The 72,089-nt window shown below is 46.1% G+C and overlaps 2 protein-coding genes across 2 annotated transcripts; one reads left to right on the top strand and one right to left on the bottom strand.

Annotated features, from left to right (window-relative positions):
* The first annotated feature begins 33,539 nt into the window (after positions 1-33,539).
* On the top strand, positions 33,540-33,983 carry LOC114306736 (protein synthesis inhibitor I-like). The gene has a single exon (XM_082917521.1). The coding sequence runs from the start codon at positions 33,540-33,542 to the stop codon at positions 33,981-33,983; it is 444 nt and encodes a 147-aa protein (XP_082773647.1).
* Positions 33,984-35,202: 1,219 nt separating this feature from the next.
* Positions 35,203-35,786, bottom strand: LOC145820878 (ribosome-inactivating protein charybdin-like). Its single transcript, XM_082917520.1, has 2 exons — positions 35,590-35,786; positions 35,203-35,518 (listed from the first exon to the last, which is right to left on the bottom strand). The coding sequence occupies exons 1-2, from the start codon at positions 35,784-35,786 to the stop codon at positions 35,203-35,205; spliced, it is 513 nt and encodes a 170-aa protein (XP_082773646.1).
* Between the last annotated feature and the right edge of the window lie 36,303 nt (positions 35,787-72,089).

Here is a 72,089-nt window from a genome sequence, read left to right as displayed (position 1 = left end):
GTTGCCTAGCACACCATGCCATAACGTTGCCTCGGATGCCATGGCAACAGACCGTGCCAGTGCCTTTGCCAGCACACCATGCCACATCGTTGCCCAACATGCTATGGCTAGCATGCCATGCCTTAGCCCTATTCAACATGCCAGGCCACTGCGTTGGCCAGTATGCCATGCCACGGCCTTGGCCAGAATGCCATGCCACGGCCTTTGCGAGCAGGCCATGACGGCCTTGGCCAGCATTCCATGCCACCGCCTTGGCCAGCATGCCATGCCATAGCGTTGCCCAGCATGCCATGGCCGGCATGCCATGCCTTAGCCTTGGCCTGCATGCCGTGCCACTATGTTGGCCAGCATGCCATGCCACAGCCTTGGCCAGAATGCCATGCCACCGCCATGGCTAGCATGCCATGACGGCCTTGGCTAGCATGCCATGCCACAACGTTGCCCATCATGCCCAGGTTGGCATGCCATACCACGGCCTTGGCCAGCATGCCATGCCATGGCGTTGCCCTGCATGCCAACGCCGGCATGCCATGGCATGGCCTTGCTTAGCATGCTATGCCACTATTTTGGCACGCATGCGTTGCCACAGTCTCGGTATGCCATGCCACAGCGCTGCCTCGCATGCTAGGGTACCATACCGTGCCAGTGCAATGGCCAGCATGCCATGCCATAACGTTGCCCAACATGCCATGGCCGGCATGCCATGCCTTAGCCTGGCTAGCATGCGATGCCACTTCGTTAGCCAGCATGCCATGCCACGACTTTGGCCAGAATGCCATGCCACCACCTTCGCTAGCATGCCATGACAGCCTTGGCCAACATGCCATGCCCCAGCGTTGCCCAGCATGTCAAGGCCGGCATGTCGTGGCACAACCTTGGCCAGCATGCCAGGCCATCGCCAAGCATGCATGCCTTGCCACCGCCTCGGCTATCATGCCTTGTGTAGACGCGCCCGCGTGGGGCTCAATGCTACAGTTCGGACTCGATTTGTGTTACGGTTCTTAATCTTGAACCAAAGAGTCCAAATACGGCAAATCGTTTTGAGAAACAGATTTTTTGAAAAGAAGTGCCAAACATGGACTGCTTTGCCAGATACAGAGTCGCCACCTAAATATTTTTTATGTGGAAATTTAGGAAACCCTGACTCGGTGCCGAAGGCCACATGTCCATCATCACCAAAGTTGTCTTGGCTCGGGAGCTTGGGTACGATCGGGGAAGGTCAGCTATGAGCACCCCCTTCCGCCCGGCCCGAAGACCGGCCTCTACTAACTGTGATATCTAGTTTTGAAAACCTTATGTGTTCTTATTCCATTTATTAGCCTAGAATTACTATGTTATGCGCACAACACACAAGTATAGACTAAATCGCCTAATTTGGAAATAAGCATTGCATGTCCGTTTTTCTTTGAAAAACATTTTGGAATTTGCTACTAGCAAGTAGGCTAAAACACGGATTTCAACGAGTTTTTCCAACTCAAATAATCCGACCTTCACCCACAGGCATTCAAACAATTTATCTCATATAAGCACTTAGCCACATGGTAATCATGCTATGATTTTAACATTCACACGCATGCGAGATGCTAAAGCAAAACTACTTACATAGTACTCCGAGCTAAAAACAGGAACATGTTAGTAATCAGTGCATGATCCAAGTCCATGTTAAGTGCCTGATGCGTCGCATACAAAATGTTACTAGAATGGGCTCGGCTAATCTAAAGATGGCATGTGAAATGCAGTCAGTTAATGCATGTATTCAAATTCAGAATTTGAAGTACGAATGCAGTTAGCATGATGTACCGAGCCCGGTGCATGCAAGACAAATGTACGGATGCACGCATGCATAGCATAAGGTATGCTAATTTAAACGTTCCCTAATACTAACCATCAAAGCAGGTAAATAAAAGGGAAGAAAGAAGTGGGGATTGGAAGGCATACACACCACTCACACACACTTATTACAGATTTGCCCTCGCTCGGAGGGACCAAATAATTAATACAAATTAATTAATTACGCAAGCTAATTAAATATTACAAATTGCCTAATCAGTTAACAAACTAATTTAAGCTAGGAAAAGCAGTAAACCGTCTCGAGAGGAGAGCCAGATGCAGCGCGTGCTCGGGTCCCGCTCGGAAGTGCATGACCATACATAGTCTGCCTCTGTTTTCCCTGCTCTGTCTCTCTGAAAACTGCCAAAGTCTCAAGGATGCCTCTCTGGATACTGGGAATCACCACCGGCTGAGTAGAATTACCACCGGCAGTGAATTGTAGTCACCGGCACAATAATGAATCCATCGGCTGATGATTTACTGCCGGTCGGCAATGTATACTGCCGGTCGGCAAAGAATGCCTGCAGAACCTGCAACTCACAGCAGCAGAGGACAGAACTTGCATGGCAATACAATTCAAGCAATTTATGCACCAATCATGTCCCCTATCATGTTTGTGACTCAAAAGGGCATGTGTCTCGATTCTCGGACCACCAATCACGCATTTCCATGCACGATGGCCCAAAGAATCAAGTGTGCAACTTTCATGTCAAATGAGATGCAAACCAAACAAACGAACCAAGGCCCAATTCCTATCAGCAGGTCAAGGAAGAAGGAATGCATGCAAGATGCAATGCAACCTAGGCATGCAAGCTAAGGATGCAACGCCGCATGCCAAGACACTAATGCAAGCGTACAAGCAAACATGAGGCAATGCAAACCGATGAAAAGGTGGACTCATACATGATTTAGGCAACTCTAAATAGGCCTAAAACAGTGGCCAAAAACCAAGGAATTGGGATCAGACGTACATACACACATGCAAGTAAGTTGGACCAACACTTGGGCATTAAATAAGCAACTCTTAAGCACATTTGAAAGAGGCATAATATGGACAATTAGCATGCAAGGTAAGCATTGAAAATCATGTTAAGATGGTGTCAAACCAAGCAAACAAAATAGGCCAAACATACAATAAATGGCCCAAGTACTTGAAGCAAGTCAAAGGGGCTTGAACCATGACCAAGTCAACCAAGCCTCACAAGGCTAAGAGGACTTAAAATAGGTTCAAGGCAGACCTAGACAACACCCAAGGGACACCTAGATGGCATCTAAGTGGCTCAAACTCAAAAGCATGCACAATGACCAAAACATGGAGCATGCGAGACAAGATTTTAAAGCTTCAACGAGGCGTCCAAGGCAAACATATAGGAATGCAAAGGGGACTGAAATGACATGGTGGATGGTTCCAAACCACTAAATCAATGCAAAAATATCATGCCATACATTCACACGCTTAAGGCCAACAAGCCGGAATGCAAAGGGGCTATACTAAGCATGCCAAATCCGACCCAAACAACCTAGGACAGACCTTAAACATGGCAAAATATGCACAAAAGCTTCACAAAGCTAAGCCTAAAACATGCTAGAATAAGGGTTTACAACCTAAGGCATATTAAGGCCTAAACATGGCATTACAAGGTAGGTATGCTAAACATGCATGGTGTACCAAAACCAACACACAACAAGGTTATATCATGGCATAATAAGCATGGAAAACAGCCAAGACATGATCAATACACACTCTAGCATGATGCTCCCTCAAGAGGCCAAAAAGGGTCCATTTCAAGGACAACAAGGAGAGGGGGTGACCCTCTCCTTCTTGGGACTTCAAGGCACCATCCTTACCACTGAAATCCCTCAAGATTTCAGTGGTGAGGAGGCCCAAACACCAAAGTCCCGGAGTTCAGTCAAAATGGCTCAAAATGGGGCCTCTCAAGGCCTAAGAGGGGTCAAACACCTCCAAACCACAAAACACTCTAAACAAACTATTTAGAGGGCCTAAAAACAGAAATTTTTTATGTTAAACACTAAGCTCAAAAACAGTTCTAAAATAGGCAAAAACAATATGCAAGAATGGGGAATAAAAGGGCAAGATTGTTACCCTTGAAGACCCCTTCAACAATGGTGCTCCAACAGCCCTCCTTGGCTTGAATCCAGCTCCAAAACACCAAAACCAGCCCCTTAGAACCTCAGTAGCCAAAGGAAGGTGAAACACTAGGTGTTTGTGTGCAATAGTAAGAACAAGTGCACCTAGAACACTCAAGAGAGGGAAAGAGAGATAGAATATGTATCAAACCCTAACCCTAAAACCAGAGCTCTCCTCTGTGTTTTCTATCTCTAAAAATGTCCGAAGTGTCTACCCCTAAGCCAAGAGAGAAGACTCTCTCTTATAGAGCCTTTTTGTCTTGTAAAGCTTACAAGACAAGCTTCTAAAGAGAGAGATCCCTCCATAGGGGAGCCAAATGCAAGACAGCTGTGATAAAATATCTGCAAAAGCAGATGCACAGTAGTCGGCCGGCCAAAGATGCCATTTTGGCAAAAGGGAGTGCCGACCGGCAACAAATAGTGCCGACCGGCAATATACATTGCCGATGGCAGCAAAAACCAGCCGGTGGCCTCTGGCCATGGCCGGTGATGTGTGGGGATGCCTCACAAGGCATTCCCTGCCCTTCCAAGGCAAAATGCAAGTGTTTGGTGCAAAACCAGACACTAAACGGTCGAGTTCGGAAATCCTAAGGCAAGGCGCGTAGCCGAGACCTCCGGGAACTCCAAACGAACACAAACAAGGGTAATCACCAAGTGTTCCAATGGTGACATCCAAGTCTTGAGGATGGTCAAAAATGGGGTGTCTACACCTTGCCACAGCGTTGCCCAGCACGCCATGCCACATCGTTGCCCAGTATGGCATGACCGGCATGCCATGCCTTAGCCTGGCCAGCATGCCATGCCACTGCGTTGGCAAGCATGCCATGCCACGGCCTTGGCCAGAATGCCATCCCACCGCCTTGGCTTGCATGCCATGACGGTCATGGCCAGCAAGCCATGCCATCGCCTTGGCCAGCATGCCATGCCACAGCGTTGCCTAGCATGCGAAGGCTGTCATGTCATGCCACGGCCTTGGCTAGCATGCAATGTCATGGCCATGCCATGGCACATGCTCGACCAGCATGCCATGGCACAGCCTTGGCACGCATGCCTTGCCACTGCCTTAGCTGGCATGCCTCGCCACAGCGTTGCCCAGCATGCCACGCCACAGTGTTATGTAGCATTCCAAGGTTAGCATGTTGACAAGGCTTGTGAGCATACTGTGCGCACACTCTTTTGATCGCGGTGCGTGGGTTACAAGCACGTTCGCGCATGCCTTCGCACGCAATGCACGTCCAATGATAACAAGGCCATGGGCAAGCCAGCTGCCAAGTGTCACGGACTGGGCGCTTGTCATCCTCCTGAGAAGCCGGCTCCACGAGTGGTACTGCGTACCCCCGTGCATTATGCCCGAGGACCAACCCAGGAGATGTGATAGGGATCTACCCTGCCTGCCTTGCTGCTCACAAGTTAATGTGCTTGCAAGGTGCTTGGCGTAGAACTCGCATCCCTAATGAGTCGGTACGTGACATGCTACCACCGCCAATCCTTAACACCCTCGTCAGGGGGACATTACTCAGCCTGCCTTCATGTTTGTCCGTTCCCCTACCCTCGGGAAACCCGCCCCGTACGGACACCACCCTTGGTGCGGACCCCATAATGAAGGTGCTTGGCGTAAGTCCCACGTACCGTCCCCATCACAGCGCACCTAGGTTGGCTCTGATACCACTTGTCATGGACTGGGCGCTTGTCATCTTCCCGAGAAGCCGACTTTGCAAGTGGTACTGCGTACCCTCGTGCATTATGCCTGAGGACCAACCCAGGAGATGCGATAGGGATCTACCCTGCCTGCCTTGCTGCTCACAGTGTAAAGGCGCTTGCAAGGTGCTTGGCATAGAACTTGGTTGGCAAGATCTACCTTGTCTGCCTTGGCGTTGCCCCGCATGCCATGGCAGCATACCGTGCCAGTGCCTTGGCCAGCATGCCATGCCACAGTGTTGCCCAGCATGCCATGGCCGGTATGCCATGCCTTAGCCCTGGCTAGCATGCCATGCCTCGGCCAGCATGCCATGCCATAGCCTTGGCACGCATGGCTTGCCACCATCTTGGCTAGCATGCCTCGCCACAGCGTTGCACAGCATGCCACACCACAGCATTGCGCAGCATTCCAAGGTCAGCATACAGGCAAGGCCTATGAACATACCGCGCATACGCTCTTTTGACTGCGGTGCACGGTTGCGAGCACATTCACGCACGCCCTAGCACACCTTCGCACGCAACGCACGCCTAATGATAGCAAGGCCATGGGCAAGGCAGCTGCCAAGGCTGCAGCCCAGGCAACATGCAAGGCCACAGCTAAGGCCACACAGCCAAGGCTGTAGCGATGGCCGCAACCAGCGCATGTCTAATGATAACAAGGCCGCAGCCAAGGCAGCTGGCAAGGCCGCAGCCCAAGCCACGTAGCCAAGGCAGTTTGCAAGGCCGCAGCCCAGGCCAGAGCCAAAGCTGCTGGCAAGGCCGTAGCCAAGGCAGCTGGCAAGTCCTCAGCCCAGGCCGCAGCCCATGCTACACAGCCAAGGCCGCAGCCTATGCTACAATAAATAAAAAAAATATTTAAAAGTTACTATAATTACAAGTTTCTCATCCTTTAATTATTGGATTAATATCTACATTTTTTTCCTTATCTTACTTATTTTCATTATTTTTTAAATATTAAAGTTGAAATAAATTAAAATAAAATATTTTGGTGGCCAAATTTTTATTTTTATTTTTTTTATGGTGGCTTGATTTATTTTCTTTGAGTTACGATTGAAAATTTGTGAAAGAAGACGTTACTTTAAAAAAAAAACCCCATTGTGACTCCTCGAGCATGGGTGATGTTTCCTCCTGCTAGATGGAAAAAGGGCTTAACAAGCTACTATAAAGGGGAGGGGTGGGGCACCTCGCTTAAGGTTGGATAGTATGGCCAGGCCATAGGCCATGCCTATGCCTAAGTGCGCGCTCGGCATATGCCATAGCTTGTCTTCTGGCATTGAAACTCCATAGCCAAGCATAGGATGTTGTCGAGTGACGGCCTGCGGTGGTGGCGGTGGCCTTGCCCAACATGCCATGCCACAACCTTGGCCAGTAGCATGCCATTCCTCGGCCTTGGCCAGCATGCCATGCCACGGCCTTGGCCAGCAGCATGATATGCCACGACCTTAGCCAATATGCATGGCATGTGACGGCATTGACCAGTAGCATGGCATGCCATAGCCTTGGCCAATAGCATGACATGCCACGGGCTTGGCCAGAAGCATGCCATACCAAGGCCTTGGCCAGCAGCATGCCATGCCATGGGCTTGGCCAGAAGCATGCCATGCCACCGCCTTGGCCCGAAGAATGGCATGCCACGGCCTTGGCCAGCAGGATGGCATGCCACGACCTTGGTCAGAAGCATGGCATGCCACGGCCTTGGCTAACATTAAGGCATGCCATGTCCCTCGGGTATTTGCCATTAGGTTGGCTTTGTCTTACGTACAAGTTGCCTTGCGAAATGCATGTCCCTCAGAAGTTTGCCATTTGGTTGGCTTTGACTTATGAACGAGTTGCCTGTGCTTTCCCGATGGATGCTTGTTGCGAAAAGTGTGTCCCTCGGTAGTTGCCCGTTGCCTTTGTTATTTGTGTTCGTGCTAACCGGTGCTTGCTTGGCTTCTCTAAATGTTTTCATACGTTCGTCGAGCTTCTTAGTCCTTCGGTCTGTGATTCGTTTTGGTGGGCTAGTGTATAGTGTACGTCGTGGTGCTTGAGTTGTGATTAGTTTGTGCGAGTTGGATGGCTCCCTGCCTGTGCAGCGAACTCCACTAGTGCATTCCTCTTGTCCCTCGGGTAATTGCCATTAGGTTGTCTTTGACGTGCCTACAAGTTGCCTGCCCTTCCCTAGTGGAAGATGCCTTGCGAAAAGCATATCCCTCGGGTAATTACCATTTGGTTGGCTTTGCCTTATGAAATTCCGGTCCCTCGGCCTTGGCCATGCCCCGACGATGGCTTGCTTGCCATGCCAAAGCCATGGCCAGCATGCCATGCCACAGCCTTGTCCAACATGCCATGGCATGCCACTGCCAGCAGCATGGCATGCCACTTCCTTGGCCAGCATGTCATGCCATCGCCTTGGCCAGTATGCCGTGCCACAGCATCGCCCGACATACCAAGGCTGGAAAGCCATGCCACGACCTTGGCCAGCATGCCATGCCACCGCCGTGGCACGTATGCCTTTCCATCGCATTGGCCATCATGCCTTGCCACAGCGTTGCCCAGCATGCCATGTCAAAGCGTTGCCCAGCATGCCACGGCCGACCTGCCATGCCTTAGCCTTGGCCAGCATGCCATGCCACTGTGTTGGCCAGCATGCCATGCCACGACCTTGGCCAAAATGCAATGCCACCACCTTGGCTAGCATGCCATGATAGCCTTGGCCACCATACCATGCTAGAGCGTTGCCGTGCCACAGCGTTGCCCAACATGCCTTGGCTAGAAGCATGCCATGCCACCGCGGTGGTATGCCACGACCTTAGCTAGCAAGCCCAACATGCCATGGGGTGGTGGCGGTGGCCTCAGCCAGCATGCCATGCCACAACCTTGGCCAGCAACATGCCATGACTCGGCCTTGGCCAGCAGCATGGTATGCCATGACCTTAGCTAGCATGTCTTGCCACACGGCCTTGGCCAGATGCATGGCATGCGACAGCATTGGCCAACAGCATGGCATACCACAGCCTTGGCCAGTAGCATGCCATGCCACGGGCTTGGCCAGAAGCATGCCATACCGCGGCCTTGGCCAGCTGCATGCCATGCCACGGGCTTAGCCAGAAGCATGCCATGCCACCGCCTTGGCCAGAAGCATGGCATGCCACGGCCATGGCCAGCCGCATGCCATGCCACGGCCTTGGCCAGCAGCATGCCATGCCATGTCCCTCGGGTAATTGCCATTTGGTTGGCTTTGACTTACGAACGAGTTGCCTGTGCTTTCCTAGTGGATGCTTGTTGTGAAAAGTATGTCCCTCAGTAGTTGCCTGTTGCTTTTGTTATTGGCGTTCGCGCTAACCGGTGCTTGCTCGGCTTCCTTAAATGTTTTCGCATGTTCGTTGGGCTTCTTAGTCCTTCAGAGTGTGACTCATTTTGAGAGGCTGGTGCATAGTGTATGTCGTGGCACTTGAGTTGTGATTAGTTTGTGTGAGTTGGATGGGTCCCTTCTTGTGCAGCGAACTCCACTGGTGCATTCCTCTTGTCCCTCGGGTAATTTCCATTAGGTTGTCTTTGATTTGCCTACAAGTTGCCTGCCCTTCCCTAGTGGAAGACGCTTTGCGAAAAGCATGTCCCTTGGGTAATTGCCATTTGGTTGGCTTTGCCTTATGAAATTCCTGTCCCTCAGCCTTGGCCATGCCACGGTGATGGCTTGCTTGCCATGCCACGACCATGGCTTGCTTGCCATGCCAAGGTCATGGCCAACATGCCATGCCACAGTGATATGCAGCATGCCATGGCATGCCACGGCCAGCAGCATGGCATGCCACGGCCTTGGCCAGCATGCCGTGCCATCGCCTTGGCAAGCATGCCATGCCACCGTCTTCGGTAGCATGCCATGACGGCCTTGGCCAGCGTGCCATGCCACCAGCTTGGCTAGCATGCCGTCCCACAGCGTTGCCCAGCATACCAAGGTTGGCAAGCCATGCCATGGCCTTGGCCAGCATGCAATGTCATGGTGTTGCCCAGCATGCCAAGGCCGGCATGCCGTGGCACGGCCTTGGCCAGTATGCCATGCCACCACCTTGGCACCTATGCCTTGCCACTGCCTCGGCCATCATTCCCTGCCAGAGCGTTGCCTAGCATGCCATGGTCGGCCTGCCATGCCTTAGCCCTGGCCAGAATGCCATGCCACCGCCTTGGCTAGCATGCCATGACGGCCTTGGCCAGCATACCATGCCACAACGTTGCCATGCCACAGCGTTGCCTAGCATGCCTTGGCTAGCATGTCGTGCCACAGTGTTGCCCGGCATGCCTTGGCTAGCATGTCGTGCCACAGCGTTGCCCGGCATGCCTTGGCCGGCATGCCATGCCACAGACTAGGTCGGCATGCCATGCCATTGCCTTGGTAGCCTTGCCAATGCCGGTTAGCCGTGGCACGTTGTTGGCCTGCATGCCACGGCACCGCCTTTTCCAGTATCCCATGCCACAGCCTTGGCCCGCAAGCCATGCCACGGCCTTAGCATGCATGCCATGCCACTGCCTTACCCTGCATGTCATGGCTGGCGTGCCATGCTGTGGACTTGGCCCGCATGCCATGCCCTGGCCTTGGCCAGCATGCCATGCCACGCCACGGTGTTGCCCAGCATGCCATGGCACAACCTCGACTAGCATGGCATGCCGCAACCATTGCACACATGCCTTGCCACCGCCTTGGCTAGCATGCCTCGCCACAGCGCTGCCTAGCATACCACGCCACAGCATTGCACAGCATTCCAAGGTCAGCATGTAAGCAAGGCTTGTGAGCATATTGTGTGTACGCTGTTTTGACCGTGGTGCACGGGTTGCAAGCGCATTCGCGCACGCCTTAGCATGCCTTCATACGCAACGCACGTCTAATGATAACAAGGCCATGGGCAAGGCAGCTGCCAAGGTCGCAGCCCAAGCAGCATGCAAGACCGCCGGCTAGGCCACGCAGCCAAGGTAGCAGGCAAGGCCACAGCCCAGGCCACGCAGCCAAGGCCACAGCCAGGGAAGTAGCAAAGGCCACAGCCAAGGCCGCAGCCAACGCATGTCTAATGATAACAAGGCCGTTGCCACGGCCACATAGCCAAGGCAGCTGGCAAGGCCGCAACCCTGGCCACACAACTAAGGCAGTTGGCAAGTGTAGACGCGCCCCGAGGGCCGCATGCTACAGTTCAGACTCAAATGTCACGGTTCTTAATCTGATCTCACAATGTGCAATGTGAGATTGATAAACCACCAAAGAATCCAAATCCGGCAAATCGTTTTGGAAAACTGATTTTTAAGAAAGAAGTGCCAAACATGGACTACTTTGCCAGATACAGAGTCGCCACCTAAATATTTTATTTTTGGGGGAATTTAGGAAACCCTAACTCGTTTCCTAAGGCCACGTGTTCGTCATCACCAAAGTTGCCTCGGCTCGGGAAATTGGGTATGATTGGGGAAGGTCATTTATGAGCACCCCCGCTCGACCGATCAAAGATCGGCCTGTACTAAGCATGTTATTTTATTTTTAGAAACACATGTGTTCTTATTCCGGTTATTAGCCTAGAATTACTACGTGATGCACACAGCACACAAGTATAGACTAGATCGCCTAAATTGTAACAAAACATCTCATGTTTGTTTGAAAATGGTTTGAAGGTGCTACTCGCAAGTAGGCTAAGACGTGGATTTGCCACCCTCAAGTGGGCTCAGAAAACATGATTTTGCCACCTCAAGTGGGCTTAAAACTTCGCATTTGATGAATTGTTCCAATTCAAGTAACCCAACCTTCACCCATAGGCATTCAGGCAGTTATAGCAACTAAGCAATTAGCCTCATGGCAAGCATGCTATCATGGCAATCAGTCACACACATGCAAGATGCTAAAGCATGAAAGCTTACCTAGTACTCCGAGCCAAAACAATAGCCAGTTAGTAATCAATGCATGATCCTAGTTCATGTTAAGATGGCTAATGCAACACATGTAAAATGTAACTCGAAATAGGCTCGGCTATTCTAAGGTGGCATATGAGATGCAGCTTGATACATGTATTCAAATAGGAATTGAAATACGATGCAGTTAGTATGATGCGCCGAGCCCGGTGCATGCAAGACAAATGAATGAATGCAAACATGCGAAGCATAAGTATGCTAATTGAAACATGCCCTAAGACTAACCATCAAAAGCAGGTAAATAAAAAGGAGAAAGACGTAGGGTTGGAAGACATTCACACACTCACGCACACTTATTACAAAATTTGCCCTCTCGACGGAGGGTCCGAAAGAATAATACAAATACCTGATTAACTAACTCGCAAGCTAATTAATTACAAAACCAATTAACTAATTAAATAAATTAATTAAGCTACTAAAGCAGTAAAGAGGCCTCGAGAAGAGGGACAAATGCATGTTTGATCGGCTTTGCTCGGAAATCCATCGCCATGCTACATGTTGCCTCTGTTTACACTGCTCTGCATCTCTGAAGACTGCACAAGTCTCAAGGATGCTCCTGAACCACTCCTTGAGTGTTGTGGGAGGTCATCAGCCAAGAGATATGGCCATCGGCCATGGGGAACTGGTCATCAACCATTTGTGGGGACATCGGCCAATAATGCATAGCCGACCGGCACTGAAGATGGCCGACCGACCATCTATTCCTGCAGAATGCTGTTTTGCTGCAACAGAGGACAAATAGAGCATGGCAATGCATTTACAAGACAATGTGTGCACAACCACCCTCCCTATCATGTCATGGGCTCAAGGGAGTATGGTTTTTGACCCTCGGGCCATCAATCACGCATCTCGATGCATGATGGCCAAAGGAGTAAAATGTGCAATTTGATATCAAATGAAATGTACAAAACACATAAGGGCGCCAAACCTCCATCATGCTTGATCAAGAGGCAAGGGAATGCACACACAATGCTATGCAACCTAAGTATGCAAGCAAGTATGCAAACAACTCAAGCATGATGCAAATCTAATGCAACATGAGCATGCAAGCATGCAATGTACAATAGGCATACAACCTACAAATGTGAACACACATGGCATGCAACAACATGCAAGACAAGCATGCAACAACATGCAAACATGGACTTAAACTAAAGATGGATAGGCCTCAGCCATGCCCAAAATCAGTGGCTATTATGATGAAATGATGACATGAAATGCAAGGCAAGCATGCATGCCAATTAGCCTATCACCTAGGCATAAGGAGACAACTCTCAAAACATGAGCAAGGAGTGACAAACATGAGAATATGGCAATGAAGTAAGCTCTGAAATCTCATATGAATCGATGCCAAATCAACTAAACAATGCAAGTATGGCATGCAAGAGTGCTCAAAGATTGAAGCTAACATATGCACTTACACTATAGCTATGTAATACATGAAGCATATGGCCAATACAACGCAAAACAGTCCTAGAGCTTGCCAAAACAATGACAAAACATGCATGGAGCAAAGCCAAAACAAGCTAGCATGAAGGGTTAAAACGTGGAGTATGTAAGGCCAATAAGGAGGTTTACACTACACCTACCAAAGCCAAGCATGTGATGACTTAACCAACAAAAATCAGAGTTATGGCATGTCAAATTAACACAAAAAAATGGGCTAATACCAAGTCAACATATGCTAGAATGACAAGCTCACTCATTAGGCATGCAAGGCTAGCAAAGGGGACTTACACTACAAGTGTAAGAAGCAAATCAGGTATGCTCTAACCAACCAAAAACAAAGTTATATCTTGAAAAAATAAGACCCAAAACACACTGAAATGGTGGTCCAAAAGCCTAGGCAAGATGGCATACACAGTGGCTCATTTTTAAGGCATAAAGAACCAACCTTCCAAAGCATGGAAAGAGTGAAAGATGTGAGTGCATGACCTTGAAATATGCTCTGAAATATCATTCCAAATGATGCTAAATCATGAAAATAGCCCAAGAAATGCATGCTAGTGGCTTGGAAACTCAAGGCTAGTGAGCTAAAATGCACTATGGCTATACAAAGCATGGCGTGCATGACCAAAACAACATAAATCAGAACTTAAGCATGCTAAAACATGGCCAAAATCATCTTGGAGTTAAGCCAAAATCATACTAGAATGATGGTCTAAAGCATGATCCATGTTGGGCTAGTGTGCAAGTTTACACTACAAGTGTATGGAGCATGCAAGGGGTGACCGAACCAGCCCAAAACAGAGTTATATTAGGTCCCAAAAGTCACAAAAACATGCTTTAAAAGAGCTAACATAAGCCATAAAAAGATGCTACTTTATAGAGCTAACAAGGCATGGCATGAAGAGACAAGGAGGGGAGGCTATCCCCTCCCATTTGGGACCTCAAAGCAAGCTTTTTGTTACTGAAAATCCCCTGGATTTCAGTGGTTAAAAGACCATGAAGAGTTTTTTTGAAAGGCCTTGGAAGATGGCACAAATGCTTCACAAGCAAAGAGACTAAAAGGGTGGACCACCCTCAAACTCAAAAACATGCTTTAAAAGAGCTAACATAAGCCATAAAAAGATGCTACTTTATAGAGCTAACAAGGCATGGCATGAAGAGACAAGGAGGGGAGGCTATCCCCTCCCATTTGGGACCTCAAAGCAAGCTTTTTGTTACTGAAAATCCCCTGGATTTCAGTGGTTAAAAGACCATGAAGAGTTTTTTTGAAAGGCCTTGGAAGATGGCACAAATGCTTCACAAGCAAAGAGACTAAAAGGGTGGACCACCCTCAAACTCAAAAGGGGCTTACCTCCATTTTAGAGCCTCAAAATCAGAGTTTTTTATGGTTCAAAACCAGCCCCAAAATACAACAAAACAATGGAAAAAGGGGGATAAAGCAAGTGTGCAAAAACAAGCTTGAAATGAGGAAGTTCTTACCCTAGAAGCACCTTGAAGGCCAGCAGCAAAACCAGGCAAAATCTGAGCCAAAATTACCCTTTTGCAGCTCAAACAAAGTCCCAAGCTACCTTAACCCAAATGTGATCAACTTTGGTTAAGGGTCTCTTTGCAAAAGTGTAAGAAATTCTCACTTCTAAGCTTAAAACAAGAGAAGAAGGAGAGAATTCTAGGGAGGGAGAGAGTTTTTCTCACAAAACTTCAAGAGAGAGAGGATTCTAGAGTGAGAAGCTCTCAAATTTCTAAGCCTTTAAGAAACGTTCTAACCCTTGAAAATGAGATATAAGCTTCATTATATAGCAATCCAAGAGCTTTTGGTCGAAATATCTCAAATGAAAATATCTGATGCAGTGTATAACAGCTGAAGGATAAATATCTATCAATTCTGGGCTTTCTGGACACTTCTGGCCGACCGGCCATCTTTGGTGCCGACCAGCCACCATTTGTGGCAGATAAGGTTCACTTTTGGCCGACATATAGCTATTGAGGTTAAATTGTGGCCGGTAGACTTCCATAGAGGCCGATGGAAAAAATCAATGCTAGTCCCTGACTTGAAGAAAGTCTAATTCCTTCATCTGGATGCCTTTTCAAGTCATTCTTGAGCCTAAATTGTAGCCCCGGAAGTCTTCTTTCCAAATTTGGCAACCTCATGTCAAACATGTGTGCTAAGAGATATCCCTCTTTTAGTGAAGGTTACTCAGTTTCGGTCAAACTAGAATGATGCCCAACTTCAGCCAATCATATCTTCCCCATCCGGACTCGGCCTTAGGAGATTCATAAGTGAAAAATGAAGCCCCGAAAGTAAGATTTCCAAAGGTGGTGGTCTCATAGATGAAATCCAAGTATTCAAAAGGATAGGCCTGATTTAGTGTGGACCATTCGACTTTCTCTTAGCGATTCACACCCATCTCCTTCCCCAACTGGGTTTCTTCTCTCTCCTCTTCTTTTCTTCCACTCCAAACCCCCGAACAAGGAGTTTTGAAAGATTTTTCAAAGATTTTATCCCTCTTTCATTCATTTCCACTCCGTTGTTGCTCGGTTTATCGAAAAGCGCAACATTTGACAAAATGCGAGCCTCAGAACATCGCCGAAACCTTTTTCAAAATATTTTGAAAGAAAGGAGTTTAAGATCTAAAATATTTTTGGTCCAAAAATGGGGTGTGAGGTTTGGACTTGACTCTCTCCTTGCCACAGAAATTGAACCTTTGCATAGCATAGCCTGCATCACTAAGTAAGCCATCAGTAGTGCCCAAGTCTTAAGGGTGGTAAAAAATAGGGTGTCTACAGTTGCCCCTCTTTGATAGAGCTCAAAGTCATGAAGTGACATGAGTGAATGTCAAAGCCCAGAGACGACCCAGTTTTTGACAAGACCGAAGACTTGGACAAACAAGCAAAATACAGATAAATAAATGGTTGCAACCACAGGCTGTCTACGAATCCCATTGCAAGGAATCAAACCAGTGTAGTTCAGGGGCAGGATGCAAAATGATATACAGTTTTAAAAAACAATGTAATGATATACAATGTATTTGAATAATCAAACCACAAGCAGTGCAAAACCACACAAATATCATAAAGGGATGGAGATGCAAAATCAAATTACGTGTAACATAGAAAAGGTGCCGGAGCGCTCTAACCACAATTCTCTTAGTGGGATAGCGCATGCACAGACAAAACTATGTGTTTCGCAGAAAGAATACAAGTAATTGGGTGGCATGATATAAGTGAAGAATGATCTGCGGAGGAAAGATCGTGATCCTACATGCGGAATGCAACGAAACAAAATGCGATGCAATAGATGCAATGGATGAAGTGAATAAGGCACGCAGTTAAACCACATTTTTCCTAGAAAAGGCATAGACACAAAACAGACCACGTCTAGCACAGAAAAGGTGCCGATACCCTTAGACCACAATTCACTTAGTGGAATAGGCGCGTACACATAATCACAGAATCATGCTTCAACGCAAAAAGTATCGGCACATGCCAGACTAGGCTTAACATGGAAAGGATGCATGCGATAGATGCTATATGCAATGCAATGTAGTAGCTAAAATGCAACGTAATAACTAGGAAATGAAGGTACCTTACAGGGGCAATTGGCAATGGCTTACCTCAGCAATGTCCTACCTCATGTTGATGTGGGAATCTTCCCCTTCTTCTTGGTTGAACCACAGGTACTACTTTTCTCCTTGAGTATGGTTGTAGCTTTCCCTATTCTCCAACAGGGTGACATACTAGGTTGGTTCAGTACCCATAATCAAGGCGCATACACATGCTATCTCAACCTATGGGGCTGCCATACAGATTTCAAGTCGGGGATACACCCCTGGGTATTTAAACCAGACTTTAGTCTTGGAAATCCCGAACCTTTGCGTTCTAGGCATGAGCCATTCGAACTCTAGTTTCCACCGTCTCAGTTGATCTCCTAGGAACTCACTGCAAACACAGGCAGGTGGCTATACCAGACCACCGGAAGTCGTTCGGGCACGACAAACACCAAAGGAATTGCACCGTTAGAGGATTTAAGGTCTCCTAGACCAGAGAGTGCACAAGACAGTGCAAAGTAGAGATGCAGGATTTAAGGTCTCCTAGACCGGGTGATAAAACAGATATGATGCAATGGATGTAACAGATAGAGCAGTAGATGCAAAAGAGGTAATGCACTCCAACCACGCTGGAATTGTGAGAGGAGGAAGAACAAAGAAAACCAATCAGGAGAACGTTCCACGCGACCTGAGATGAATTCCAAACATGCTGAAATTGTGTAAGGAAAGGGACACTCTAACCACGCTGAAATCATCGGAAAAGGTCCGAAAACAAACCACCCAGGTGCGTGCACGACGCAACCTGAGATGAATTCCAAACACGCTGAAATCGTGTGAGGAAAGGGACACTCTAATCACGCCAAAATCGTGAGAAGAGGTCCGAAAACAACCCGCCCAGGTGTGCGCTCGACGCAACCTGAGATGAATTCCAAACGCGCTGACATCCTACGAGGAAAGCGACACTCTAACCACGCCGAAATCGTGAGAAGAGGAAAGGCAAATTCCAAACACGATAAAATCGTGTGAGGAATGAACGGACTCTAACCACGCTGAACTTGTGAGAAGAGGAAAGGCAAATTCCAAACACGCTGAAATCGTGTGAGGAATGAACAGACTCTAACCACGCTGAACTCGTGAGAAGAGGAAAGGCAAATTCCAAACACGCCGAAATCGTGTGAGGAATGAACAGACTCTAACCACACTGAACTCGTGAGAAGAGAAAAGGCAAATTCCAAACACGCCGAAATCGTGTGAGGAAGGAATAGACTCTAACCGCGCTGAACTCGTGAGAAGAGGTCTGAAAACAATTGCTCAGGGTAAACTAAGAATAAAAAATCATACGAGATTACGTTTCACACATCGTGAGATACTCTAATCACGCTGAAATCGTGTGAGGAAAGAACACTCTAACCACGCAGAAATCGTGAGAAGAGGTCAGAAACCAACCGCTCAGGGGCACACTCGACGCAACCTGATATAAATTCCAAACACGCTGAAATCGTGTGAGGAAAAGAGCACTCTAACCATGCTGAAATCGTAAGAAGAGGTGAAAAAGCGCTCAGGCTCGCGCTTCATGCGTCCCGGGATACAACCCGCCCAGGGCTGCGCTTCACTTATCCTGAGATAAATTCCAAACACGCTGAAATCGTGTGAGGAAAAAGACACTCTAACCACGCTGAAATCGTGAGAAGAGGTCAAATAGCTTAGGAGCGCGCACGCATCTTGAGAAAAACTCCAAACACGCTGAAATCGTGTGAGGAAAGAAACACTGAAACCACGCTGAAATCGTGAGATGAGGTCTGAAAATAAACTGCCCAGGTGCGCGCATGACGCAACCTGAGAAAGTCCCGGGGGACAACAATCCTAAACACTGCCCAGCGTAAAAGGGTAAATGATAGAAGATAACACAAGATGCAAATAAATGCAATAAGTGTTATGATATGACACATGTTACAAGCAATGTAGAGCATGATGTTTAAGGAATGCAAGAAACAAACAAAGCGGTGCTTTAAAAAGCACCTCATGGGGTGAGTGGCGGTGAACCACTTTACTCTGACGGGGATCTCCCCTTCATTGTGTTCTTCGAACACTTACCTTCAATTTGCAGTACAAAGTCCCTGAAATGCTGACAAGGGGTAACTCCTGCATGTAGAAACCACAAATGCCTTTTCCTTCCTGATCATATTCACAACTTTCCCTCATTGTAAACATAGCCAAGATAACTCTGGCATGTAATGATACTCAGGGAGAGCATTTCTGATCGCCATTTTGGCTCGAAGCAAACTTGATCTTGAGCTTGAGGTAGGGGCACACTCATATTTCGGAGCATTGACAAGACCAGAGGAAGTACATCTGGAGTACAATCACGGAATTTTCTGAAGTTAAAACACACTGAGATGCTTCGATTTTTGTTCTTTTCATTTACTTTGCAGTCTGGAGCCAATAAAACTTCAAATAGGTCCTGGTTTTACTGTTCTGACATGACCTGGGTTGAACCCTGCAGTTTTATGAAAGAACAAATCCTGTTTTGCACATATGCGGAGAACGACACAGCACTCCGAGCACAAAATGATTTTTTTTTTGAAATTGAAATTGAGAATGAGTTTTTGACCGGGTATTGAGCCTACGACTAAACACAGCACACCACGACTCAACAAAGGAAAGTAAAGGTAAAACAACCTAAACACATCTATTGACACACGAAACGACTCAAAACAAGAATCGAGACAAACAAAACACAACAAAACACAAGACTCAAATGTGCACAGGGAGCCTATTTCTCCGAGTATTGTTTCCCACCCTTCCTTATTTGTGAGTCTCACATCACTCGACCCTCAGGCTCTATTTTTCTGAAAAGCCCTTTTCTCACTTTTTCTCTCAGCGCACATCTCTCTATTCTTCAATCTCTCATGTTTTATCCCTCCCCTGGGTGGTTGATGGATAAACAGGAAGTTGTGGGTTCATGCCCAACATTATTAGCTCGCGGCTATTTCCTCCGGTGACATTTAGTTGATGCCTCAGATGAGGAAATGGAGTAACTTGATCCATTCCGATTTGTGCTTCGCACTTGGCTTGATACCTCGTTGCTCGGAGGATAAGATACCTTTCAACATTTCACTGTTAGCTTTAGTTGTCCCCTTTTCTGGCAGGTAGAGTGCCCTTTCTGGCAAGTGTGGTGACAATGGGGAAAAGACAGAACACCTGACTCAACTACGCGCCTAGTTCATCATTTTGACCATTTTTTGTTTTGGTTTTCTACTAAAACTATTTTGACCAACATGAGGGCTAGATTAACATACTTATTCAATTTTCTGATTTAAAATCATGCAAGTCAAGTTGTGAGCACTGAAAATTTTCCTTTTTAGGTCCAAGGAATGGTCCAGTTTTAGAAAAGATGGAATAATTTTTGGGAGAATTAGTCAACCCCAGTAAAAATTCTCAAAAACCAGTTTTTGCAAATGGCCACTGCTCGACCAACACAGAATCTACTCTTGAGATGCACAACCTTGGACCCCAAACAATGGAAAATTGCCCCTTGTTTGAATAGCACCGCATCACACTGAATGGCAACGGAAAGTTGCCCTTTGTTTGGATAGTACCGCAACACAACCAAACTCTTGGATACAGCGAAGACAAAAACGACCCGTTCAATCTCATGGACAGGACAGTTGAAGTTGAAGTGTTTACGGCTGAACTTCAGAATGAAGTTGCCTACGTATCCCAAAGATGGGAATCAAGCCTGACGTAGTTCTGGGTTAAGGTACACTCGGGTATTAACCTCTCCTTTTGCGCTCTAACTTTTGCCAAGGCCGCCCTTCCAGGTTTTCAACCTTGTGAGCTTTGTTTTTCTTTTCTTTTCATTTCTTTTCTTTTCTTCTTTTCATCTTTCATTTTCTTCATTCTTTGCATTTTTTCTTTTCCTTGCTCTAACTTTTGCCTGGGTTGCCCTTCCGGGTTTTCGGCCCAGCGAGCCTCTCAAGGGTGAAAGTGTAGTTTGCCCATGCCAAATGGTTTTAGGATCTCGAAGCCATCTGAATCCAGGAGAGTGGCTGTTGTTCGCTGATGATGCAGAAGTCCATCCAACCGGGTCTGAATTGCCCCCAGTGTTGTGAATAGGAACTCAATTGGCCTTCAACAATACTTTTTTCTTTCCATCTTTTTGGGATTTGGCATTCTCGCCGATCTTCATTAGCTTGAGAAATGTCCCAATTTTTGACTCTTTGAGCACATCTGACATTTTTTCCCCCTAGTTTAAGGGCTGTGTCTGATCTAGCTTTGCAAGCTTCTTTTGATGACATCGGATCTTCTTAATCTGACTTTCTTGCCCCTAGTTCGAGGGCTGCTTCGAATCTGGCCTGACGGGCCTCCTTTGATGGTTGACCATTGAACATTTTGAATCCATGTTCAAGGTTTGAAAGCAAAAGGGGTCGAGTCTCGTGGCTAAGAGCGATCCTAGGCTGCACAATCTCAAGAGCGATTCCACACAGGTCATCGCAGGACCACGCAAAACATTTTTTTGAAATCTTTTAAGAAAGCGACTAATCGCTCGCGTCGAAGACAATGTTGAACCAATCTAGATCAAGCCAGGATCCCTCTTAGTACTCACATTAACAAACATGATCTCATTCATTAAGGGCTTATCACACCTCGCTTTCTCTCAATTGATCAAATTTTTGAAAATCCCGAGGAATTCCTTCCTATTTGTTTTCACCACACTGTTCAAAAAGTTTTGAAAAACTTAGGTCAATGCAATGACTTCAAGGCACATGACAGTAGGCAAAAAGCACTGTCGTTTCATTCAAAACTTCTGGCACAACTGGATCAAGGTAGAAGCAAACACAAAAGCGTGAAAATCACTGCTGTTTCATTCAGATCTTCTGGTGCAACTGGCTCCATGGCAGAAATAGACTCAAAAGAAAGCAAAAAGACAAACACAAAACAGTGATGCCCGAGGTAACACCCCCAGAATCACCCAACTCCTACACAACAGGACTGACTCGATACAACAAGACAGACCCTTAATAAAAAAAAGACTGACTCAAAACAAAGAGACCGACTGAAAACAAAACCACAGAACTAACTCAACACCGAAGTCAGAAAGTACCAAAACTAGCATTCGCAAATGCTCAAAATAGTGTGTGCCAAACGCCATATCCGGAGTAAACTGAGTGCCATCCACAGGTGGTTCATCCCTTGATCACATAATCATATTATCCCCCAAGTTCACTGACCCAGTGCCGATAGACTTTGGAGGACCTGGCGCGACGATGACCTTTTTATCAATCAGATCTTGTATTTCATGGCGAAGACGGTAACAACTATCAGTGCCATGACTAGTTTGTTGATGGAAGGCGCAGTACTTGGTCGGATCATGGGATGGAGGAAGTTAATCTGGCAGTGACCGCGGCTCTAGGGGTTTCAGATCCCCCTTTCTAATCAGGACCCTCAAGGCCGCTGATAGAGACATGTACGGTGGGGTGAACACCCTCTGGCCCTGAGGTGGGTGTTTTGGGGTTTGTGGAGTTTTGTTGGATGCACCAGCAAAGGGATTGACAGGCGCTGACTGGGTTTGCTGATCTCTTCCGCGCACGGGATTAGAGCTGAAAGGAACATTCTTGGTACAATGGCCCTTCTCTCGGCTTGCCCCTTGATTCAAACTGCCCCCAACTTGAGTGATGAAAGTGTCATCCACAGCCTTTGCAACAACTGCAATCACTTGCTATTTGTTCAGCCCTTTGGCTTTCAAAGCCTCAACAGCCCACAGAAGGTGTTCATGGGGATCAATGCCTGCCCCTACCTTGTTCTTCCCATTTTCCTTCTCTTTGCCAAAGGATTGGGTCGCCATATCAGAGCGGAGCCCAGTTGTTGTCGACATGCCAACACCCAGATTTGAGATGGCTTCAGGTTGGCCCTTTTCAATTGTAGCTTGCCCACAGATCAAGGAGCCTTTTGGGCTGAAACTTTTGGCCTGTGATGTGGTCGATGACGGAGCCAATATTCCGAAGGCCAGATCTGCCACAGTTCTCTAAAGATCTTCAATCATTCTCATTAGCTAAGAAGTAGTGGGTTCATGGGTTTGAGATGATTAGGGTTCAGGTGCATTCATCACTCATAAGTCCATGCTTTCTGGAATGAACACCTCAGGCTTGGGTAGATGGGCTGGGGTGATGTATATGCTAGGGTTGTAGTCGGATGGCAATATATGGATCTGATTGAGATGCAGAGATGACGGGTCAGTACTGGCCCGAGGTCCTTTAGGTGGAGGTATGGTCTCTTCGTCAATAAGATCCTGAATCTTACGACAAAGGCGGATGCAACGGTTAGTATCATGACTGTGTTGTTGATGATAGGCACAATATTTAGCTGGGTCATATCTTGGTAAAAGAGGATTTGGAAGGGGTTGGGGTTCTAGGAGTTCTAGGTGCCCTTCTTCTCACAACTTTTTCAAAGCTTAAGAGAGACTCATGTAAAGAGGATGGAATTTTCAGGCTTGGGGCCGAGTTAAAGTGGCAGGTTTTTGGCCATTTGAGGGAAGTGGTGATAGAGTCTGCTTCTGAGCATTTCGTAGCTGTGCTACCATCAATAGTAGCATTGGAACTGCGAACAACATTCTTCTTCAAAGGCTCATTATCTTCCATAAAGATTCCCTATCTGATGGCATCCTTGATCTGAACCCCCATTTCATGAAGGGCTGGAAAGGTAAACAAAGGTAGAACGACCATCTTTTGCAGCAACTTGCCATGTAGATTCCGAACAATCTTCCTAATTTGATCTTTGTCGGAAGGCCTTGTAGTCATCATTGAGTCCTTTGTTTCCATCTCGTCAAGAACTCTGAGAAACCCTCCTTTGGCTCTTGGTGGGTGACTTCGAGATCACGAGTTGTGACCTCAATCTATGTGTTATAAAAGTATTGAGCAATAAAGGCCTCAGCCAGCTCTTCCCAGTTCTGTTTCACAAAGTCCTCCAATTTCGCATACCAGATTGCGGCTATCCCAGACATGGTTCGGCCGAAGAGAGACAACTTCTAGGCTGTGGTCAAACCCATAGGCCTCAAGATATCAGAAAATAGGTGGAGGTGCACCATTGGGCCTCTAGAGCCATTGAAGTAGTCAATACACGGCATTTTAAACCGCTTCGGTAAGGTAACTGCAGATTCAGTATACCCGTCCTCTAAATCGGGGATGAAGTTCACTCCTTGTTCTCATTTGAATAACTTCTCCAGTTTATTGATCTTAAGTGCAGTTGGGTCGACCTCACATTCAAAGGGAGCTTCGCTTTGATGGACAGGAGCTTTAGAGGCCTGTGTTGGGATTGGCTCCATCAGATTGCCCTGAGTCTCCTGGACGTTAGCAGTATGGGCAATGGCTCCGGATGTCGGGTTACCCGTGGGAGGTACATGAGATGTAAAAGCCGCAGCCTGCTGTGGTTGTTGTTGTTGTAGCCGGGTTATCACTTCGGCCTGACGAGCCGTAACTTCAGCCTGACGAACAACGTCCTGCTGTAGTGCCTCGATTGTTTGTTGCATGTACCGCATCTGTTCTTCCATACTGGCTGGGGGATACTAAGCCATGGGAATGGGTGACTGATCTCGTGCTGAGCTGAATGCAGACAACTGTTCTCAGACCAGACTAGACTCGGGTGAACTGAGGTGTGACTGCTGTAGAAATTGTAATGGTGAATTTTGCCTGAACCTCCTTCGTCTTGTAACCGGTGGGGGTGAGGCAAAGACAGGTTGTTTCTGAACCAATTCTGACCTGACAAAGTCTATCGATACAAGTGCGGTGTACTCGGGGGATATTGAAGCCTTCCAAAGCTATGGTTCCAAGACTACCTTGCAAAAGAGAAAACAAACAGCATCTCTGCTTGATTTTACCAGAACAAATATGAGCACAGCTGAATGACTGCACTCTCTACTGAATTCTACCCAAAATTCTGCCTGTAAATTGATACCCTCAGGTAAAACTGATTCCCCAAATACTGATGCCCGCAGGCCTAATACTCAGACTTGCAAACTGACACATGCATTCCCTATAGAGACACACTCTAAAAGCACATAGCAAGCAAGTGAGAGCCAAAACACCCCTATGGAGGGGTAGGGTTTTCCTCTCCTATTTTGTCAGGAGCTAGGGTTTTACTATGCACACAGCGGTTTTAAACAACCAGTAATCGGGTAAGCAACCTGTCCTAGCTTGGAATGGTCACTACAGTTTCCGATATGCACTAGGTCGAATGGTCAACAAGGGTGCCCCGGTAAAAATTAGGGTTTGTGTTCCCGTCGTGGCAGAGCCCGCAACCGGTCAGCCTTATGGCACTCTTCTCAAAGCAAGCCTCCAGCAAATCATTTAGGAATAGCATACGGCAAACACGGTATCCTAGGCGCACCAATGCAAATGCAATGCAAAGAGACACATAAGTGTAATCAAAACGAATATCATGAGCTCGAGTCAAGTTCTCCAACTCCCCAACAGAGTCGCCAGAAACTGTAGATGCGCCCGAGGGCCTCATGATACAGTTTGGACTCAAATGTCGCGGTTCTTAATCTGATCTCACAATGTGCGATGTGAGATTGATAAGTCACCAAAGAGTCCAAATCCGGCAAATCGTTTTGGAAAACTGATTTTTAAGAAAGAAGTGCCAAACATGGACTGCTTTGTCAGATACAGAGTCGCCACCTAAATATTTTATTTGTGGGGGAATTTAGGAAACCCTAACTCGTTGCCTAAGGCCACGTGTCCGTCGTCACCAAAGTTGCCTCGGCTCGGGAACTTGGGTACGATTGGGGAAGGTCATCTATGAGCACCCCCGCTCGCCCGATCAAAGATCGGCCTGTACTAAGCATGATATTTTATTTTTGAAAACACATGTGTTCTTATTCCGATTATTAGCCTAGAATTACTAGGTGATGCGCACAGCACACAAGAATAGACTAGATCACCTAAATTGGAACAAAATATCTCATGTTTGTTTGAAAATGGTTTGAAGGTGCTACTCGCAAGTAGGCTAAGACGTGGATTTGCCACCCTCAAGTGGGCTTAGAAAACATGATTTTGCCACCTCAAGTGGGCTTAAGACTCGCATTTGATGAATTGTTCCAATTCAAGTAACCCAACCTTCACCCACAGGCATTCAGGCAGTTATAGCAACTAAGCAATTAGCCTCATGGCAAGCATGCTATCATGGCAATCAGTCACACACATGCAAGATGCTAAAGCATGAAAGCTTACCTAGTACTCCGAGCCAAAACAATAGCCAGTTAGTAATCAATGCATGATCCTAGTTCATGTTAAGATGGATAATGCAACACATGCAAAATGTAACTAGAAATAGGCTCGGCTATTCTAAGATGGCATATGAGATGCAACTTGATACATGTATTCAAATAGGAATTGAAGTACGATGCAGTTAGTATGATGCGCCGAGCCCGGTGCATGCAAAACAAATGAATGAATGCAAACATGCGAAGCATAAGTATGCTAATTGAAACATGCCCTAAGACTAACCATCAAAAGTAGGTAAATAAAAGGGAGAAAGATGTAGGGTTGGAAGACATTCACAAACTCACGCACACTTATTACAAAATTCGCCCTCTCGACGGAGGGTCCGAAAGAATAATACAAATACCTGATTAACTAACTCGCAAGCTAATTAATTACAAAACCAATTAACTAATTAAACAAATTAATTAAGCTACTAAAGCAGTAAAGAGGCCTCCGGAAGAGGGACAAATGCATGCTTGATCGGCTTCGCTCGGAAATCCATCGCCATGCTATATGTTGCCTCTGTTTACACTGCTCTACATCTCTGAAGACTGCACAAGTCTCAAGGATGCTCCTGAACCACTCCCTGAGTGTTGTGGGAGGTCACCGGCCAAGAGATATGGCCACCGGCCATGGGGAACTGGTCATCGACCATTTGTGGGGACATCGGCCAATAATGCATAGCCGGCTGGCACTGAAGATGGCCGACCGACCATCTATTCCTGCAGAATGCTATTTTGCTGCAGTAGAGGACAAATAGAGCATGGCAATGCATTTACAAGAGAATGTGTGCACAACCACCCTCCCTATCATGTCATGGGCTCAAGGGAGTATGGTTTTTGACCCTCGGGCCATCAATCACGCATCTCGATGCATGATGGCCAAAGGAGCAAAATGTGCAATTTGATATCAAATGAAATGCACAAAACACATAAGGGCCCCAAACCTCCATCATGCTTGATCAAGAGGCAAGGGAATGCACACACAATGCTATGCAACCTAAGCATGCAAGCAAGCAAGCAAACAACTCAAGCATGATGCAAATCTAATGTAACATGGGCATGGAAGCATGCAATGTGCAATAAGCATACAACCTACAAATGTGAGCACGCATGGCATGCAACAACATGCAAGACAAGCATGCAACAACATGCAAAGATGGACTTAAACTAAAGATGGATAGGCCTCAGCCATGCCCAAAATCAGTGGCCATTATGATGAAATGATGACAGAAATGCAAGGCAAGCATGCATGCCAATTGGCCTATCACCTAGGCATAAGGACACAACTCTCAAAACATGAGCAAGGAGTGACAAACATGAGAATATGGCAATGAAGTAAGCTCTAAAATCCCATATGAATCGATGCCAAATCAACTAAACAATGCAAGTATAGCCTGCAAGAGGGCTCAAAGCGTGAAGCTAACATAGGCACTTACACTATAGCTATGCAATACATGAAGCATATTGCCAATACAACCCAAAATAGTCCTAGAGCTTGCCAAACAATGACAAAACATGCATGGAGCAAAGCCAAAATAATCTAGCATGAAGGATTAAAACATGGAGTATGTAAGGCCAATAAGAAGGTTTACACTACACCTACCAAAGCCAAGCATGTGATGACTTAAACAACAAAAATTAGAGTTATGGAATGTCAAATTAACACCAAAAATGGGCTAATACCAAGTCAACACATGCTAGAATGATAAGCTCACTCATTACGCATGCAAGGCTAGCAGAGGGGACTTAAACTACAAGTGTAAGAAGCAAATGAGGTATGCTCTAACCAACCAAAAATAGAGTTATATCATGGAAAAATAAGACCCAAAACACACTGAAATGGTGGTCCAAAAGCCTAGGCAAGATGGCATACACAATGGCTCATTTTTAAGGCATAAAGAACCAACCTTCCAAAGCATGGAAAGAGTGAAAGATGTGAGTGCATGACCTTGAACTATGCTCTGAAATATCATTCCAAATGATGCTAAATCATGCAAATAGCCCAAGCAATGCATGCTAGTGGCTTGGAAACTCACGGCTAGTGAGCTAAAATGCACTATCGCTATACAAAGCATGGCGTGCATGACCAAAACAACATAAATCAGAACTTAAGCATGCTAAAACATGGCCAAAATCTTCTTGGATTTAAGCCAAAATCATACTAGAATGATGGTCTAAAGCATGATCCATGTTGGGCTAGTGTGCAAGTTTACACTACAAGTGTATGGATCATGCAAGGGGTGGCCGAACCCGCCCAAAACAGAGTTGTATTAGGTCCCAAAAGTCACAAAAACATGCTTTAAAAGAGCTAACATAAGCCACAAAAAGATGCTACTTTATAGAGCTAACAAGGCATGGCATGGAGAGACAAGGAGGGGAGGCTATCCCCTCCCATTTGGGACCTCAAAGCAAGCTTTTTGTTACTGAAAATCTCTTGGATTTCAGTGGTTAAAAGACCATGAAGATTTTTTTTGAAAGGCCTTGGAAGATGGCACAAATGCTTCACAAGCAAAGAGACTAAAAGGGTGGACCACCCTCAAACTCAAAAGGGGCTTAAACCTCCATTTTAGAACCTCAAAATCAGAGTTTTTTATGGTTCAAAACCAGCCCCAAAATACAACAAAACAATGGAAAAAGGGGGATAAAGCAAGTGTGCAAAAACAAGCTTGAAAGGAGGAAGTTCTTACCCTTGAAGCACCTTGAAGGCCAGCAGCAAAACCAGCCAAAATCTGAGCCGAAATCACCCTTTTGGAGCTCAAACAAAGTCGCAAGCTACCTCATCCCAAAGATTGTCAACTTTGGTTAAGGGTCTGTTTGCAAAAGTGTAGGAAATTCTCACTTCTAAGCTTAAAACAAGAGGAGAATGAGAGAATTCTAGGGAGGGAGAGAGTTTTGCTCACAAAACTTCTAGAGAGAGAGTATTCTAGAGTAAGAAGCTCTCAAATTTCTAAGCCTTTAAGAAATGTTCTAACCCTTGAAAATGAGATATAAGCTTCATTGTATAGCAATCCAAGAGCTTTTGGTCGAAATATCTCAAATGGAAATATCTGATGCAGTGTATAACAGCTGGAGGATAAATATCTGTCAATTCTGGGCTTTCTGGACACTTCTGGCTGACCGGCCACCTTTGGTGCCTACCGGCCACCATTTGTGGCCGATAAGGTTCACTTTTGGTTGACATATAGCTGCTGAGGTCAAATTGTGGCCGGTGGACTTCCATAGAGGCCGATGGAAAAAATCAATGCTAGTCCCCGACTTGAAGAAAGTCTAATTCCTTCATATGGACGCCTTTTCAGGTCATTCTTGAGCCCAAAATGTAGCCCCAGAAGTCTTCTTTTCAAATTTGGAAGCCTAATTCAAAATTCCATGTGTGCTAAGAGATATCCCTCTTTTAGTGAAGGCTGCTCAGTTTCGGTTCAACCGGAATGATGCCCAACTTCAGCCAATCATATCTCCCCCATCCGGACTCGGCCTTAGGAGATTCTTAAGTGAAAAATGAAGATCGAAAGTAAGCTTTGCAACGGTGGTGGACTCATAGCTGAAATCCAAGTATTCAAAAGGATAGGCCTGATTTAGTGAGGACCGTTCGACTTTCTCTTAGCGATTCATACCCATCTCCTTCCCCAACTGGGTTTCTTCCCTCTCCTCTTCTTTTCTTCCACCCCAAACCCCCGAACAAGGTGTTTTGAAAGATTTTTCAAAGATTTCATCTCTCTTTCATTCATTTCCACTCTGTCCTTGCAAGTTTACAGAAAACCGCAACATTTGACAAAATGCGAGCCTCGGAACATCGCAGAAACCTTTTTCAAAATATTTTGAAAGAAAGGAGTTTAAGATCTAAAATCTTTTTGGTCCAAAAATGGGGTGTGAGGTTTGGACTTGTCTCTCTCCTTGCCACAAAAATTGAACCTTTGCATAGCATAGCCTGCATCACTAAGTAAGCCATCAATAGTGCCCATGTCTTAAGGGCGGTCAAAAATGGGGCGTCTATAGCAAGGCCACAGCCCAAGCCGCAAACCAGGCCGCAGCTAAGGCAGCCGGCAAGGCTGCAACCCAGGCCAGAGCCAAGTTGCTAGCAAGCCTGCAACCAAGGTCGTTGGCAAGGCCGCAACCCAAGGTTATTTTTTTGAATTTTTATTTATTTGTAAAAATTACAATAAAATATACAAAAAATAAAAAACACATGTTTAAAATTTACTATAATTACAAGTTTCTCATCCTTTAATTATTGGATTAATTTCTACATTTTTTTCCATATCTTACTTATTTTCATTATTTTTTAAATATTAAAGTTGAAATAAATTAAAATAAAATATTTCGGTGGCCAAAATTTTTAATTTTTTTTTTTTTTTTATGGTGGCCTGATTTATTTTCTTTAAGTTATGATTGAAAATTTGTGAAAGAAAATGTTACTTTTTAAAAACACCCCATTATGACTCCTCGAGCGTGGGTGATGTTTCCTCCTGCCAGATGGAAAAGGGCTTCACAAGCTATTATAAGGCGGGGCACCTAGTTTAAGGCTAGACAGCATGGCCAGGCCACAGGCCACGCCTATGCCTAGGCCCTCGCTTGGCATATGCCATTGCCTGTCTTCTGGCATTAAAACTCCCTAGCCAGGCATGGGATGTTGTTGAGTGGCGGCCCGTGGTGGTGGCAGTGGCCTTGCCCAGCATGCCATGCCACAGCCTTGGCCAGCAGCATGCCATGCCTCGCCCTTGGCCAGCGTGCCATGCCACGGCCTTGGCCTGTAGTAAGGTATGCAACGACCTTAGCCAGCATGGCATGCCACAAGGCCTTGGCCAGAAGCATGGCATGCCACGACCTTGGCCAGCAGCATGCCATGCCATGCCACAGCCTTGGCCAGCAACATGGCATGCCATGTCCATCGGGTAATTGCTATTAGGTTGGCTTTGTCTTACATACAGGTTGCCTTCCAAAATGCATGTCCCTCAAAAGTTTGCCATTTGGTTGGCTTTGACTTATGAACGAGTCGCTTGTGCTTTCCCAGTGGATACTTGTTGCGAAAAGTATGTCCCTCGGTAGTTGCATGTTGCCTTTGTTATTTACGTTCACGCTAATCGGTGCTTGCTCAGCTTCTCCAAATGTTTTCGCACATTCATCGGGCTTCTTAGTCCTTCGGGTTGTGATTCATTTTGGGGGGCTAGTGCATAGTGTACGTCGTTGCGCTTGAGTTGTGATTGGTTTGTGTGAGTTGGATGGGTCCTTTCCTATGTAGCCAACTCCACTGGTGCATTCCTCTTGTCCCTCAGGTAATTGCCATTAGGTTGTCTTTGACTTGCCTACAAGTTATCTGCCCTTCCTTAGTGGAAGATGCCTTGTGAAAAGCATGTCGCTCGGGTAATTGCCATTTGGTTGGCTTTGCCTTACGAAATTCCTGTCCCTCGGCCTTGGCCATGCCACGACGATGGCTTGCTTGCCATGCCAAAGACTTGGCCAACATACCATGCCACAACCTTGTCCAGCAAGCCATGGCATGCCACGGCCAGCAGCATAGCATGCCATGGCCTTGGCCAGCATGCCGTGCCATGGCCTTGGCAAGCATGCCATGCCACCGCCTTGCCTTTATGTCATGCGCACGGCCTTGGTAGCTTGTCTCGCAGGCGGCATTGGCAACCTGTCCTGCTTGCATCTTTGTCAGCATGCCAGCTCAGCCTGTGGGCGACCTCGGCAGTTTGGCTTGCCTTGATCCTTTCTAAAAGTATATTCCTCGGGTAAATTCCGTTTGGTTGGCTTGGACTTTTGCTTACAAGTTGCCTGCTCTTCCTTTGCGGAAGTTGCCTTGCATGAAGCATGTCCCTCGGGTAATTGGCATTAGGTTGGCTTTGACTTACGTACAAGTTATGTTGTGTAACACATATCCCTCTAGTCATTTCCATTTGGATGGCTTTGACTTACGAACGGGTTGCTTGTGTATTCCGAGTGGAAGCTTGTTGCGACAAGTATGTCCCACGAAAGTTTCCTGTTGCCTTTATTATTTGCATTTGCGCTAACCGGTGCTTGCTCGGTTTCTCTAAATGTTTTCACACGTTCATCGGGCTTCTTAGTCCTTCAGGGTGTGATTTGTTTTGGGGGGGCTGGTGCATAGTGTACGTCGTGGCACATGAGTTGTGACTGGTTTGTGCGAGTTGAATGGATCCCTGCCTATGCAGCAAACTCCACTAGTGCATTCCTCTTCATTCGTGCTTGGAGGCAAAATTTTACCTTCTGCCTCGTATGGGTTCCTGTGTTGCCTACTTAAAGAAAATGAATTTGGTCCGAATCATGTGTCAATATTCGTCTCGCCACCTCGTGGCGCAGGGTGAACTCCAAAGTATCTTCTGTGCTCCATGCTGTCCTCACGTTGTCGTGTCGGTAGCATGGCCCCATTGTTCGAATTGTAGTCTAGAGAAGCATCCTCAGTGACAGACCGGGCCCAAGTCCCTGGAAAGGGGCGCCGGAAAAGGTAAGAGCCCTGTCATGCCCGGACCCTGTCGCACCAAGAGGCACTGTCTGCGAGTTGGGTTGTTTGGGAATGCAGTCCTTATCAGGTGGTAAATTCCGTCCAGGCCTAAATATAGGCGAGAGACCGATGGCAAACAAGTACCGCGAGGGAAAGATGAAAAGGACTTTGAAAAGAGAGTTAGAGAGTGCTTGAAATTTTCGAAAGGGAAGCAAATAGGGGCTGGCGATGCGCCCCGGTCGGATGTGGAATGGCGACTAGCCGGTCCACCGATCGACTCGGGGCATGGACCAGTGTAGATTGGGGCGGAGGGTAAAGCCCAGGTAGTCGAAAATCCCGCGGGGACGCCTTCGCCTCGATCATGGCTGGCAACGCGTGCCCTTGGGCATTTCTTCGGCATCTGCGCACTCTCGGCACTGGCCTGTGAGCTCCCCATTCGGCCCGTCTTAAAACACGGACCAAGGGGCCTGACATGTGTACGAGTCAACGGGTGAGTAAACTCGTAAGGTGCAAGGAAGCTGATTGACGGGATCCCCTCACGGGTTGCACCATCGACCGACCTTGATCTTCTGAGAAGAGTTCGAGTGTGAGCATGCCTGTCGGGACTCGAAAGATGGTTTCTGCCCACCCAAGTAACAACTAACCATCCATCTCTCAATCTCTCTCTCAATTGTTGGGGAAAAAGATGGGTTTTGTGTGATTTTTTTTTTCGGATTATGGGTATTTTTAAATATTCTTCAATCTAAACTATAAATTATCCTTCTTATTAATCTTTTAGGTATAAATTATGTTCTAAAAAAATACCTACAATTAATAGGTTTGTTTATGTTTTAAATCTTGTCAATTTATGTTTTAAATATTCTCAATTTTTTTTGGGTATAAATTCTATTTTTCTTTTTGGTAATTCCTGAACAGTATTGTATGCAAGTTTATAAATTTTAATTAAAAAAAACATCCATGGTTTATGTATGAACTTCTTGATATTGACTTTTGGATATGCTATTTAATGTTGTGTTCCTTTTTGAGATTTTAGTTTCATGGTTTCTACATGAACTTTTCTTTAATGTTGTAACTTTTTGTTTTGTGTCCAGTGCTTTTAAGTTTTTTTTTTTTTGGGTTTTGGCTATGGTTATTTTATTTTTTGTATAAGTCTGTTTGACTATAAATGTTTTATGTTTTTCTATTGATTGATTATTATTGTCAATGGCAGGATTGAATTCAGTTAATGGTGGAATTCACAAAGGAGTTCAATGTTGAAAGGGGTAGTGGAGCTTACAGGGACTTCATTAAGGACTTGCGCGTTGAATTGGGAGAGACCTTTTCACCCAATATTCCTGTACTTCCCACTCAGCAGGATCCACCCACTCAATGGTTCGACATCATACTGCGAACCAACAATCATTGGATTAGGCTGAGGATTCGATGGGACAACCTCTACTTGGATGCCTACCAAATGGAGAATTCTGAGTGGTTGGAGTTCGGGCGTACTTCTCTTACTTTTCCACATCGAATTCCCCGATCCACTTTCTTGGGTTACGATGGTGGCTACAATGCCCTGGAACGTGCTTCCGGGCAAGGTATGAACAACATAGCCCTTGGCCGGATCGCACTCACTAATGCCGTAAATGGTCTGGCTCATCGTGATTCAAATGATCTGCGAATCGATTAGATTCACCCCTATCTCTGACCTTCTCGCTGCCACGTTCAGCAACAACAGTTCTTCGCCACCTCCTGATTGGATGCCAGCACTAGTGCGTAGCTGGGAACTCCTCTCTACCGCATTGCTGCTAGTCAATGCTAATCACGCTGCTTTCTTCCAACCTTCACAACCTAACGATATGAATATCGTGTCCGCTCTGGACGTGGTTGCTGCACTTGGCATCTTGCACAAAAGCGTCAAGGAATCATCATCATCAAACCCAAACCCCAATCCCAAAACCAAAACCCTAACCCCTAAAACCAAAACCCCCAACCCCCAACCCCTAACTCTAAGCCCTAAACCAGAAACCCTAATAGACCCTAGCCCATATACCCCAACAGACCGTAGACCCAAGACACTAAACCCTAATAGACTCCAAACCCTAATAGATCTAACCCCAAACCCCCTAACCCCTAAATCCCAAACCCCAAACCCTAAAAAACCCTAAGCCTTAAACCCTAAACCCCAAAAAACCCTAAACCCTAAATCCAAAACCCAAAAACCCCAAATCCTAAACGGTAATTACCCAAACCCCAAATCCAAAAAGCTAAACCATGAACCCCAAAACCCCAAAATCCTACCTAAACCATAAACCCTGACCACCAAATCTCAAACCCCCAAACCCCAAACCCCAAGCCCTAACCCCAACCCCCAAACCATAAAACCCAACCCCCAACCCTAGATCCTCAACCCTAAACCCTAAATTCTAAGCCCTAACCCCCAACCCGCAACCGTAAACCCAACATCCAAACCCCTAACCCCTAAACCCCTAACCCTAAACCCTTAAAACCCTAAACTAAACCCCTAAACCCCAAACCCTAACCCCTAAACTGGTGTAGGGTTTAGGGTTTAGGGCTTAGAGGTTTTTAGGGTTTGGGGTTTGGGATTTAGGGGTTAGGGGGTTTGGGGTTGGATCTATTAGGGTTTGGGGTCTATTAGGGTTTAGTGTCTTGGGTCTAGGGTATGTTGGGGTTTAGGGTCTAGGGTCTATTAGGGTTTGGGGGTTATTGTTTAGGGCTTAGAGTTAGGGTTGGGGGTTAGCGCTTTTGGTTTAAGAGGTTAGGGCTTTGGTTTTGGGTTTGGGGTTTGGGGTTGATGATGATGATTCTTAGACACTTCTGAGCAAGATGCCAAGTGCAGCAAACTCGTCCAGAGCAGACACTATATTCATATTATTGGGTTGCAAAATTTAGAAGAAAGCAGTGTGATCAACATTGGCTTGCAGCAATGCGGTAGAGAGAAGTCCCCAGCCACGCACTAGTGCCGGTATCCAATCAGGAGGTGGCGAAGAACTGTTGTCGCTGAACGTGGCAGCGAGAAGGTCATAGATACGGGTGAATCTAATCGATTCACAGATCATTTGAATCATGATGATCAGTGACCTTTCGCGATTTGCAGAGGAGATCGTGGAGATAGCCAGACCATTTATGACATTAGTGAGTGCAATCCGGCCAAGGGATATGTTGTTCATACGTTGTCCAGAAACACATTCCAGGGCATTGTAGCTGCCATCGTAACCCAAGAAAGTGGATCTGGGAATTAGATGCGGAGAAGAGAAGTACGCCCGAACTCCAACCACTCAGATTTCTCCATTTGGTAGGCGTTCAAGTAGAGGTTGTCCCGTCGAATCCTTAGCCTAATCCAATGATTGTTGGTTTGCAGTATGATGTCGAACCATCGAGTGGGTGCATCCTGCTGAGTGGGAAGTACATGAATATTGTGTGAAAAGGTCTCTCCCAATTCAACGTTGAACTCCTTTGCGAATTCCTCCATTAACTGAATTCAATCCTGCCATTGACAATAATAATCAATCAATAGAAAAACACAAAACACTTATAGTCAAAGAGACTTATACAAAAAATAAAATAAAAACTTGCATACACTACTGTTTAGGAATTACCAAAAAGAAAAATAGAATTTATACCCAAAAAAATTGAGAATATTTAAAACATAAATTGAGAATATTTAAAACATAAAAAAACTTATTAATTGTAGGTATTTTTTTAGAACATAATTTATACCTAAAAGATTATTAAGAAGGATAATTCATAGTTTAGATTGAAGAATATTTAAAAATACCCATAATCCGGGAAAAAAAAATCACACAAAACCCATCTTTTAGCCAAACAATTGAGAGAGAGATTAAGAGATGGATGGTTGGTTGTTACTTGGGTAGGTAGAAACCATCTTTCGGGTCTCGACAAACATGCTCACACTCGAACCCTTCTCAGAAGATCAAGGTCGGTCGACAGTGCAACCCGCGAGGCGATCCCGTCAATCAGCTTCCTTGCGTCTTACGAGTTTACTCACTCGTTGACTCGCACACATGTCAGACTCCTTGGTCCATGTTTCAAGACGGGCCGAATGGGGAGCTCGCAAGCCGATGCCGAGAGCGCGCAGATGCTGAAGCAACGCTCGGGGGTGCGCGCTGCCAGCCACGATCCAGGCGAAGGCGTCTCCGTGGGCTCTGGCCTTCGCCGCAATCCGCACCAGTCCACGCCTCGAGTCGATCAGTGGACCAGCTAGTCGTCATTCCACATCGCTGTAGACACCCCATTTTTTACCGTCCTTAAGACTTGGGTGCTATTAATTGTTCACTTGGTGATGAAAGTTGTGCAGTGCAAAGGTTCAATTTTTTTGGCAAGAGAAGAGTGAAATCCTAACCTCACACCCCTTTTTTGACCAAAACTATTTTGAATGGTTTTTAGACCTTAAAACCGTCTCTTTCAAAATATTTTCGAATATCGATTCCTACGATGTTCCGATGCTCGCATTTTGTTAAATGTTGTGCTTTTCGGTAAACCGAGTAAGGACAAAGTGTAAATGAATGAAAGAGAGGTGAACTCTTTGAAAAATATTTCAAAACACCTTGTTTAGGGGTTTGAAGTTGAAGAAATGGGAGAGGAGAGTAGAATGTAGTTGAGGAGAAGTTTGGCATGAATTCGGGTAGGATCGAAACAGAGCAGTCTTCCCTAAAAGAGGCATAACGTTTTGTAAACTTGGAATTTTGAAGTGAGGCTGACACCATTGGAAAGAAGACTTCCATGGATTCAATTTAGGCTTAAGAATGACCTCCAAAGGAGGCCATATGAAGGAGTTATGTCCGGTTGAATTCGGGCCCAAAAAGTAGATTTTTCTAGCCAACCAGAGTTGAAGGATGCTGGCCGTAAATGGGATTTTATGGCCATGTGCTGGCCATGAATGGCCTATTCCGGTCCCCTTCCATCCAAGGGTGACCCATTCTGGCCAACAATGATCAAGTGCTGGCCATTGATGCAAAAAAGCAGATTTTTGCAGATATTTTTGTTCCAGCTGTTACAGCTGTCCATTTTGGGATATTTTCGACCAAGGTTTGCATTGTTCTATATATCTAGAGGCTTCTCTATGGTTTTTAAGGTTAGAAAAAAATTTTAGGAGCAAAATTTTGGGAACCTCTCTCACTAGAACCTCTCTCTCTACATTTCCCTCTCTCTTGGACCCTTGTGCATACAAAGCTTGCATACACTTCAAGTTTGCCTATCAATCCTTGATCAAACTTGTCCATATTTGGGCTGAGGTTACTTGAAGCACTCTTTGATCCCTAGAAGGTGATGTTAGTTTGAATTTGGCTTGAATTGGTGCCTAAATGCTGTATTCCCTTCATGAGGTATAACTTTCACCCATTAAGCTTGTTTTAATTGCTTGTTTTGCCATCCTTTTAAATTGTTCCAAGGATGGTTTTAAACTGAAAAAACCTCTGTTTTTATTCTTTAAAAATGGTGGTTTAAGCCCCCTTTGAGTTTGGGGTTATCCCTCTTTTTGGCTCTATGGCTTGTGAAGCTTTTTGTGCCATCTTTCATCACCTTTCAAACCAACTCTTTTGGCCTTTTAACCACTAAAACTCAGAGGCTTTTTAGTGGCTAAAAGCATATTTTGAGGTCCAAAATAGGAGGGGTTGGACTCCCCTCCTTGTGTCTTCTTTGCATGTGTTGATGGCCTAACATGTGAGCATGTTCTTCTACCTTTTTGTAGCTTAGTTCAAGCATGTTTTTGGCTTTGTTTTGACATGTTTAAACTCTATTTTTGGCTGGTTAGGCCATTTGTTTCTTGCTTCTTACACTTGTAGTCTAATCATGCTTATTACTTTAACATGCTTGATGCTTTAACCTATTATTCTAGCATGTGTTGTCCCCACTCCAACATGTTTTTGGCCTTGCTTTGACATGCTTAAACTATGTTTTGAATGGTCTTGGCCCCTTGAGGCTTGCCTTGCATGGCTATACTGTAGTTGGCTTTACTAGCTTTGTGTTTTAAAGCTCCTAGCATGCTGTGCTTGGCTTGTTTGCATGACATAGCATCATTTGGCATGTAATTTCAGAGCATATGTCATTGTCACACTCTCACATATATCACTCTTTCCTTGCTTTTGAAAGTTGTGCTTTGTGTCTTGTTTGTGAGCCAACTCATGACCATGTTTTTCTTGCCTTTTGAGCCCAAGTTTCAGCATATTTTGGATACTAATTTGGCATGATTAAGCTCTGTTTTGAGCTAGTTTAATCATATGAACTTTCCTTTGTATGCTTGTAATGTAATTGTGCTAAATTGCCTAGCATGTGCTATTGTTTTGGCCTCTTAACATTGTTATTTTTGGCATACTTCAAGCATGTTTTAGAACTCCATTTAGGATGTTTTGGGACTATTTTGGAGTGTTGGTCCCTTTTGAGCTTTGGCCCTTAGCATGTTGTGCATGTGTTGCTTGTATGTTGTTGCATTATTTCCCATACCATTTCAGCACTAAAATTCTGCAACCTCACTCATTTCTTCATTTTTGATTTGCTTTGAGTGTTGGTTAGCCTTAGTTTGTGTTTAAGCTTGAGATAGAGCGTGTGGTCAATGGCTTTAACTCTCTTTTGAGGGTTTCTACTAATCAAAGGCATGATCCCTTTCATGTCTTAAACCATCCTTTGGTTGACCCCTCTCCCATTAGAGGACATTCATTTTGGACTTAACCAATTAAGGAATGGCTTGGTGTAGACACCCCATTTTTTACCGACCTTAAGACTCAGACGTCATCGACTGAGCACTCGGTGATAGTGCATGTTGTACTCGTTTCGAGGTTTCAGAGTTTTGGCTGAGAGCCTTGCCCTTGGGCCTCTGAACTCTTTGTGCTTCAGCTCGGTTTGTGAACCAGGCCTTGTTTTCCTTGCCTAAGGGAGGGAGAGATTTTGTAGACCATCTCTTTCTGGTCATAGACCACTTTTCCCGTTTGGAGACTAGTTTCTGGTTTTCAGAGCCTTCGGCTGCGTGCCTTGTCTCGGGACCGCTTAACATTGTTCGTTTGGTGTGGTTTTTGAACCACACCTTGTTTCCTTGACCTAGAGGGCCACTGTGGTTTGGGAGACCACTTTTGGTGCTTGTCAGCTAGTTTACGAGGCTCCCGGCTGCACGCTTTGCCTCCCGAACTTTCGTCTTGCATCCGTTTTGGTTTGATTTTGGTACAAACCTTGTTTTCCTTGTTTGGAAGGTGGTACAAGGGTGAGAGACCAGTATTTCCCCTTGGAGACCACTTTTCTTCTCGCCAGCCAGTTTTCTGATCTGACAACTGGTCTCCTGGGTCTTTGGGCCACCTTTTTTGGTCGGGCACCCCACCCCTGGCTTGTTTTCAGTGTGCTGATCATCTCCCACCATGGCCGACCAGTTGTCTTCTCGGGAGACCACTTAAAGTGGTCAGCCAACCATTTGAAGTAGCTGGCTGACCACTTCAAGTGGTCTGCTGCTTTTTGCCACCTTTTTGGAGATATTTTCCTCCAGCTGGCACAGCTGGACGACACAAGGTCTTCAAGGGTGAATCTTTAACCCTTAAATCCCCCATTTTTGCTTAAGCTTTTGGACACTTTTGCATGCTGTTTTAAGACTAAATTCCTACTACAAAAAGTTCTATTTTTTGGCCCTTAAAATGTTTGTTTAAGGTCACTTTTTCGTTTGTTTAAGGTCACATTCACCTGGGAGACCACCAATATGGGCTGCTGACCACCTTTTCAAGCTTGATCCTTTTGAACCTAGTCAGCTGACTTGGGGGAGTGGTCGGCCGACCACCTGAACTGGTTGGCCAGCCTTCTACTTTTTTGTCTCCCTGAGTGTGTTCCAGCTGTGCCAGCTGGAAGCCATTTGCTCCATCCTCCATACACGTGTATGGAGGACGTTCAATCTTTGTTTTTAGCTTCCAAGGGAAGCTTTGAACCCCCTTGGCTATAAAGGAAGGGCCTCCCCTCCTTGGCCTTGGTTCAGAAATTGTTGAGGCTCATACATGCACCCCCATTTGTATCTCTATATTTGGCCTTCAAAACTCCATAGTTCTTGGCCATTTACACTACACCTCCTATCCTAACACCTCCAACACCAACCTAAGCTCCTTGGAAGGTCTTCAGAGGTCCTAAGGTCTGATTTTTTGGTCTTAAAGCTCCTGGAGTTGCTGAGCTTCAAGGGTAACACTTCTTTCCCTCTTTTTGACATTATTTTGCTTCATCTCTTAGCCTAGTTTGCAAGCATATTTGGGCTTTGTTATAAACTAAAAAAAGTCTTATTTTAAGTTTCTTAACATGTTTGTTTGAGGTCATTTCTCTGTTGGGGGTCATCTACCCCCTTGTATGCTCCATTTCTCTTTGTTTTGAGCCATGCATTAGGGCCTTTGTGTTTAGCTTTGTTGGCCCTTTTGAGCACTGAAATCTAGTGGATTTTCAGTGGTTATTATGTATTTTTGAGCATCAAAATCAGAGAGGGGTGACCCTCTCACCCCTTGTCTTGTTTTCTAGCTTTCATGGCCTTACAAAGGAGCCCCTATTTGCATGTTTTCAAGCCATGTTTCAAGCCACTTTTTGTGAGTTTTGTGACCTGCATGAACTCTGTCCAGAGTTATTTTTTCCATGTTAGGTGTCCCTTATGCATGTGTAGAGTAACCCTCTTCATGGCCTTTCAAAGGGGCCTTTACTTGCATGCTTCCTAGACTCATTTTAGGCCCTTTCTAGAGGTGGTCTTGCCATTTTGAATGTCCGTCTTGCATGTACAGAACAACCCCTTACATGGCTTTTCAAAGGGACATATCATTCTTGCATGCATTGACCATGTTTCCACGGGTTTTTAGGCATTATTTGGTGTGGCATACTTCTGTTTTTGGTTGGTTTGGTGACCTGTCATGTGCTTCATATAGTTGTAGTGCAAATCATGGTTCAGTAGCTTGTATCGCATGATCTTTTGGCCCTTGATTCTAGCACTTTTTGGCCATGCCTTAAACTGATTTTGTGCATATTTTGGACTTCTTTAGCTTTGTTTTTGGGTCTCATGGTCGAATGATGCTTGTTTTGCATGCTTGTAGTTCAATATCCATGCTTAACTTTGAGTTTTGAGGTCTATTACATGCATATACTGAGGTGTTTTCATGTTTTAGGGCCATTGCACATCATATTTCAGAGCTTATATGCATGCCACATTCTTATGATTTCCACTCTTTAAATGCGTTTGAGAGTTGTGCATGAATGCCTTATTTTTGGACCATTGAATGAGCTTCATTTGAATGCATTCTGAGCCATCATTTTAGACCAATTTCCCACTGTCTTGGACCTACCTAGGGTGTTTTGGGGTTGGTTTTTCCATTTGTGCATTGCTTTGTGTACCTCTAGTGTAATGCACTTCACTAGTTTCGGTATTCAGGCCATCTAGCATGCATTTTGTGAAGTGTTTGCATGATTCGGGACCATTGTGTATCATATTTCAGAGCTGGATCATGTGCCATTCTATGCCATATTTCATCCTTTGCCATGCTTTGTTAGAGTTGCATGTTGTGCCTTAGGATCGGTCCTTTGCATCCGTGCATGTTTGCATGTATTTCGGTTGTCTCACTTTCATTATGTGGCCACTGATGTGGGTATGGCTAAGGTCCACTCATATTGGTTTAAGTCCATCTAGGCATTGTGTATGCCATTTTGTTCATATTATTGCATGTTTGACCATTGCATTGTGTATGCCTTGATTATCTCATTGATAGTCTTCGTATGTACATTGTGTATGCCATATTATGTCACGTGCATTGAGTATGCCATTCTGGGTTCATAGCATTGTGTATGCTAATTGCACGTGTGCATATCATCCCTCGCATGCCAGCATGATTAGGTTGCATCGCATTTAAGGTTGTATGTTAGCCGCATTGTGTATGCCATCTCATTGCATTGTGTTTGGAGTAGGGTTAGTCCAAACACGGGAAACGAGGGACGTTTCATAATCAAAGTGATGAAACGTGTTTCAATTCCCGGTCACCGACACTCCGGATTACCCATGATGGAGTTTAGGCCTTGTTGTGTTTATATGTGCATTCATTTCACATCGAGTCGTGCAATTCGACTTCTCAACCATCATACATTGAGATGCGTGATTGGTGGCACGAGGATCAAGGACTACACTCCCTAGAGCTCATGCAATGACTGGAAGAGTAGTCGCGCATACATATGTGAAAATACTTTGCCATGCCTCCTTCTTGCTCTCTGTTGCAGCAAATCGGAAACTGAAAGCAAAAACTGGTCAACAACCTTTCGGAGTTTTGCATAGTATTTTGGGATCAATTGCAAATAGAGGCGAATCGGGGCATTGCGAGGAATTTCCCGACGAGGCGGCTCGAGCATGCATGCATCTTTCATCATTCGGAACAGAGCTGAGGCGGTCCATTTAGCTTGCATGCTAATTTATTTGCTTTCCTAGTTAATTTGTTAATTAATTATGGTTTTGTAATATTTAATTAGCTAGAGCAGTTAATTATTTATTCGGACTGTATTATTTATTCGGACCCTCTGCGAGAGGGTAATATTGTAATAAGTGTGCGTGTGTGTGATGTATGTCTTCCAACCCCCACTTCTTTCTCCCTTTTATTTATTAGCTTATGATGGTTAGTTTAGGGCATGTTTCAATTAGCATACTTATGCTCGCATGTTGTAGACACCCCATTTTTGACCGACCATAAGACTTAGACGTCACCAGTTGAGCACTCGGTGATATTGCATGTTGTGCTTGTTCAGAAGTCTCAGAGTCGCGGCTGCGAGCCCTGCCTCCGGACTTCCGAACTCTCCACCGTGCCTTGCCTCGATTTGCGAACCAGACTCAGTTTTCTCTGTTTCTTTTCCTGAGGGGAGGGAGAGGTCCGGTAGATCATCTCTCAGTGGCCGTAGGCTACGTTCTGTGGCCGTAGGCCATTTTGCCCATTTCGGAGTCCGGTTTCCGGTTTTTCGGGACCGTTGGCCGTGTGCCTCGGTTCGGGACCGCCTAACCATCTCCATTTGTTCTGATTTTTGACATACATCTTACTTTCTCCCTTTCAAGGGACACTGGGGTCTGAGAAACCCACTTCGTGCCCGAATGCCACTTTCAGTGCTTGACGGCCTATTTTCGGGACCCCGAACTGCGCGTTTTGGCCCCCGAACATTCGTTTTGCAACGGTTTTCGTTCATTTTTGGCAGGTACCTCTGTTTTATCACCGGGAAGGTCACTGAAGGGTGGGAGGCCAGTAATTGTTGCAGCAACCAGTTATATATCCTCCGACGCCCTCCGACGCCCGTTTTTCACACTTTCGGGCTAATGTTGAATACCTTGGGGCCACTTTCTTGAACTTTGAGCCACATATCTGTGATGTACACACTTGGGAGGATCCTAAAAGTTGGTGGCCGACCAGTAATGTTGCCTGACCCTTTTGAACCCCTCCTTCCGGGCTAATGTTGAACAACCTGGGCCCTTTTTCTTGAACTTTGAACCACATATCTGTGATGTACACACTTGGGAGGATCCTAAAAGTTGGTGGCCGGCAAGTAATGTTGCCTGACCCTTTTGAACCCCTCCTTCCGGGCTAATGTTGAACAACCTGGGCCCTTTTTCTTGAACTTTGAACCACATATCTGTGATGTACACACATGGGAGGACCTTAAAAAGTGGTGGCCGGCCACTATTTCAACTTGACTGTTTTGACTTTACAACATCAACTTTACAGCTGGAGCACCTGGAGCTCCAAAAAGGGGCCGGCCATGTTCCTTGGAACATCAACTTTACAGCTGTATAGCTGTTTCCCCCAGAAAATATCCCAATCCGGGGGATATTTTGTGGGGGAAAACTTGCCTATTTTCCCCCACGTTTTGCCCATCCTTTACTCCCCCTTTTTTGTCCATATAATCAGCTGGCAACATTGCATACAAGGGTTAGAAATTTTGCTCCTCAAGCTTGAATAGAAAACTCCCTCTCCATCTCCCTCTCCCTCATTTCCTTGAAAACCTTCAAGTTCTACACTACCATTTCTTCTACACCACCAAGCTCTACCACCACCACTCCAATCCAGCAGCTAAGAGGCAACAAATTTGGTCCAAGAAGCAACAAAAGAATTGGTCTTCAAGGGTGAGTTGCAATTTCCCCTTTTTTGGCCCATTTCTTGTATTTTTTTGCAAGCCATACATGCTTATTGTTTTGAGCTCCGACCAAAACTGAAAAGGTCATTTTTTTGAGCTCATTTTCATGTCTCATTAAGGGCTCAACCCTGTTTGAACTCTCCATCTTGCACTTGCTTCAATACCCTCTTTGTATGTTAATATTTTGCATACTTTTTCTAACCTGCGTGTGATCTATTTTGGAGTTTCTCATGAACTGTAAGTAGGCTTATTTTGAGCCCCTCTTCAACATCGAAGAAGGGCTCATCTTTGTTTGGGACCTCCATGTACCACTTGTCTTTATATCCATCTTTGGTCCCCTATTCTTGTATGACTTGGCAGCCTATCTTGGTTCCATTTTTGGTCATTTTATAGAGCTATAAAAGTTTTTATTTTGGCCCATTCTTCATGTTTCATTAAGGGCCTTTCATGGTTTGAGGCATATTTTATACACTTCATGTTATATCTCTCTTTTAATCCCCATTTTTGCATGCTTTGGCAGTCTATCATGCTTCTATTTTTGGTCATTTTACAGTACTGAAAATAGTCTTATTTTGGCCCATTCTACATGTTTTATTAAGGGCCTTTTCTTGTTTGGTGAATGTTTTATATACCTCATGTTATAGCCTCTTTTGAGCCTCATTTTGCATTGCATTTCTAGCATGTTTGTATACTGTTTTGGGTTTTTTACAGTTCCGTAAATATGCTTATTTTTGGTCCCTCATCAATGTTGTAGAAGGAAATTTTTCAGTTTGGGCTTTGCATATACCACTTGCCTCTTTGGCCACCTTTTGGCCCGTTTTCTTGCATAAGAGCTTAGCCATATCTATATTTGTTTTTGGGATTTTTACAGTTCTGTAAATGTGCCTTTTTTGGTACCTCTTCAATGTTGGAGAAGGGAATTTTTCAGTTTGGGCTTTGCGTATACCACTTGTTTCATTGCCCTCTCTTGGCCCCCATTTTGCATGCCATTGTTGCCCTATCTTTGCTTGCTGTTTGGCCATGATTTGTACTGTAAAAATGCTTATTTTGAGGCTGCCTTGCTTCTGTCTTTTCATCTTGTGTACCAATTGTGCATGCTTTGTATAGCTGTAGTTCATTCTATGCGCTTAATTTGCATTTCGGGAGAGATTCCATGCATCGGGTGTGTTTTCGCCTCATTCCGGGGCTGTTTTCCCCCACATTTCAGTGCTTAAATTCCATTAGCATGTTTCCATATCATTTCCATGCCATTGCATTGCGTATGCCATCGCCTCGGTTTGCGTGCCCGTGTGCACGCATTTCGAGGCACTTCATTTTCATCCATCGGCATCTTGTGTGAGTGTAGCTGAGGCTCTCCCATGTTAGTGTAAGTCCATGATTGCATTCTATATGCCATTTTAGGCATATTGCATTGTATATGCCATTGCCTCGGTTTGCGTGCCCGTGTGCACGCATTTCGAGGCACTTCATTTCCATCCATCGGCATCTTGTGTGAGTGTAGCTGAGGCTCTCTCATGTTAGTGTAAGTCCATGATTGCATTCTATATGCCATTTTAGCCACATTGCATTGTATATGCCATTGTCTCGGTTTGCGTGCCCGTGTGTATGCATTTCGAGGCACTTCATTTCCATCCATCGGCCTCTTATGTGAGCGTGGCTGAGGCTCTCTCATGTTAGTGTAAGCCCATATCATATTGCCATGTCATTTGCATTGCGTATGTCATTTTCTCGGTTTGCGTGCCCGTGTGCACGCATTTCGAGGCATCTCATTTTCACAGCATAGTGCATACTAGGTTGTATCTTAGATCGCATTCATGTATTTTCTCAGTTTGCGTGCCCGTGTGCACGCATTTTGAGGCATCTCATTTTCATAGCATTGTGCATGCTAGGCTGTATCTTAGTTGCATTCATGCATGTCATGCATATTGCATCATGTTCGGGATAGGAGTTAGCCCGGGCACGGGAAATGAGGTACGTTTCGTACTCCGAGTGACGGAACGTGTCTCAATTCCCAGTCACCGACACTCCGGATCATCCATGATGGAGTTAGGTTTTGTTGTGTTTTCATGTACATTCATTCTACATTGAATTGCGCAATTCGGCTCCTCGGCCATCATGCATCGATATGCGTGATTGGTGGCACGAGGATCGAGGCATGCATATATTTGTGAAATACGTTGCTATGCCCCTTTCCTGCTCTCTGTTGCAGCAAAAATCAAGAATCAGCAACTTTCCGGAGTTTGGCGCGCATTTTAAGAAAAAGTGCAAACAGAGGCTACTCGGGGCATCGCCATGGATTTCCGCGCAAAGGCAACCCGCACATGCATCATTCATCACCCGGAGAAGAGTCAAGGCAGTCCCTGGCTTGTATGCCAGTTTATTTATTTTTTTAGTTAATTCGTTAATTAATTAGGAATTTGTACATTATTTGGACTGTATTATTTAGACTGTACTATTCTTTTATTCGGGACTGTATATTTATTCGGACCCTCCGAGCGAGGGCAAAACTGTAATAAGTGTGCGTGAGTGTGATGTATGTCTTCCAACCCCACGTCTTTCTTTCCTTTTATTTATCCGCTTATGATGGTTAGATTAGGGCATGTTTCAATTAGCATACAGTATGACAGCATGTTTGCATTCATTCATTTGTATTGCATGCACTGGGCTCGGCGCATCATACTAACTGCATTGTATTTTCAATTCCAAGTTGAATACATGTTAGCTGTAGCATTCCATATGCCATGTTTAGAATAGCCGAGCCTACTATAGTTGCATTTTGCATGTGTTGCATTAGGCATTTCTGTATGTTTAGGACCATGCATGATTTCTAACATAGTTTCTGTTTTGGCTTGGAGTACTCGGTAAGTTTTATGCTTTAGCATCCCTGCATGCGTGTGAGTGACTGCCATGAATATCATGCTTACCATGAGGCTATTTGCTTATGTGATATAACTGCCTGAATGCCTGTGGGTGAAGGTTGGGTTATTTGAGTTGGAACAATTCATCAAATGTGTGTTTTAAACCCACCAGATAGTGGCAAAATCATGTTTTCTAAGCCCACCTGAGGGTGGCAAATTCACCTCTTAGCCTACTTGCGAGTAGCACCATCAAACCATCTTTCAAAAACAAACTTGAAATGTTTTGTTCCAATTCAAGCGACCCGGTCTATACTTGTATGCTGTGCGCATCACATAGTAATCTAGGCTAATAACCGGAATAAGAACACATAATATTTTCAAAAATAGATATCATGGTTAGTAGAGGCCGATCTTTGATCGGGCGAGCGGGGGTGCTCACGAAGTGACCTTCCCCAATCGTACCCAAGTTCCCGAGCCGAGGCAACTTTGGTGGTGACGGACACGTGGCCTTAGGCAACGAGTCACGGTTTCCTAAATTTCCCAAAATAAAATATTTAGGTGGCGACTCTGTATCTGGCAAAGCAGTCCATGTTTGGCACTTCTTTCAAAAATCTGTTTTCTCAAAACGATTTGCCGGATTTGGACTCTTTGGTTCAGATTTAGAACCGTGACAATTTGAGAGTCCTGAGCTGTAGTGACCCCAAATGAACAGAACGGGAGCTCGTTCCTCCCGGGGCGTTCGGGGACGTCTACAGTTTCTGGCGACTCTGCTGGGGACTTAGAGAACTTGACTCGAACTCATGATATCTGTTTTTTTTTTACTACACTTGTGTGTTTCTTTGCATTGCATTTGCATTGGTGCGCCTAGGACACCGTGTTTGCCATCTGTTATTCCTGAGCGGTTTGCCGGAGGCTTGTCTTGTCAAGGCATGACCATAAGGCTGACCGGTTGTGGGCTCTGCCAGTATGGGAACACAAACCCCGGTTTTACCGAGGCACCCTCTTTGACCATTCGACCTAGTGCATATTCGGATCCATAGTGACCATTCCAAACTAAGACAGGTTGCTTACCCGTTTATAGGTTGTTTGAAACCACTCTGTGCGTAGTGAAACACTAGCTCCTGACAAAATAGGACAGGGAAACCCTACCCCAACATAGGGGTGTTTTGGCTCTCACTTATCTGTTATGTGCTTTAGAGTGCGTCTCTACAGGAATGCATGTATCAGTATATGAGTTTGGGCATCAGGCCTGCGGGCATCAGTTCAGTATTGTCAGTATCAGGCCTGCGGGCATCAGTTCAGTATATGAGTTTGGGCATCAGACCTGCGGGCATCAGTTCAGTATTATGGGTATCAGGCCTGCGGGCATCAGCCAGTATTTGAGAATTAGTTATCTGCGGGTATCAGATTCTGTTTTAGGGGACAGTGATACAGGGATAATAATCAGTGTTTGAGGACAGTGTGTATTCAGCTTATTGACTGTGTGTTGTTATGCCCGGCTGTGTGTCATGCATTTTGTTTTAAGCTGTTGTGCTGTCCGTTTATCTGTTTATTTATTTCCTTTTCGCTTTATTTATCTTTTGCTAGGTCAGTTCTAGCACAATTGCTTCCAACCCAGCAGGCATTCCCCAAGCACTTTGGACACGAGGTCGCCGACTCAATCGATCTGAGGATCTAATTGACGGACAGCCAGTGTTCCATTCTCTACCCCCCGTTGTCAAAAGAAGGCAGAGAAAGCATAGTGTATCTGAACAGAGATCACCAGAACAGTGGTTTCCCCCATTAGTGGACAGTCGGATTGAGATCCCCATCGTTGCTACAGAGCTAAATCTGCCAGTAGTTCAGACAGATCAAAACAGTATGGCGGCACCAACAGGAGTTGAGGAGATGATGCGCCAAATGCAAGAAACCATGCGGGCCATGCAGCAGGATGCCGTTCGCCGAGATGAACTCGCTAAGCAACAAGCCGAGATTATGACCCAGCAGGCAGAGCTGATTACCAGACTGCAACAACAGAATACAGCGTCTACTTCACAACAAATTCCTCCTCCGGCAGGGGCTCCATTACCTGAGCAGACACCTGCTGTTCAGAACGCTCCTCCAAACACCAGGAATACTGTGCCAACTATCCAGAACTTGCAAGAGGACACGAACCTCCCAACGGGGCCAGCTCCGCCCCCGCTTCCGCCACAACTGTCCAAGGTCCATACACCCAATCACCCGGACTCTCCCTTCGAGTTCGAGGTTGATCATACAGCTCTGAAATTGAGCAAACTTGAGAAGCTCTTCAAGAAATCCCAAGGGGTCAAGGCTATGCCGGATATCGAAGACGGATATACCGAGGAGGCCGTGACACTCCCCGATAGGTTCAAAATGCCACAAATCGACCGCTTTGACGGGTCCGGCGACCCCATGGTCCATCTCCGACTGTTCGCAGACATCTTGCGGCCAATGGGCCTAACACGACCACAAAAGCTTTCACTCTTCGGCCGAACCCTGTCGGGTGTGGCCGCCCACTGGTACGCAAAGTTAGAGGACGAAGTGAAGAAGAATTGGGATGAAATGGCTGAGGCCTTTGTCGCGCAATATTCGTACAACACTCAGATCGAGATTACAACTCGTGATCTCGAAACGACAAGGCAAGAGCCCAAGTAAACTTTCTCGGACTTTGTAATCCGATGGAGGGCAAAGGCGTCAATGATGACTCTAAGGCCCACAGATAAGGACCAAATCCGGATGATTGTGCGCAATCTCCACCCAAAGTTGATGCAGAGAATGATTGTAATCCCCTTTCCTACTTTCTCAGATTTACACGAGATGGGGGTGCAAATCGAAGATGTAATGAAACAAGGTCTGTTTGACCACGACAGGGAACAACCGAGGAGGACTTTCAACCGTAACAACAATGCGGGCCCGAGTGGCGCTGCAAATACAAGAGCCTCGGAAGTCAGTATGGTCACCACCACTCCCCCACCCCCTCCAAGGCCCATGGCTGCCACACCCTTCTCCGGTGCCTCCGGAAGCAACACACAAACCAACAGATTCCAACCGCGAGGCCAAAGAACCTTTACACCCTTATATATGCTCCTGTCCAAAGCCCTAGGGGTATTGATCAGAAAAAAGCATTTGAAACCCCTGGAGCCGAAGCCACTACCGAATCCACTCCCTCCCTCTCATGACCCAGCAAAGTACTGCGCGTATCACCAATAACACGGTCATGACACCGACCGTTGTTTCAGATTGCGTCATGAGATCCAAGATCTTATCGACAAACAGGTGATCGCGCCTCCCGATAAACCCAATGTCACAACCAACCCTCTCCCACCACATAACCAAGCTCCTCCTCCCAACAGAATCAATTTTATCCAAACTGGGGTCGCATCTTACGATCCTAGCATCTATATTACTCCCACCTACCTACCCAAGCCGGAGGTGTTCCTCCCCGACTGCACTGACTTCTTGTGCATGGTGGACGTCTCCAAAACCCAACCAGAACCGATGGTGGTAACCGTTGAAGATGGGCCAGGGCAGATTTCGGGAGAGAATGAGATTGTTGAATCTGGGGCAGAACAGAGTTTTGCTGGGAGAGCCTATGATCCAAGCGAGTACATCCTATCAACGAGCCGGATTGGGATAGGTATAGAATTGCCAGAGACAGGAGAGCTGTGCATGATCCGGGGGGATGGATCTGGGCTAGGGGCAGATGATCTGACAGCCGTAGAGGAGGACTTTGCCAACTTGCAATTTTTCGATGACCAGGAACCGGGGGATGCGTCAATCAACTGGTTCGACTATGAGGAATCGGCGGAGGCCACTGGATGGCTCGAGGATCAACCAGATGAAGTGGGGGAAGCCCAACCAGAACAGAGCCCGGTAGGGACAGGAGTATCAGCTGTGGCCGGAATGGTCGGAAGTCAAGTTGTATCGCCGGAGAGCGCCGGTGCTAAGAATTCCGCTCGAGACTTGGGCATTATGGATACGGGAATTGTTGAACAACCAGCTGTACTGATGCAGCTGGGACAAGAAAAGTTTGAGGAGGCTGAGAGAATTAGGAAAGCTAAGGGCCCTGAGGGGACTGAAAGTGCTGTGTGCACGAAGATAGAGAATGCTGCGAGCATGTGGACAGGGAGTATTGCGAGTGCAACTAAACCGGAGCCAGACAAGTGTCTGTTGGCTGCCGACGGAATGTGGTGGGAAGACGATGACTTATGTCTTGCCCACACGGATGAAGACTGGGGAAATAATCAACCGGATGACACTTGGTACCTCGATGAGGTTGACCATATGACGAGAAGTGGGCGGTACTTCAAACCCCCATACCTGGACCAACCCGAGGCATCCGGGAAGGATAGAGAAGCGGAGAAACAGAAGGAGAAGCAGATTGAAGAGGAAGCTGTCCTGAAACAGTTAAAAAAGATACAAGCAGACATCTCCATCTCGGGACTGCTAATGGCATCACGAGTACATAGGGAAGCTGTCCTGTCTGCAATGGACAAGTCCAAACTCTCCATAGACACCATGCCTGAACAGCTGGTTGGGCTGGTTTTTCCGGGAGGAGGTTCCCCGGCATTAACCTTTTCGGACAAGGAACTACCGCCTGGGGGCACAAATCATAACAAACCTCTCTATATTTCTGTGGAATGTAGAGATAAGTGGATACCGGTGGTACTTGTTGATACCGGGTCTGCGATTAATGTCTGCCCGACCAGAACGGCATATGCAATCGGGTCGAAGCCCGTAGACTTTGTCCCAACTACCCAAGTGATCAGAGCATACGACAATACCAGCAGAGAAGTGATGGGGACTGTTAAAATTCAAGCCAAGGTTGGTCCAGGACAACACAACATTGAATTTCATATCTTGGACGTTCCCGCAACCTTTAGCCTACTTTTGGGGCGACCGTGGTTGCACCAGGTCAAGGCAGTCTCTTCCACTCTACATCAGATGCTAAAGTACCCTCACGGGAAAGGGGTAGCGATCGTTTTTGGGAATTCATCAATCCATCCGCCGCCGGAAGTGTCCACACCTGTCTTGGAGATCGAGCACGGCACGGAGGATGTGTTTTTATCGGGGTTCACTTTGGCCGAGGCTCAAGTGGTGCAGAATGTCATGGCTGTGAATGAGGGTATGTACGTCAGTGCTCAATCTGTCTACCTCATGAACAAGCTACAACATATCCCCAGAATGGGATTAGGAAGAAGCGGCCGGAAAGGCGTCGCGGTATCGGCCGAAGTGCCACACAACCCTCACACCTTTGGATTGGGTTATCTGCCCACCAAAGAGGACTGGGTGAGGAAAGGGAAAGAAATGGCCGGAAGGGCCAGAGCAAAGAAGGCTGGGAAGCCATTTGAGTTAATGCATAGGCCCATCTGGGGTACCCTAAACGGACGTTTCGTCTGGGAAGGGGGAGACTTTCCATTCTGCGGCTTTCCAGAGCCATGGCTGAACGCGGAGAAGAAGCGCGTGCCTGGTTTCGAAATCTTCTTTGACTTACAATTATCTGGGGATGACGTTGCCGAAGCGCAGACAGACCCACCAACTGAGGTTGAGCAGTGTAGAACAGTGGATCCTGAGAGCACAGAGCTTGAAATGGGGGTAGCACTGGCGTGTCTACTATCAGATCCTCCGATCGGCCAAGAGTGCTTGGGGGATAACTCTTCAGTTTCTATGATTGGAGATGAAATAGCTGCGGGCTTTCCAGCGTCGATCTTGGATGCATCTATCGCACCTTCTCTCATCTGGCAATATGAAGAAGGCTTTTTATCTAGCAGCTCCGGGTCAGGTAGTGAGCCGGAATCTAATTCCACCGAATCTTGTGCGTCAGAATCAGATTCCAGCTCGACTAAGTCTGAGTCCGGTATTCCTGGGGGCGATAACCCGGATGCCACAGTCCTGTCTAGGTCGTCATTTTCATTTTCTTTTTAGTCTGTTGTAACAGAGGAATCTGACGGCTTGGAAATATTTAATGAGAATGATGTGGATGTCGTTTCTGAGTATTTTTCTGTGCCTTTGATTTATTGCTTAAATCAGGATTTTCAAAATTTTGATGAAAACAACGAGGAAGAAATTCCTCCGATTTTGCAACGGTTAATTGATCAAGAGCAGGAAAGATTTGTTAAACCTTTAATGGATGAAATCACTACTGTGAATGTTGGTACTGAGAAGGACCCGCGGCTGGTCCAGATCGGGTCCACGTTGTCTTCGGAGGAACGCGAGCGCTTAGTCGCTTTATTAAAAGATTTGAAAGATGTTTTCGCGTGGTCCTACGAAGACATGCCTGGAATCGATCCTGAGATTGTACATCACCGGATCCCTCTTGACCCCGAGGCCCGACCTGTCAAACAAAAACTCAGAAGGATCCGCCCGGACTGGGCCCTCAAGATTAAGGAAGAGGTCACCAAGCAAATTGACGCAGGGTTCCTGCTGGTATCCGAATACCCAACTTGGTTGGCCAACATTGTCCCGGTGCCAAAGAAAGATGGCAGAATTCGGGTCTGTGTAGACTTCAGAGATTTGAATAGGGCCACTCCGAAGGACGACTTTCCCTTGCCACACATTGATGAATTGGTGGATTTCACGGCAGGACACGCCTTGCTTTCGTTTATGGATGGTTTCTCAGGCTATAATCAGATAGTAATGGCACCCGAAGACCGGGAGAAGACTGCATTCACTACCCCGTGGGGTACATATTGTTATAGAGTGATGCCATTCGGGTTGAAAAACGCTGGAGCTACTTATCAACGGGCAGCAACTACAATATTGCATGATATGATCCATAAAGAGGTCGAGGTGTATGTGGACGACATGATTGTCAAGTCGAAAGAAAGAGAAGGCCACTACACCGCCTTACAAAAATTCTTTCAAAGGATCAGAGAGTTTCGGCTGCGATTGAATCCCCAGAAGTGCACGTTTGGTGTTACAGCAGGGAAGATGCTAGGGTTTCTGATTACACAAAGGGGCATCGAGGTCGACCCTTCCAAAATCAAGGCCATCTTAGAAATGCCACCACCAAGGACTGAAAAGGAGGTGCGAGGCTTTCTAGGTAAAGTGCAATTCATAAGACGGTTTATCTCTAAATTAACCTTGACTTGTGAACCACTTTTTGGCCTCCTGAAGAAAGGAAAGAAGTTCCAATGGGACGGCCGATGCCAAGCAGCTTTTGAACAAATCAAAGAGTATCTACATAACCCGCCCGTGTTGTCACCACCAGAGCCGGGGAGACCGTTGATATTGTACCTTTCGGTAACTGAGACTACCATGGGCTGCATGATCGCGCAGGAGCCAGAAGACAAAGTGGAAAGGGCCATTTACTATCTGAGCAAAAAGATGCTGGATTACGAGACCCGCTATACACCGCAGGAGAAGGCTTGTTTGGCCTTGGTATGGGCTACCAGGAAGCTGCGGCACTACCTGTTAGCTCACTCTGTAATGTTGGTTTCATGTTTGGATCCTATCAAATATCTTTTCGAGAAACCAGCACTTACGGGTAGGCTAGCTCGTTGGCTGCTGTTGCTCTCCGAATTTGATTTGAAGTATGTAACGCGCAAGTCAGTAAAAGGAAGAGCGGTAGTAGAGTTCCTTGCCGACCACACGGTTGAGGGGGATGAAGTGGTTGAGTATCTATTCCCAGATGAAGCCATTCTGCACGTCGAAGATGAAACTTGGACGATGTACTTTGACGGAGCGTCAAACCAGTATGGGTATGGGATAGGGGTGTTGCTGATAGCGCCTGACGATTCCCGCATCCCTTTAGCATTCAATCTCCGGTTCAAAGTCTCGAACAATGAAGCAGAGTATGAGGCATGTATTGCTGGCCTGGAAGCAGCCCTAGAACTAGGAGCAAGACGGTTGGACATCATTGGGGACTCAAACCTTGTTGTGTCTCAAGCAAAAGGAGATTGGAAAGTCAAGGAGGAAAGGATGATAATTTACCACCAAACCTTAGATTTGTTAATTCCTCGGTTTGAGAAGCTAAATTTCACCCACCTCGTAAGAGAGAACAACAGGTTCGCAGATTCATTAGCAACTCTATCTTCCATGATAGACATCCCGTCCGGAGTCCGGATGCGTCCAGTCATTATTGATCAAAAGTTTGCGCCAGCATACGAGTCGATTTCCGCCATAGATGAGGCTCAAGACGGCAACCCCTGGTATTACGACATCTGGAACTTCTTGGAAAAGGAGACGTATCCACTAGGGGCAAATGCCAAGGATAAGAGGGCCATCAGAAGAATGGCTGTCAATTCATCATCTGCGGGGGTAAGCTGTACAAAAGGGGTCATCAGGGAATGCATAAGCTCTGTGTAGAAGCCGAAGAGTCGAGGCGCCTGATGGAGGCCATCCACGGAGGGGAGTGTGGTGCACATATGAATGGAGTAATGCTGGCCAGAAAGATCCTCAGACAGGGCTACTACTGGTCAACCATGGAGGAGGATTGTATTAGCTTTGTTCGGTGATGCCACAAGTGTCAAATTCATGCAAACCGCATGAACATCCCGCCGTCAAAGCTGTACAACATGACCTCGCCATGGCCTTTTTCAGTTTGGGGAATTGATGTGATCGGAGCTGTTACCTCGAAGGGGTCAAACGGGCATGAGTTTATCTTGGTAGCGATAGATTATTTCACAAAATGGGTCGAGGCCCAATCATACGCGGTGTTGAAGGCGTCGCATGTCGCAAAGTTCATCAGAAACAACATCATCTGTCGCTACGGGGTGCCAAACGAGATAATTTCAGATAATGGTTCCCACTTCAAGAAGGAAGTGATAGACTTGTTGGAAAAATACAATGTGGCTTTCCATAAGTCATCTACATATCGGCCGCAAACCAACGGAGCGATTGAGGCCGCCAACAAGAATATCAAGCATATACTGCAGATGATGGTGGGAACCTACCGGGATTGGCCAGACAAGCTGCCATTTGCTCTGTGGGGCTACAGGACTTCAATCAGAACTTCTACTGGAGCGACTCCGTATTCATTGGTCTATGGAATGGAGGTTGTTCTACCCATCGAGATTGAGGTTCCGTCGTTACGAGTATTGGCTGAATGCCAAATAGCCGAAGCAGATTGGCAGCAAAGCAGATTTGAAGAACTCATGCTCTTTGATGAAAGAAGACTGAAAGCACTGTACCACATCCAAGGCTATCAACGCAGAATTGCCCGGGCTTTCAACAAGAAGGTTAAGTCCAGGAATCTGAAAGAAGGAGATTTGGTACTCAAAGACAACCGAGCTCCCATCCACGACCCAAGGGGCAAGTTCAAACCCAATTGGACTGGTCCTTACCTCATCACAGCTATCTGGTCAGGTGGAGCTGTGGTTCTGATGGATCTAGATGGCTTGGAGTTCTCACAACCGATCAATATGGACAAGTTGAAGAAACATTACTCTTGAGAGGCTCGCTAGGCCGAAAACCCAAAAGGGCGACCTAGGCAAAAGTCAGAGCACAAAAAAATTAGAAAATATAAAAACTGAGCTCGCAAGGTTGAAAACCCGCAAAGGGCGGCCTTGGCAAAAGTTAGAGCGCAAAAGGAGAGTGAAAATACTCGAGTGAACCTCGGCCTGAACTACGTAAGGCTTGATTCCCATCTTTGGGATACGTAGGCAACTTCACCTTGAAGTTCAGCCATAAACTTTTCCCCGATCAACTCTGTCCATTTTGATCATCTCAGTCATCTTTATCCATCAGCATTTATCACGATCTCCGGTACAGTTCTATTCAAACTAGGGGCAACTTTCCGTTGCCGCGACGGTGCAAAGTTACTCAGACTAGGGGCAACTTTCCGTTGCCATGCAGTGCCGCATTGTTCTTCAGACTAGGGGCAATTTTCCAGTTGTAGGGATTTGGGGTTGTGCATCTCAGTGACAGATCTTCGGCATGTCTAGTTCTGATCCACATCGAAAATAGTTTTGAAAAGTTTTAATAAAAATCGACTTTGTTCAAATTAATCTTTTTACGACTAAGACCATTTTTGGACCAAAGCGGAAAATTTTTGAGTACCACAACCTTCAATTTCTTTGATTTCAAAACAGAGTTCTCCTGCTCTTGTATTACAATCGAGGTTGCTTTTTGTTACATTCATAAAGAAAACTTGAAAATGCTAAATAAGCAATAAATTTGGGGCATAGTTGAGTCAAGTATCTCTGCGTCCCCTCCCAGAGCTAGACGAAGCATCTGATGCCAAGCAAGGCCCAACCTGTGCCTCCTCGTTGAGCCAATCCAAGCACTCATCGGACAAAGTGCAACTGAAAGTGGAAGCAGGGGCCAGGAGCTCTCTAGTCCTCCATGCTGTGGCATATCGGGCAAGCTGTGCACCCCGGACCGGGAAAGCGGCTGGGTACTCAATCCCCTCTGGTGGGCAGGTCTGATCATGACCAAACTGGCGCAGGAACCGGAACGGAAAATAGAATACGCAGTGGGTTAGACCAATCAGCTGGATCCCAATCAGCCGGGACATACTATAGCTCATTGCCGGGAGGTTAAGCCAAGGACAACGCCAAGCAATGCCGTCTGCGGACAAATTGCACATCCAATCAAACCACCACCTTTCGTCAAGAGCATTGACTAGGCGCTGTCGAAAGAAGTAGCCTCGAGCTGAATAGGCCGGGCAAGAGTCCACAACCTGCAACTTGTCCATTAACCATACCTGGGGGAGAGATGGAAAATGAGAGAATAAAGAACAGAGAGATGTACGATGAGAGAAAAGTAAGACAAGGGCTTTGTGAGAAAAACCGAGCCTGAGGGTCGAGTGATGTGAGCAAATATATATGTAAGGTTGGGTGGGAAACATTACCTGCAGCAGCAGTGGACTCCCAGCAAACCTAGTCGCCTCCCGGCGATAGACAGAATCTAAACCCATCAGCGTCTCGGCCAAGGTCATAGCGATGCAGCTCTTTCCCTCTCTCAAGCCTTGGGCGACTTCAATCAGGCGAATGCTAGCCCCGCCGAAGCCCGAGGAAAGCAGAAAGTGAGACAACAAACACAAACAGAGGGCGTGTTGCCGGAAACCCTGCCAATAATGGTTGTTGCGGTCACCGGCGTCGGAAAAACGATGGATCAAGCCGAGGATGCCCAGTTCTCCACTGCAGATCAGAGATCGAGCATCATGCGCCGTGAGCCCACACATCCGCCCTAAAGCCTGAGCATGGCCAAAACGGAGCTGGGGCAAGATCACTTCAGAACATTCAGACTCCATCAAAACCTGAAAATCTTCGAAAGTGGGACATAACTCTTGGCCGCCGAAGCTAAAAACGTGCGTCACTGGGTTCCAGAACCTTGCCGCGGCATGGAGAAAAGGGAGCTGTAGCGGAGTACGGCTCAGCGTGAATAGTGCATTCAAACCGAAACCCCGGAAGTTCAGCTTTTCCGAGCCATCTAGAGAAGAGATCCAAGATGCGAGATTTTCCGCGAGAAACGCCTCCGTCTTTGTGCAAAACTAAGATGAAATGAATGTTCCCGAAGTTGAGGCTTTTATAGAAGGAAAAACACTATTCACGGGGACACGTGTCAAAAAACTAGGTGGCTGCAGGAACAAGTGGCCGGCCGGCCACCTTTTCTGGCTGGCCGGCCATTCTCTTTTTCAAAACTGGCCGGCCGGCTCCCACTCTCCATAAAATTGGCCGGCCGGCTCCCCAAGGTGGCCGGCAATGCTCCAGTGTATCTCCTTGACCCTGTTTTACCCTTCGAGGGAAAGTTTCAAGCATTTCCATGCAACGGGAGAGTCAAAGGCCTTAATTTCCCTCTGTTTCGGATGCGTTCTGGTGCCCAGATCGTCCGAAGTACACTCTGTTGTTGCTGAGTTTTGATTATCGAGTTGTTGTTTTTCTTATCGAGTTTTTTGTCGAGCGGACGTGTTTCGTGTTTTCGAGTCATTGCTCTCTGTTTAAGTAATCTTCGTTTAAGTCTTGTTTATTTGCGTTGTCAACGTTATTGCATTTTGTTTATCGAGTTGTAAACTTCCTAAGGTTCTGTTATATCTTAGTAAGCTGAGTTGCTTAGTTTGTTGCGTCGGTTCACTACCTGACTTGGTGATTACATAATGCACATTCCCATTCAATTTCATTTTTGTGCATAATAAAATGATGCGATACGATGCTAAAAATCTAAAATACAAACACCTTTTCAAAAGCTGTTTCATTCCATCATATTTTACAATGAACGAAGGTACAAGTTTTACAAAAAATAAAACTGCCTAACAATGTGCAAAGTGCTACAAACTACTAGCAAAAAGATAAATAAAACAGGAAACAGGCTACATCTAGGCTCTCAAGAGCAGTAATAAGAGGCCCTTTTCGTCCTCTTCTGTGGAACGGACTCTCCGCCACCATCACCATCGCCATCGTCATCCGAGTCGGAGCTGTCATCCTCTGGATCCCCCTCAGCCTCGTCTCCACTCCCGGAACCAAGGCCAGAGCCTCCCTCCTTAGCAGATGTCTCTGGCTAACGGTCGGTAGCCTCCTCCTCCTCCTCATCAGGCTCCGCCTCTATAATGTGAGCCCTGCGTCTGCGAACAGGCCCTCCTCGAGCTCCTCGAAAAGGTCTAGATGGCCCAGCTCCTCGGAAAGGCCGGGATGGCCTAGCCCCCTGAAAAGGCCCGGATGACCCAACTCCGTGAAATGGCCCAGATGGCCCAGCTCCCCAAGGAGGCCCAGGTGGCCTGGCCTGCGGCTGACCGGACCATGAAGGCATCTGAAAATAAAGAGTTCAATTCAAATACATCAGTCCAAATATATACATCAGATGCAGATACAAGCAAAGACTACGTGAAGTGGGTGCATGTAAATACAGTGTACAAGTGGGGTGTGTGTCAGATGTGCTCTACACAAGTAGTCTATCGATGCAGTAAAAATCAGCATGTCATCAGAAGTATGATAAATGCCAGAAAACTGAAGCGTACCTGAATGCCCGCGATAGACAACTATGCCTCCCTCCGCAGGACCATGCCCTCGAGTGTGGCCACCAATCCAACCACCTCCTCCATGTACCCTCGCGGTGGCTGCAAATATGAGCTCATAATCATCAGTGAATGAAAGAATGTCTAAACGTCTGAATGATGAATGAAAAACAGTGGAGCATACCAGCGGTGAGTCAGGATCAATGGCGTATCGATCACTGGGCATCGGAGGCTCTTGCGGGATCGGAGTCGAAGAGATAGCCCCATACTGCCATGCCATCAACTCAGTTGGCATATCTGGCCATCCAGGATGAGGATAAGTCGGCGGAATCGGAGGAACCGGTCTACCCCCACCTCTAGATGCACCAGCCCCGCTGGTGGAAGGGGCGTCTGCAGCCCGAGCCCGGGCCTGGCCCGAGGATGACATACCGGCAGACCTCATCATCGGGGTGCGAGCTCCCGTCAATGGAGGCATCAAATATGTGTGACGGTAAGTGGCGTAGTCCCCCTCCTCAAGATATAGTAAAGCATCACTACCCCGCATGGCGCCGACTACCTCCGAGAAAGAGAGCCTGTCAGCAGTCCGCATACCGACTGGGGGTACTGCGGGAGGATCCTGAGAAAGATACCGCCATACCTGACGCAGGAAGCGTTCCCCCAGAAACCATGCCCTGCCAACCGGCCCTTCGAGCAGGACCCTATACTAGGAGGTGTCCGACCCTCCGGTATACTGAAGTCAGAGACCATCACCCAGGGGCGCCCAGGGCTGCCATGTGATCTACGGATGATAAATGCAAAAACCAATCAGAAATCGGGAATATACAGAGCAAATCAAAGATGAAAATGAAAGGAACTGAAAGTTCTGAAGTACCTCCGACTGTCGCACAGTGTCAAAATACTGTCGCAAGTAAAGGAGAGACTCTCGGCGTCTCGGCCGGTGTGGGCCCTCGAATACCAATGAATATGGGGTCATGGGAGGCCCTGCCATCTCCAACTCTGGGCCTAATGTTGGGAAGTATACGTATACCCATAACTGAGAAAAGCAGTGCAGAATATAAATACAAAATGCTGAGGGCAAAATACAGGCTGCAAAGCACGCCGTGTGTGCAATGGACAAGTAATGAGGAGCAGAAATGTAAATCAAGGGGACAAAAAATACCTCCCAGGCTCTCTAGTAGCCGCCAAGTAAATCTCCCTGCCCGCGGGATGTCGCGCTCATATAGCAATAAAGGGTAGCCAGGCCGGCGCCACCCCAGTCATATCTGCTGACCTGTGATAGGTCAACCAAAGCGCTCAGCAGATATAACCCGACTGTGTTCCCTCTATCGGCGAACAAGGTAGTCCCGAAGAGGAACATAAGGAAACCACGGGCGTACTGCTTCGTCTCCTCAGGAGTCTCGGGCACCATCTCCGCCCGCCGAAAGTGGGAAGAGAACCAAGTGTATCGGACTCTCCCAGAAACCCTGTCAACAGGCGGGCGAGCCCCCAATAGATACATCCAAGCGGCCTCCCACTCGCCCATGTCCTCATCATAGGGGATGGACCAACCTCCTATGTCCAGGCCGGTCAACATAGCGAAGTCTAGAGGGGTCATAGTCATGTCCCCGGTGGCAGAGAAATGAAAGGAGTTGGTAGTGTCCCACCATCTCTCTACCAAGGCTGCCATCAGTGCCCTCCTGGCAGGACAACGTGATAATCCAGCGCAGAAGGTCCCGAATCCTGCCAAGTCCACTAAATCCCGGACGGCCTCCGGAAGCTCAACGTACCAGTCCCTCGCGGCGGTGGAGCCATATCCCCGTACACCGCGAGAACCAACCTGCGTTCAGAATGAATACATGTCTCAGTATAAAATGAGTGAGTTGTGTGCCAATAAAATGAGTGAGCTGTGTGCCAATAAAATGAATGAGCTGTGTGCCAATAAAATGAGTGATCTGTGTGCCAATAAAATGAATGAGCTGTGTGCCAATAAAATGAATGAGCTGTGTGCCAATAAAATGAATGGGCTGTGTGCCAATGAAATGAATGGGCTGTGTGCCGATGGAATGTGTGAGCTGTGTGTTCAAAGTGTGATGTATGAGCTGTCAGAAAATTTAAAGTGTGGGCTGCGTGTTCACTATTCTAATCTAGGCTGCGTGTTCAGAAAATTTGAAATCTGGGCTGCGTGTTCAGAAAATTTGAAGTATGGGCTGCGTGTTCACTATTTTAATCTGGGCTGCGTGTTCAGAAAATTTAAAGTTTGGGCTGCGTGTTCAACTTTCAATCAGTGTGGGCTGCGTGTTCACTATTTAATCTGGGCTGCGTGTTCAGAAAATTTAAAGTTTGGGCTGCGTGTTCAACTTTCAATCAGTGTGGGCTGCGTGTTCACTACTTAATCTGGGCTGCGTGTTCACAAAATTTAAAGTTTGGGCTGCGTGTTCAACTTTCAATCAGTGTGGGCTGCGTGTTCACTATTTTAATCTGGGCTGCGTGTTCAGAAAATTTAAAGTTTGGGCTGCGTGTTCAACTTTCAATCAGTGTGGGCTGCGTGTTCACTACTTAATCTGGGCTGCGTGTTCAGAAAATTTAAAGTTTGGGTTGCGTGTTCAACTTTCAATTAGTGTGGGCTGCGTGTTCACTATTTAATCTGGGCTGCGTGTTTAGAAAATTTAAAGTTTGGGCTGCGTGTTCAACTTTTAATCAGTGTGGGCTGCGTGTTCACTATTTAATCTGGGCTACGCGTTCAGAAAATATAAAGTTTGGGCTGCGTGTTCAACTTTCAATCAGTGTGGGCTGCGTGTTCACTATTTATTCTGGGCTGCATGTTCAGAAAATTTGAAATCTGGGCTGCGTGTTCAGTAAATTTGAAGTGTGGGCTGTGTGTTCACTATTCTAATCTGGGCTGTGTGTTCAGAAAATTTAAAGTGTGGGCTGTGTGTTCACTTTCGAATTCGGGCTGTGTGTTCGACAAATCAGTGTTTGAGCCGTGTGTTCACCTCTTAACTAATGTGTACTGTGCGTTCGCAATTAATTAATGAGCCGAGTGTTCAGAAATTTGAGTGTTTAAACTACATGTTCAGGATGCAAGCAAAGTACTATGTCATAAGCTAAACTGCGTGTTCAAGCATGGCAAAGGTGCGAAATGTACGAAAAATGCAGAAAATAAAGTAAATAGCTCTCGAGCCTCATGAGAGAGGTGATGCTCTGGCTCTCGGAGAAGCAGATCCCCAGGTGCTCGCTCGTCAAAGCCAGTGAAATGACGGAAAATGGCACGAGGAAGGACATGTGCCGGCGGAGCGTACCTCCCGGGAATAAAAGGCCGGACCCTCGGGGCTAGAGTCATGGGATCAAAATCGTCTCCGGCACCTGGAGGACCTCCACCGTGGGGAGAATTACCCGCCATTTTCAGAAGATCTGCAAAAGGAGCAAAAATGAGCGAAAATGAGCCAAAATTGGAAAAAGTCAACAAAAGTCAACTCTTAGGAAATGAAAAAGTCAACAAAAGTCAACCCCCGAGAAAATCTTCCAAATATTGAGACAAACTCACCTCAAGTGGCGAAAATGAGAAAAGAAGCTCCGAAACCAAAATTTAATCAGTTCAAAGTGCTTGAAACTGACTATTTTCGCGAAAACAACTTGCGAGGGGCGTTGGAAAACGCGTATGGAACTCAGATCTGAAGAAGAAAATGGTGTAGGAGGCAAGAAGAGAGCACTTCTCGGCTGCATTTATAGGCTTAAGGTCTTGGGATGAAGGAGGATGAAGAAAGGAGGTGAAAAAGACCAAAATGCCCCGGATTTGGGCAAATGGCCGGCCGGCCACCTTTTCCAGTCGGCCAGCCAATTCCTTTTTGCAAAAGTGGCCGGTGGCCTCCCCTTGGAAAGATAAACGGCTGGTGGTGTACCCCACATGCCCACCTAGCTCTCTGCAAATTTTGAGGAAGATTGGAGTTCCCGGGACCTGAAAAAGTTCAAGAAAAGTGCACTTTCTGTCGCGAAATGATCCGCCGGGACTTCAGCTTCAAGTTCTGACATATGTCTCATCATCATTCATCGAAATCGAAGTGTATCCTTTTTGAATGTGTTGTACCCATTCCGGGAAGCGGATCGGAGGCCGTGGTCGAGTTGCCCTCGCCGAAACACGCGTTTCCATTGCTCGTTGTTTCGTAACAAATGGGCTCGTTGTTTCGTAACAAATGGGCACGTTGACTTATGCTCGCTTTGCACTATCATGCACATAATTCTCATTTTCATGAGCATACTTGCATTGTTATGCACATTTCTTAATATTGCCATACCTCTGTGTTTGAGCATTCGTTGTCACGCATGTCCTTTCTCGCATCGCAATGCATTCACTCACCGGCACTGCGTGTGTCAAACTTTCGAATTCGCATTGAATATATGTTGGAAGCATATTGTACTTGTTGAATTTCTCTCTTTTGCAGGCACGATATTGTATGTACGGTTCATTTGAGGCTGGTGCGACCAGACGAATCGCGCAGGTATCGTATCTTCTCCGTGTGAGACGTGGCGAGGATTGAATAATTCTCCGCATTCTTAACTGCATGAAATGTAGTTGTTGCTTTGCATTCTTGCTTAAAACTGTTGCATCTATTTGCGAATACTTGTTTCATTACAGCTTGCTGCATTTGCACGATCTTTGAGTTACCTTCGGCTTCTTGCATTATCGCTTTGCATCTTGCCCCCCCTGTCTGCGGGCACGCCTGCGGGTGCATCTCTGTTTATCTCGTATGTTTGTCTAAGTTTTCGGCCTTGTCAAAAATGGGTCGTCTCTGGACTTTGACATTCACTCCCGTCACTTGTGACTTCCTAGTTCTGTCAAACAGGGGCAACTGTAGACACCTCATTTTTGACCGACCTTAAGACTCAGACGTCACCAGTTGAGCACTCGGTGATATTGCATGTTGTGCTTGTTCAGAAGTCTCAGAGTCGCGGCTGCGAGCCCTGCCTCCGGACTTCCGAACTCTCCACTGTGCCTTGCCTCGGTTTGCGAACCAGACTCGATTTTCTCTGTTTCTTTTCCTGAGGGGAGGGAGAGGTCCGGTAGATCATCTCTCAGTGGCCGTAGGCTACGTTCTGTGGCCGTAGGCCATTTTGCCCATTTCGGAGTCCGGTTTCCGGTTTTTCGGGACCGTTGGCCGTGTGCCTCGGTTCGGGACCGCCTAACCATCTCCGTTTGTTCTGATTTTTGACATACATCTTACTTTCTCCCTTTCAAGGGACACTGGGGTCTGAGAAACCCACTTCGTGCCCGAATGCCACTTTCAGTGCTTGACGGCCTATTTTCGGGACCTCGAACTGCGCGTTTTGGCCCCCGAACATTCGTTTTGCAACGATTTTCGTTCATTTTCGGCAGGTACCTCTGTTTTATCACCGGGAAGGTCACTGAAGGGTGGGAGGCCAGTAATTGTTGCAGCAACCAGTTATATATCCTCCGACGCCCTCCGACGCCCATTTTTCACACTTCCGGGGTAATGTTGAATACCTTGGGGCCACTTTCTTGAACTTTGAGCCACATATCTGTGATGTACACACTTGGGAGGATCCTAAAAGTTGGTGGCCGGCCAGTAATGTTGCCTTACCCTTTTGAACCCCTCCTTCCGGGCTAATGTTGAACAACCTGGGCTCTTTTTCTTGAACTTTGAACCACATATCTGTGATGTACACACTTGGAAGGATCCTAAAAGTTGGTGGCCGGCCAGTAATGTTGCCTGACCCTTTTGAACCCCTCCTTCTGGGCTAATGTTGAACAACCTGGGCCCTTTCTCTTGAACTTTGAACCACATATCTGTGATGTACACACATGGGAGGACCTTAAAAAGTGGTGGCCGGCCACTATTTCAACTTGACCGTTTTGACCCCTAGCCGGCCGGCTAGGTGGGGTGGCCGGCCGGCCACCTGGAGCTCCAAAAAGGGGCCGGCCATGTTCCTTGCAACATCAACTTTACAGCTGTATAGCTGTTTGCCCCAGAAAATATCCCAATCCGGGGGATATTTTGTGAGGGAAAACTTGCCTATTTTCCCCCACCTTTTGCCCCTCCTTTACTCCCCCTTTTTTGTCCATATAATCAGCTGGCAACATTGCATACAAGGGTTAGAAAATTTGTTCCTCAAGCTTGAATCGAAAACTCCCTCTCCATCTCCCTCATTTCCTTGAAAACCTTCAAGTTCTACACTACCATTTCTTCTACACCACCAAGCTCTACCACCACCACTCCAATCCAGCAGCAAGGGGAGGAATTCCAGCAGCTAAGAGGCAACAAATTTGGTCCAAGAAGCAACAAAAGAATTGGTCTTCAAGGGTGAGTTGCAATTTCCCCTTTTTTGGCCCATTTCTTGTATTTTTTTGCAAGACATACATGCTTATTGTTTTGAGCTCCGACCAAAACTGAAAAGGTCATTTTTTTGAGCTCATTTTCATGTCTCATTAAGGGCTCAACCCTGTTTGAGCTCTCCATCTTGCACTTGCTTCAATACCCTCTTTGTATGTCAATATTTTGCATGCTTTTTCTAACCTGCGTGTGATCTATTTTGGAGTTTCTCATGAACTGTAAGTAGGATTATTTTGAGCCCCTCCTCAACATTGAGTAAGGGCTCATCTTTGTTTGGGACCTCCATGTACCACTTGTCTTTATATCCATCTTTGCTCCCCTATTCTTGTATGACTTGGCAGCCTATCTTGGTTCCATTTTTGGTCATTTTACAGAGCTATAAAAGTTCTTATTTTGGCCCATTATTCATGTTTCATTAAGGGCCTTTCATGGTTTGAGGCATATTTTATACACTTCATGTTATATCTCTCTTTTAATCCCCATTTTTGCATGCTTTAGCAGTCTATCATGCTTCTGTTTTTGGTCATTTTACAGTACTGAAAATAGTCTTATTTTGGACCATTCTACATGTTTTATTAAGGGCCTTTTCTTGTTTGGTGAATGTTTTATATACCTCATGTTATAGCCTCTTTTGAGCCTCATTTTGCATTGCATTTCTAGCATGTTTGTATACTGTTTTGGGTTTTTTACAGTTCTGTAAATATGCTTATTTTTGGTCCCTCATCAATGTTGTAGAAGGAAATTTTTCAGTTTGGGCTTTGCATATACCACTTGCCTCTTTGGCCACCTTTTGGCCCGTTTTCTTGCATAAGAGCTTAGCCATATCTATATTTGTTTTGGGGATTTTTACAGTTCTGTAAATGTGCCTATTTTTGGTCCCTCTTCAATGTTGGAGAAGGGAATTTTTCAGTTTGGGCTTTGCGTATACCACTTGTTTCATTGCCCTCTCTTGGCCCCCATTTTTCATGCCATTGTTGCCCTATCTTTGCTTGCTGTTTGGCCATGATTTGTACTGTAAAAATGCTTATTTTGAGGCTGCCTTTCTTCTATCTTTTCATCTCGTGTACCAATTATGCATGCTTTGTATAGCTGTAGTTCATTCTATGCGCTTAATTTGCATTTCGGGAGAGATTCCATGCATCGGGCGTGTTTTCGCCTCATTCCGGCGCTGTTTTCCCCCACATTTCAGTGCTTAAATTCCATTAGCATGTTTCCATATCATTTCCATGCCATTGCATTGCGTATTCCATCGCCTCGGTTTGCGTGCCCGTGTGCACGCATTTCGAGGCACTTCATTTTCATCCATCGGCATCTTGTGTGAGTGTAGCTGAGGCTCTCCCATGTTAGTGTAAGTCCATGATTGCATTCTATATGCCATTTTAGCCATATTACATTGCATATACCATTGCCTCGGTTTGCGTGCCCGTGTGCACGCATTTCGAGGCACTTCATTTCCATCCATCGGCCTCTTATGTGAGTGTGGCTGAGGCTCTCTCATGTTAGTGTAAGCCCATATCATATTGCCATGTCATTTGCATTGCGTATGTCATTTTCTCGGTTTGCGTGCCTGTGTGCACGCATTTCGAGGCATCTCATTTTCACAGCATAGTGCATACTAGGTTGTATCTTAGATCGCATTCATGTATTTTCTCGGTTTGCGTGCCCGTGTGCACGCATTTCGAGGCATCTCATTTTCATAGCATTGTGCATGCTAGGCTATATCTTAGTTGCATTCATGCATGTCATGCATATTGCATCATGTTCGGGATAGGAGTTAGCCCGGGCACGGGAAACGAGGTACGTTTCGTAGTCCGAGTGACGGAACGTGTCTCAATTCCCAGTCACCGACACTCCGGATCATCCATGATGGAGTTAGGTTTTGTTGTGTTTTCATGTACATTCATTCTACATTGAATTGCGCAATTCGGCTCCTCGGCCATCATGCATCGATATGCGTGATTGGTGGCACGAGGATCGAGGCATGCATATATTTGTGAAATACATTGCCATGCCCCTTTCCTGCTCTCTGTTGCAGCAAAAATCAAGAATCAGCAACTTTCCAGAGTTTGGCGCGCATTTCAAGAAAAAGTGCGAACAGAGGCTAATCGGGGCATCGCCATAGATTTCCGCGCAAAGGCAACCCGCACATGCATCATTCATCACCCGGAGAAGAGTCAAGGCAGTCCCGGGCTTGCATGCCAGTTTATTTATTTATTTAGTTAATTCGTTAATTAATTAGGAATTTGGACTGTATTATTTGGACTGTACTATTCTTTTATTCGGGACTGTATATTTATTCGGACCCTCCGAGCGAGGGCAAAACTGTAATAAGTGTGCGTGAGTGTGATGTATGTCTTCCAACCCCACGTCTTTCTTTCCTTTTATTTATCCGCTTATGATGGTTAGATTAGGGCATGTTTCAATTAGCATACAGTATGACAGCATGTTTGCATTCATTCATTTGTATTGCATGCACCGGGCTCGGCGCATCATACTAACTGCATTGTATTTTCAATTCCAAGTTGAATACATGTTAGCTGTAGCATTCCATATGCCATGTTTAGAATAGCCGAGCCTACTATAGTTGCATTTTGCATGTGTTGCATTAGGCATTTCTGTATGTTTAGGACCATGCATGATTTCTAACATAGTTTCTGTTTTGGCTTGGAGTACTCGGTAAGTTTTATGCTTTAGCATCCTTGCATGCGTGTGAGTGACTGCCATGAATAGCATGCTTACCATGAGGCTATTTGCTTATGTGATATAACTGTTTGAATGCCTATGGGTGAAGGTTGGGTTATTTGAGTTGGAACAATTCATCAAATATGTGTTTTAAACCCACCAGATAGTGGCAAAATCATGTTTTCTAAGCCCACCTCAGGGTGGCAAATTCACGTCTTAGCCTACTTGCGAGTAGCACCATCAAACCATCTTTCAAAAACAAACTTGAAATGTTTTGTTCCAATTCAGGCGACCCGGTCTATATTTGTATGCTGTGCGCATCACATAGTAATGTAGGCTAATAACCGGAACAAGAACACATAATATTTTCAAAAATAGATATCATGGTTAGTAGAGGCCGATCTTTGATCGGGCGAGCGGGGGTGCTCACGAAGTGACCTTCCCCAATCGTACCCAAGTTCCCAAGCCGAGGCAACTTTGGTGATGACGGACACGTGGCCTTAGGCAACGAGTCAGGGTTTCCTAAATTTCCCAAAATAAAATATTTAGGTGGCGACTCTGTATCTGGCAAAGCAGTCCATGTTTGGCACTTCTTTCAAAAATCTGTTTTCTCAAAACGATTTGCCGGATTTGGACTCTTTGGTTCAGATTTAGAACCGTGACAATTTGAGAGTCCTGAGCTGTAGTGACCCCAAATGAACAGAATGGGAGCTCGTTCCTCCCGGGGCGTTCGGGGACGTCTACACATGTTTGCATCCATTCATCTGTCTTGCACGCACCGGGCTCGGCGCATCATACTAACTGCATTGTATTTCAATTCCAAGTTGAATACGTGTTAGTTGTAGCATCATCATATGCCATTTTAGAATAGCCGAGCCTATTGTAGTTGCATTTTTGCATGTGTTGCATTAGGCATTTCAGCATAGTTAGGATTCATGCATGATTTCTAATTAGCTTCTTTCTTTGGCTTGGAGTACTTGGTAAGTGTTTATGCTTTAGCAACCTTGCATGTGTGTGAGTGACTGCCATGATAGCATGCTTACCATGAGGCTATTTGCTTATGTGATATACCTGCCTGAATGCCTGTGGGTGAAGTTTGGGTTATTTGGATTGGAACAATTCATCGATTGTGAGTTTTAAGCCCACTAGATAGTGGCAAAACCATGTTTTCTAAGCCCACTCGAGGGTGGCAAAATCTGTATTTTAAGCCTACTTGCAAGTAGCAAACCATTTTCAACACAAACATGAGATGTTTTTGTTCCAATTCAGGCGACCCAGTCTATACTTGTATGTTGTACGCATCACATAGTAAATCTAGGCTAATAACCCGAATAAGGGCACATAATGTTTTCAAAACTTAATATCATGGTTAGTAGAGGCTGATCTTTGATTGGGCGAGCGGGGGTGCTCACGAAGTGACCTTCCCCAATCTTACCCAAGTTCCCGAGCCGAGGCAACTTTGGTGATGATGGACACGTGGCCTTAGGCACGAGTCAGGGCTTCCTAAATTTCCCAAAATAAAATATTTAGGTGGCGACTCTGTATCTGGCAAAGCAGTCCATGTTTGGCACTTCTTTCAAAAAAATCTGTTTTCAAAAATGATTTGCCAGATTTGGACTCTTTACTGATTCATCGGTCTTGCATTGCACTCTGCGAGATTGGATACAGGACTGTGACATTGAGTCCTGAACTGTAGTAAGCCCAATGAACAAAATGGGGGATTCCCTCCCGGGACATTCGGGGACGTCTACAGGGTGCCGGCCACTGGTGTGCTGTGACACCAAGCTGCAACAAAGCACAAAATAGAGGAAAGAGAGGGTCTCCTAAGGGCATGTACGCACTATGCCACCCCCATATCATCTTGAAACATCAAGTGAGAGGCATAGTCGGATCCACGACCATCAATCACGCATTACGATGCATGATGGCCAAAGATCCAACTTGTGCAAATCAATATGAAATGAATGCACAAATAAACACGTAAAGCCTAAAACTCTATCATGTGTGATCAAGAGGGTCGGCGACCGAGAATTGAGACACGTTCCATCACTTGAAGTATGAAACGTTCCTCGTTTCTCGTGCTCAGATTAACACTTAATCCAAACAACAATACAACACAAGCATGGCAAACATGCAATGCAACTATATGGCATACTCAATCCTCAATGCTAAGAACTAGATCACATGCTCAAAGCATGATGATCATAAGGTTCTAAGTACAATGTAATGCATGCATGTACAATGCAATGCAACAAGGGTAACAACATGGCATGCAACAAATATGCAACTATGTACTAATGCATGCAATAACATGTGATCATGGTATGAAATGTACTACCCTAAACATGCAAGCTATCATGCACAACATGCTAAAGGGGCCAAGAATGCCAATGCTAGCAAAGAGGATAATACCATAAGCATGCATCACAATGCTCAAACACTCGAACCAGCCCATGAAAGAGTTGCACCATGCCCAAAATAGTGGCAAAACATGTTACGATAGAAGCTCAAAGTACTATACAAACATGCATACACATTAGCCCGAGCTTAAGTCACAAAACACAACTCTTAAGCACACTTAAGGAGTGACAATCATTATAATATGGCAATGAGGTAAACTCTGAAATCTCATGTAAATTGATGCCAAATCAACTAAACAATGCAAGTATAGCATGTTAAGAGGCTCAAAGCTCAAAGCCAACAAAAGGACTTAAGCCATGGCCATACAAGGCAAGCCCTGAAGGACTAAGGGAACCTGAAATAGTCCTAAGGCAAGTCCAAACAAGACCAGAAACAAGCTCGAAACTAGCCAACACAAGCTAGAACACAAGGCCAAAAGCATGGAGCATGCAAGGCTACAAAAGAGGCAATGCACTACACCTATTGAAACCAAACATGGCAAGACT

Source organism: Camellia sinensis, chromosome 3 (assembly GCF_055761805.1).
Source record: "Camellia sinensis isolate YWXY chromosome 3, ASM5576180v1, whole genome shotgun sequence".
NCBI lineage: Eukaryota > Viridiplantae > Streptophyta > Magnoliopsida > Ericales > Theaceae > Camellia > Camellia sinensis.
The sequence above is the reverse complement of the archived record's forward strand: the minus strand, read 5'-3'. Positions and strand labels throughout refer to the sequence as shown.

Coding starts and splice junctions, on each gene's coding strand:
- LOC145820878 (XM_082917520.1), bottom strand. CDS start 35,786: ATGGAGGAATTCGCAAAGGAGTTCAACGTTGAATTGGGAGAGACCTTT. Junction 35,519..35,589: donor CAAATGGAGAAATCTGAGTG/GTTGGAGTTCGG, acceptor TTACGATGGCAG/CTACAATGCCCTGGAATGTG.
- LOC114306736 (XM_082917521.1), top strand. CDS start 33,540: ATGGTGGAATTCACAAAGGAGTTCAATGTTGAAAGGGGTAGTGGAGCT.